At 53.4% G+C, this 70,214-nt stretch overlaps 2 protein-coding genes across 3 annotated transcripts in view; both read right to left on the reverse strand.

The window, feature by feature from the left end:
* Positions 1-2,447, reverse strand: part of HSPB8 (heat shock protein family B (small) member 8) — a 3,861-nt gene extending 1,414 nt beyond the window's left edge. The window contains exons 1-2 of the mRNA XM_027696844.1: positions 1,444-2,447; positions 327-390 (exon numbers count right to left, since the gene is read on the reverse strand). Coding sequence (XP_027552645.1) covers positions 327-390; positions 1,444-1,822 — 443 coding nt within the window. The 5' untranslated portion in view covers positions 1,823-2,447. The remainder of the gene's footprint in view (positions 1-326; positions 391-1,443) is intronic.
* Positions 2,448-4,651: 2,204 nt separating this feature from the next.
* On the reverse strand, positions 4,652-53,152 carry SRRM4 (serine/arginine repetitive matrix 4). 2 transcript variants are annotated; one of them, XM_027696741.1, is made up of 12 exons: positions 52,958-53,152; positions 32,806-32,949; positions 30,409-30,489; positions 29,707-29,778; positions 28,120-28,146; positions 24,628-24,720; positions 23,489-23,645; positions 14,844-15,181; positions 13,035-13,247; positions 12,667-12,777; positions 10,921-11,067; positions 4,652-10,329 (listed from the first exon to the last, which is right to left on the reverse strand). In XM_027696741.1, exons 1-12 carry the CDS (start codon positions 53,086-53,088, stop codon positions 10,065-10,067), a joined length of 1,779 nt encoding a protein of 592 aa, XP_027552542.1. In that variant the 5' UTR covers positions 53,089-53,152; the 3' UTR covers positions 4,652-10,064. The 2 variants fall into 2 exon arrangements, with proteins under 2 accessions (XP_027552542.1, XP_027552541.1); XM_027696740.1 differs by having other exon boundaries at positions 23,489-23,651.
* Positions 53,153-70,214: the final 17,062 nt, after the last annotated feature.

Raw genomic sequence — 70,214 nt, forward strand, 5'->3', positions numbered from 1 at the left:
GATAAACGGATACAGAGACATCCGCGGGGATGTGCTCCGGGGCTGGCGGTGGTGTCAGCCCTGGCACCCTGGGGGTTGGCTCCTCGCATCCCTCCTGCTCCCCGCGCCCCAGCCCTCCCCAAACACAGCCCCGGGCGTGGAGGAGACCAACAGAGCACCCCAAAAATGGCCTCCTCCTCCTTCATCTCCCTTGGGAAGTCAGTTTGTGGCCTGAACTAGCCAGGCACGTGCTGCAGAAGGGCAGATTTTGGGGTGAAAACAGTCCCTGGGTGTGTGAGCTGGGGCGCAGGGACTGGCAAAGCTCAGCCAGGCCAACCGGTACCTACTGGATTTTCTTGGTGAAGTTCTTGGAGACAATCCCTCCTTCCACCTGCTGCTCCTCGTGTTTGCCTGCAGGGAAGGCCAACACCCCACATCAGCACCTCACCAGGAGATTATTTTTTCCCCGACAAACAACAACAGCAAAACCCAACAGGAAAGTTTTCCGAGCAGTTGTTTCCCTTCCCCTGTGCAAACCCTTCCCTGGGGAGGGCTCAGGGAGCCTCTCCATGTGGGAAGGTGATGGTGGACACAGCACAGCTGTATTTCCAGTGAGAAAATGGGGTCCCACAGGCTGCCAAGAGCTGGGGCTTAGGAAAATAAAAATAAATAAATAATAAAACCTTTGGAGGTGGCAGCCTCCTCCCCTGGCCCCACTCCCTGGGCTGGGCTCCTCTCCACCACACTGTCAGGATGGGGGTCCCTGTGCCTGGAACATCAGCCAGTGTCTGCCTGGACCCTCCTGACCTGGGGTTTCCCTCTGTGATGCTGTGAACCCCAAATAAATACCTGGGGCTGTGCTGGGTGGCAGCCCCAAGCCCTCCCTGGTGACCCCAGCCCAGGGGACTCGGGGCCAGTGGAGGACATCAGTGCCAGGCTGATGGGCTGCTGAGGGCACTCGTGGGCACCCCAGATGTGGTGGACCCCGCAACCCCTGTCCCCACCATTAACTGACTTCTCAAGGACGTGCTTCTGGCCAGCTCAGACCCGGGCTGGGCCTCCGGGGCTGTGGAGCAGCTGCTCCCTTCTTCCCAGCCTCTCCCTCGGCCCCTTTAAAGGGAATCTCCCTCCGTGCCGGCCTCACCCCGGCTATAATTAACCCAGCCAGGCTGGGGCCCCTCTTGGCCGCTCACTGCAGGGTGCCGCCAGCCGGGGTGGAAAGCAGGGAGATTTACCCCAAAGGACACGTGTCCTTTTTTCATTCTGGCAGCAAACCACCACGGCTTGTGAGCCAAATCCCCCCATGGCACCCCCGAACTGCCCGTGGACCTGCCCCGAAACCCTCCCCGGCTCCCGAGCACAGGGCTGCTGCCGCTGCCTTAAAATAAAGGGGATTTTGCCATTTTACAGTAATTCCTTGAGCCGGCAGGACCGGCTGCTTTTCATGCCCAGTCCTGCTCTCACCTGATACCTCGACGTAGCCGTCCTTGGTTTTGACGGTCAGCTCCTCGGGTTTGAAGCTGTGCACGTTGACACAGACCTTCCAGGGCTCGCGGGGAAAGGGCGCGGGGCTGCGGCTCTCGGGGTACCCTCCGAAGTGGGCGCCGTAGCCGGGGGCCATGGCCGAGGGGCGGCCCATCCCGGCGCGCAGGGGGCCCGGCCAGGTGGTGGTGAGCCGGGGCCGAGCCCAGTCGGGCCAGTCCGCCGTCAGGTCCCCGGGGAAGGGCGACAAGCCGAAATCATCGTCCAGCAGGCGCGAGGTCAGGCCGGGCTCCCGGAAAGGGTCGCGGATGCTGCGCCGGCCGGGATAGTGGCAGGAGAAGGGCAACTGGCTGTCGGCCATGGCTTCCTTCGGAGGGGTCTGAGCGTGTCCCTGGGGCTCTCCCACAGAGCCTCAGCCTCTGTGTGGCTGTTTCTGGCTGCAAACTTCCCCCGGGAGCCTGTCCCGGAGGAGACGCATCCACCCCGGGTGGGACGTGGGTGCGCGGGGACGGTCCCTCCTTTCCAGCACCAGGTGAAGGACGATGAGAAAATCGATTCAAGCTGAATCACCGGGAGCTGGAAGAGCGCAGGAAGGACGGAGGGAGCTCTCCGGCCGTGAGAAAATGCTTCCTGTCTGGCTGCGATCCCAGGACCGGGGAGAGGAAAATAAAACTTCTTGTCAGGAGAGGGGAAAAAAATAGTAAAACCAAGTATCCTGAGATTAAAAAGCTTCTCTCTCCTTTCTCACTCCCCAGCACTTTATGTGCAACTTTCCCTGCTGCTCCCGGCTGGGAGCAGCAATAAATGCCTGAGCTTGGAGCCCAGAAACTTCTCTAACCTTCCAGCCGTTGGGCGAGCACTATTTATATGGATTTGGGAGGAGGGGGGTGGTGTGTTTTGCAAGTCCTGCCCTGTCAGCCGAGTATTTTGGAGAGGATGAAACAGCCGTGGAGAATCTGGGCTGTGGCAGCTGACCACTCCTGCTAGCCCGAGGATCCCGACTTCTCTGGGGCCACGGCACTTCAGCAGCTGCCCCAGCCCCCGCTGCCCCCTCCTGCCGCCCTGCCTGCCCAAAATAGCCCGGGCTGGCTTCTTTCACCCCAGTGTCACCTGTTAAAAATACCTTGGTGGGGCTGACCAAGCTGTTCCCCTCACTGTAAAGCCACGTGTCCCCACACCACCGGGTACCACTGTACCGGGAAATGGGTCACTGGTGGCACCCCCAGCACAGCACAGCGAGGGCGGTGGGACCCCGTGGGTGGGTGTTTGGGGGATGCGGGGCAGGGAACAGGATGACCCTCTCCAGCACTGCTTCCTTGGCCACCTTCACCTGTTGGGCCCAGAGAAATGTCCCCTAACTTGGGGAAGGAGAGGGACCCCGGGAAGCAGGCAGGGTCCTCACGGTGCTGCTCAGTACCTGCCTCCTCCTCACCCCGCCGCGTGTCCCGGCCCCGCCGCAATCCCGGTGCGGGCAGGGCGAGGCGCTAATCACAGCCGCGGCCGGCTAATTACAGGGCAGCGGCGGGAGCGAGCCGCGCGGTGGGAAGAGACGCGGCGGCGCTGCCGGGGGAGCTCCCAGCGAGCATCCACCCGGGAGACACAGCCCCAGCCCGGGCGACATGCAAGGGGTACCGCTGGCAACGAGGGACTCCCCGTGGAGGTGATCCAGGCAGCGCCCCGGCGGGCAATGGGATGCGCTGGAGGGTGGGATGTGATCAATGAGGGTCATGTTGGATACGGAAGAACTTCCTCTTGCCGCATCCTGGCTCTGCCTCATGCTCCGTCTCTCCAGCATCTGCAATTTTTCTAATGGACTTGATGGAACTAATTGCAGCAGGAAGACTTTAATGCAGCGCAGGCCGCGCAGAGATTCAGCCACTGGTCACTCCGTGGCATTAATGACGCTGCACAGACGTGACATCGCTGGGGGCGGGGAGCTGCCTCTTCTGGGCCGGGACAGAGCTTCCTCCCCTTCTGTGGAGACAGCCGGTATCACAAGGGTCTCCCTGGGGTCCGAGGGGGATGCCTGGAGATGCCTGGGGAGGTCCCAGGTGCTGGCTGAGCACCCCTGGTGCAGGGAGGCAGCTGCCAGCAGAGAAGCTGAGCATCCCCCTCCATGCCCTTCTCCTGCCTGGCTGCTCCTGCCTGGCTGGGGGCTCTTGCTGCCCACGGGTGACAGTAGGGGGTCCTGTGGGACGTGGCCACGCACTGATCCTGAGCTGAGCAGGACACCTCTCACCGTGGCTGGGCAGTAGGGTCACTCCAGCACTGACATCTGCACCTGCTCTGGCAAACACCAGAGCACTGGGAGAGGGGGACAAGCCCCGAGGATGTTTCGGGCAGCCCCATGATCCTGCTGTGTTTCCAGGAGCCTCACAACATCCCCAGTCCCACATTTTTCCCACATAGCTCCAGGCCATTCTCCCTCCCCGGCCAGGAATTCTGCCTGTCGCCTCGTTCATCCCCTTTAGTCACACGTCCCCTCCCACCCGCTCTGGGCCATCCCAATTTAGCTCCTGTTGTCACTCCAAACCTCCCGACTGCCTCCCAGTGCTGAGCCACCCCACGACATCAGTTCTGGGAAACATAAGTGCCCTTGCAGCCTCCCTTCTCCTCTGAGTGACCTGGGGATGCTGCCTTGTGTTCCCAAGGTCCCCCTGTGCCACGGCCAGACCTTTCCTGGGTGCCCATCTGAGCCCTGTTGGGGACAGCATGGGGACCTGACCCAGTGCTGCTGCTCCCCTGTGGGGCTTCCAGCCAGTCCAGGGGCACACCCCAAAGTGAGGGTGCTGAACAATCCCGGTTGCCTCTGCTTCCTGGCAAGAAGGTGACCATGGGAGGAGCTCTGTGCAGGGCTTGGAGCAAGAGCTGTGCAAGCAGGGAAAGGCACAGCCCAAAGGAGAGCAATGCTGAGCCCAACAGTGACCTCCATGGAGAGATGGATGGATTTCTGGCTTGGACTTCCCATGCCTGAATAGGGTGGGGGGATCCAAAATGCCTGGCAAAGGGCAGCAGAGGCCTGGCCCAGCAGGGAAAGGAGAGCTGCCAGAAATACTAGCCCACAACTTTTTTTTCTTCAGCCAGTGCCCTGAGGAGCCAGTCCTCAGCAGCTGGGAGTGGAGGCAGCTGAAACAACCCAAAATATCCCACCGCTCACAGTTGGATCCAAAAGGAACATGACAAACAGGGCTGTGATGCAAAGGAAATACTGTCTGAACCTTTATTGGAACCTTTTTCTAACCAGGCTAACAACTCAAACACCCAGGAAGACTAAAGGATACAGAACACATGTTGATGGAGAGCAAGGGGAGCTTTACAACAAACTCAAACGAACAGATGCACCAATGTCATTTGGTGTGGAATCGACCAACAGGCGAGAAAACAGAGACACCGTTTCCCTCGCGGCTTTTCTCATGCCTTGGCTTTTGTTCTAGAGCTTCTCATTCCCTGGGTTTCGAAGGCAGAGAGCTGTCCCAGGCCTGTGAGGATCAGGGTGTTTTTCTTTAGGCAGTAGCCCAAAAGTTGGGATGCTTGACCACGATGCTGTTGCTACAACAGCAGATGTACCGGTGCTTCAGAGACCCTCCCAGTCATGTGCAAACTTCCAGGTAGCAGCAAAGTCATGACAATTATTTGTTCTCTGGTAAAGAGGTAATAAAACCCCACTGGACACTAAAGGGCAAAGTCTTCACTTAGGCACCTGAATCTGTCCTTTTCTCAGACCAATATCCCAATTGCCCCAAGGCTGAGCACCCGGCAGCTCCCAGCCAGCTCCCTGGGAACAGCCCAGCACTGCGCATGTATCAATGCCAGAGCCACATCCACACTCCACCACCACAGGCATCTCTGCCCATGGAGCACAAACACCTCCCACTCGGGGAAAGAGGACACTGGGGCAGATCGTGATTTTTAGCACATCCCATGCTCTTTCCAAAGCTGGGGCAGGATGCCTGCAGCAAGCTCTGCTTGTGTTGGAAACAACAGCAGAGACCTCCCCAGTCCTGCCCCTGGCCACCTTTCCTGAGCTCCCACCTGGGCAAAGCTACTGCTTCTGGCACAAAGCTCAGGGAAGGGGGAAAAGCAGGACATGGCACAAAGGTCTCAGGATGGGGTAGTGTGGACATCCTGCCTTCCTGGTAGAGACCACAGCCAGTCACTTCAACCCTATCCTCTTCCTCATCATTGATGCAAAGGTGACAAGTATTCCCCTCTCCCAGAGGGAAGAGGCGACCAGCAGCAGGAGATCAGAGATCTCCAGGGATCTTTGGTGATCCAAGCAGCCCTATTCCACATGGCAGAGGAAGAGGAGCAGGGTTATTCCTCCACAAGAGCTGGCCTGTCACCTCTGAATGCCCTGCACCTTTCCCAGCAGATGTGATTTGCCAACAGGAGCTGGTCCAGGGAGATGGAGAATTTTCAGCTGCCTTGCCCATCTCTATCACAATGAGGCTCTTCCCTAAATCACTGATGGTGAAGTCCAAATGAGCCCCATTTGCCTGTTTCTCTCCAACATATATGGCAACACCTCAAAGGCTCCTTCCTTCATAGACCCAACAGCATGGTCCAAATAGCTTTTTTAAATTAATGCTTAATAAATAGAAGAAATAAATATTAAATAGAGGCCAAGTCCTCTCAGCCTGTTCAATATATGTACAATGCATAGCAAAATAACAATGATTGGCTGTTGCAGACAAATTTGGTACAAATTCAGTCCCCAAAACAACAAAAACATTGAGAAAGTTGCAGTCAACATAAAGCAAAGCTCAGCTGAGTGCTGTAAGCCATGAAGAAAAGAACAAACAGAACAGTGCTTTGAAACATCCCTTATCTTTGCTTCCCAGCATTTTCCTGATGCTATGGCCAGCCTTGGACATCCCTTGTGTGTCTGACCACAGGTGAGCAGCGATTCACCAACATCAAAATGACCAAGTTGCTTTTCCAGCAGATGAACTTGCTCTTTGCAGAGAGCACCTGCAGCAATCTGAGATGTTGGATTCAGAGCAAAAATCCATAAAAGCAACAAATGAGAGAATTTAAAAAAAAAAAAAAAGCACTGGCAAAAGGCACAGAGACAGAAAAGCTCATGGGCTTCACACAAACTCACAGAAACCCCAGTTGTCCACTGACAAGGGAGGGTGATGTTCCAGGTTGTACTAAAAATCTTAAATAAGTTAAAAAATAAATACCTTGACCAAGGGAAACTCACACGTATATGCACATGTGCACATACATACGTACACACACACAGACTCGCTCCGGTCCGTCACGAGAGACTGGATTTTGCAAGGACCTTCCGCAGGGATCAGTCTCTCACAGTCTCATTTCTTTAGTTTTCCCATGGGTGGGTCACCGCGCAGGGATAAACACAGCAGGGGAGTCCTGGCGACGGCATCCTCCCAGGGAAACCAGCAGCGCCTCTGTGGAGCAGATTGGTTTCGGGTTGAGCACCGGCTGCGGAGCCAAGGGAAACAGCACAGCAGCCAACTGGCACCCGGCCGGCGCGAGCACGGCCCGGGAGAGCCTTCCCCTCGCAGCACTGCCAACACCCCGGGGCTCAGCCGGCCCGCAGACCCTCGCCATCACCTCTGGCAGCTCCTACACCCGTCTGTATGCTCACATCCATCACATTCCTGCACAAATCTAATGAGAGACTCTAGTTTTTAACATGAGAACACACAGCTCTGCCCTGCGTCCCTCTGTCTGCCCTGCTCCAGAGAGCACAAAGGGACACGTTGGCAGCAGGAGTGACTGTCACTCCTGCAGCCACCTCAGCAAGAGGGGCCAGAGCTGTAAACCTTTACATGAGACCGGCAGCATGGATACATTCAAACAAACAAACAAATCCGAAAATAACTTAATGTTCAAAAAAAAAAAAGAATAAATAAATACTGGTAACGGTGACCACTTGCATCCATTCTGACATAGAATTAAAAATAGAATAATAATAATAATAATTAATAAATAAATAAATAATTTAGGAGGTTCAATCCAATGCAAGTCTGCTTGGGAAACCCCAGGAACGTTTAGCTGCCATGGACTGTCCAGGCAGATGCAGTCCTTGAAACATGGATCAGCTGGACAGATGACCCTGTGCAACCCTCAGGGTCATCTCCTGTCCCATGGTGAGTGGATGCTGCTGATCCTGGTGTGGTGCTTCCATTGTCCGACCCCAGCCACGATGTGTGTTTGGTATTTACACCAGTTGCACAAAGCCCCTCCTCTTTTGCTTCTTAATTTTGGATCTTCTGGCTCGATGCTTCCTTGCTACAGCTGCATGTGTGCGTTACGGGGTGCCAAGGGGCGGGAGGCTGCTCCTGAAACACTGGTAAAGCTGGGATCTGAGCTCCCATCACTGCCTTCGGATCTTCCCTGGGAGCAGAAGGACAGGGTATTTCAGCATCAGACTGGGAAAGACTCTTTGGGGAAGAACTGTGAGGTTTTCAGCCCTTTTGAGAGGGAGCTCACTGCAGAAGGTGGCCAAGGGGCCACTGTCAGGGCCAGCACAGGAGGGAAGGCAGTGGCACCCCACTGCAAGAACACCCTGTCTTTGATCCCTCAACTACAGCCCTGGAGCATTTGCTCAGCCCTACAAGGAATGCTTCTCTCTCTGTCCTAGAAAGTGTCGTCCCAGGAGACAGATATGTCCCTAGCAAACCACCAACTACAACAGTGCCCACCTCTCTGCCTCAGCCATCCTCACCCTAACATTACCTACAGAGAGCAAGGCTGGGGATCAGGGTCTGGGAAAAAGGGGGACTTTGGGTGTTGAAGGCACAGGACAAGGGGAACCAGCAGTAGGAAGGAGACGGGGAAAGAGACGCCTGGCATAAAACTTCCCCTTTTACCACCCAGGTGGAATTCCAGCCCTCACTGCTGTACTTTTCAACAGGTAACAGGTTTATAGGCTTGCTGAGGCGATCATCCATCTCCACCACAACACCTTGTGGCACTTGGCTTTCTTCCACTTGCTGCTTTGGCCCTTTTCCTGCTGCCAGCGGCACTGGGGGGGCTGTAGGTAGCTCTTTAGATGGGGGAGGGTTGCATTCCTTTCTACCCCCTCTCCTCCTCCCGCAGATGGTGGCTCCACTCAGCCCTTTTCTGTGACACTTAAACAACACACCTCCTTGACTCATTAAGCCCAAACTCGTTAATAATCAGGCAGGATGGAAGGGGAGGGGATGGAAAAAGGGAGGGAGGGAAGTCCAAATTAGCGTCTCTAAGCACCCAGGTGTTGTAAGAGAAATAAACTCCTCGGCACCAGCTCAGCCTGTGCTGGGAGAAGCCTTTGTTACCCGGCAAAACACAGTAATTGCGCAGGCAGCTGGGCTGGCAGGGAGACAAAACCCCAGGGCCCAGGGAGGCCAGGCAGGCAGGGCCCTCCTGCCGCTGCCTGCGGCTCCCTGGAAAAACAGGCAATTAGTGGGGGGCCCTTCCTGTCCCCTTGCACTGCTCTGGCCTCCCGGTGACAAACTGGGCCACGAGTAAACCCTGCTGCAGCCTGGCACCAGCACTACTGTGCTGCTGGTCCTGCCTCAGGGCAGCCTGAGGGGCTCAAGGAGAAATGGTTTCCTGAAATCCTGCTTAAAACTACTGCGTGTTTCAGGAAAGGGGTTTGGGGTCCCCTGGCTCGTGCAATGCCCTTTTAACCCTGTGTGCTCTCACTGTACCCCACAACCAGGCTGTCTCCATACCTCCCTATGGTTCCACTCCAAGGGCAATGCTCCCTTTAGAAAAACCTGAACCCAAACTGCACGAGGCTTCCTCCAAGAAGGGAACCACGTGGCCCCTGTCTCTCATGCCACTGCCTGGCCCTCAGAGTGCAGCATGGCAGCAGCTCCCCTCTACCTTGTACCCCACCAGCCCCATGTCTGCTTCAGACCTCAGCAGGCCACTTGCAAGCAAGTCAGCACTGGGGGGATAAAACAACCCTGCAAAAGGTGTGGTTACTGGGTAGGAAAGGGCAGGAGAAAGAGCAAACAGCCCTTTTTGTCCCTGGGAATTACGTCAGGAGAGACTTCTAGCCTTCTATTATAGCAGGGCCTGGCTGAGTGGCAATAAATAAATATTTTCTTATGGAAAAGGCCTGTTACAGAGTGGGCAGCTACTCTGGAGGAGAGACCCAAAGGACCTGATATTTGCCTTGATGGGGACAGGTCACCCCCCTCATCTCAGAAGCTTTCCAGCAAACTCCTCCCTAACTGGGTCTCTTCCTCCAACAGAAGTTAATTTGTTGGTTCCTGGAGCTGAGTTCTTTCCTTTGGAACAGCTGGTAGTGCTTTGGAGAGCGGCAGCGATGGAGAGACGGGAGCATCAGGGAAGATGGAGCAGGTCTGTCGTGACAGACCCTCTGTAAAGCACCGACCCTTCTTCCAGCCCTGGCACAGGGAGCTGGGACTGATCCACCCACTCCATGGCAGAACGAAGGGGCTGCATCAGGCGCTCCAGGGCTCTTACTCTGAACCGGGGAAGGGGGACCCGGCACTGCCACCACATCAGTATCGGGGATGATTGCTATCGATGGCCAGGTAGGTGGGAAGGAAGCGGAGAATGCCAGGAATCTGGAGGGGCCGCCGGCACACGGTGTCAGCCACCAGCGGCACTCCCTAACGACGCAGGCTGTCGGAGCTGGCTCCTGAGTCATAGCTCCTGCTCCTGCTGCGGCTGCTCCTGGGGCCCGAACTCCGGCTGCGGCTCCTGCCCTCGGCGCTGCTGCTGCTCCAGCTTCGGCTCCGGCTCGTCCGGTAGCTGGAGTAGCTCCGGCTTCGGCTCGGGGAGCGGCTGAAGCTGCTGTACCAGGAGGAATAGCTGCTGGCACTGCTGGAGGAGGAGGGGCTGGGACGGTAGTAGGGGATGGGGCGTTTGCGGGCACTGTGGGGACAGAGAGACACGGGTTACCAGCAACACAAGGACAGATTTACTGCCAAAATCCCCAAAGAGCACTGTTTGCTCTGCACAACACTCCCAGAAATGTGACTGTGTTTGCTTAAAAGGAAAAGATCAGGTAGCTGATGGGCCTTGGGATTCAAACCACCCACACCCACAGCCCTGGGGAACATCCCAAGCATGAAATCTGAGGCAGGGCTCTGCTTGATGTTGTCCCAAAGAGCCCTGAGCATGAACGTTGGAGTCAATATTTGCCTTTCTACAGTGTGGGACATCTACCACAGGGAAGGATGAAATAAAAACCTGTGAGGAGATGCTCCTGGCACCTGAGTCCCTGCTCTGACTGCATCCTTTTTCCTTCAGCTGTTGTAAATGAGGCACCCTCCCCCTCCAATCCTCCCTCTGCCTCTAGCTAGAAATCCCCAAGCTCTGGGAGGGGTGGAAGGGCCGGCTGATCAGGCTCAGGGAAACCTGAGAAACCTCCTCTGGCAAGGGCCAGGACCCAAGGACAGCCCACATCCCTCTGGCAAGCGCCAGCTGAGCCCGTGTCCAAAGGATGGGGCAGCATCCCCTCACCTTGTGATGCGCCGAGCTTCGAGGTGGCTGGGAGAGTCCCTCCGGCGTTTCCTCAGGGGGGAGTAGGAGCGGCGCCGACGCTGCCGGTCACGCTCCCGGTGCGACTCCTTCTCACTGGAGCTGTACTTGTGCTCTCGCTCACGGTCCCTGGGGAAGGCACAGGTTGTGAACTGTCACTGCTGGGTGACAGTTTTGTGGGTGGATTTGGGAAGTGGAGGAAATGACCCATTGAGTGGAGGGCACTCATGTCCAAAAGGGACCACTCTAAGTGTTCTGGTGGCATCAGCCCTGAGCTCTCATGTAGCTGGACAGAGAGACACTCATCTAGCTGGACAGATGGACACCACTAATTGTGTCTGGGGGTTCCAGCAGTGTCTTACGGTGGCTCTGCACTGCCAAGCTAAGATGGCTTACAGGGACCCGTGTCTGTGGGTGTGCTCTGTATTTAGCTCTGTAAAATTGCTCTTGTTGGCCATGCTGCCGGAGCTGGCACTCACAGCCCTGCCAGCAGGAACAGCCCTGCCAGAAGGCCCCACGTGAGCCGAGGGCCCCGGCCCCGAATCCCTGCAGGGCTCCTCATGGCTCGCCAGAAGGAGTGCCGGTGTTGCTATGGTTTTCTCTTTTGTTAAATTCCCGTACACGTCAGTACAGGCCCTTCTGTGGAGCGTGGCTGACTTCATACACCCCGCTCAGTGCCATCTGCAAAGCAACACGTTACAGGTCAAGAGCCTGCCTGATCCTTCCGTGCAAGAAATGTTCTCCTCAGTAGCACAGGGATTGTCACAGCTTGCAAGAATCGACCTTGGGAATGTATGATTTTAAGGGTGCAAAATGTTCACAGCAGCAGTGATGATACCAGAAAAACCCGCCCAAAGGCACCCCTAGGACTGAGCTGGAGATGTGTGTTTTCTGAGGAGTGTGGAGGGAGCAGAGAGTGCCTGGACCGTGTTTCCCTCTGCAGGGCTGTGAGTGCCAGCCCAAGGGTACCTGGCATCTGCCCTGGCAACAGGGGCACTTCCCAGGGCCTGACAATCTTTGGGAGAGCCGTGACTCTGAAAAGCAGAGTGTCATTCCCTGCTGCAGTCAGATCCCTCTCTGACATGAGCTCCTCTCCTGGGTGGGCAGACCCAGACAGAGCCTCATGCTCTGCCCACCATTCACACCAGCATGACAGAGAGGGGCACTCCCTGGGTTTTCCCGTGAGGCATCTCTCACTGGGATGAGGCCGTGGCACACACCACTGAGCAGAGCTGTGCACTCCTGGCTGCACAGCTGTCCCCTGCAAGGGCTCGGAGCTGAGGGACAGCCACTTCACCTGCCACATGCTCTGACTGTGAGGTACCATGATGCTTCAAGGCGAAGGATAAAACAGGTCTCCTTCCCAGCAACCCACCCCCAAAAGTGCTTTGTGTGAAATCCTCCTGAATCAATGCCAGGCAGTCCTTGGCTCCAGAAAATCCATTTTTTCTGCAGCTCATCTCTGGGCTCTTCCCTCTGCAACAGCACCTCAGGGGCAATAAATGGTGAGAAATCTCCACTGGACTGAGGGCCAATATACTGCCATATGCCTTCCTGCATGACCCTCTGCTCCCTTTCATCACATTGCTGAGGACTAGAGCACCCAGTGAGGAAGCTGAGGGAGCAGTCTGGGGCTGGGAAGAACCAGGAGGTGTGCTGGAGTCCAACCAAGTGATGGAGGCAGTGAAAAAGCTTGAGGCAGCAGATATCACGAGTAGAGAGCTGTACCTGCTACGGCTGTAGCGGGAGTAACTGGGGCTCCGACGAGGCCTTGAACTCCTACTCCCAGGACTTTTTTTGCAGGATTTGGAGGAATAGCTGGGGGAACGTGAGGAAGACCTGGAGACAGGAAAGAAACATCAAAGACTTAAAGAGGCTGAAGGCTGAGGCTGTACGAGACTACTCCAAACCTGGGTGAGGGGGAAGAGATGTCTCATATTTCATGGGCTCATCTCAGCTCTGTGAGCCAGATCCAAGCCTTGCGGATCCCCAGGCACCCCCCAAACTCTCACACCTCCCCCTGTAAGGAGCCTGCCAGCCAGCAAGAGTTAGACATTGCCCAGGGTCACAGAGACAGCCATTTCAGCTGGCCTTACCTCTTTCCCGAAGAGCAGGACCTGCTTCGGGAGTACCTGGGAGAGGCCTTGTGGTGTGAGGAGCGGGAGCGGCTGGAGCCGGGGGAGGATCTGCCCGTGCTGGTGTAGGAGGCGCTGCGGGAGCATGGCCTGAGCGGGGAGCTGTGGGCTGGGGACGGGGGGAAGTTTCGCTTCTTCTCCTCCGAAGAACTGAGACACAAGGACAGGCACCCTCTGTGAACAAATGTTTGGACACTCCTTGAAGCTGTGGCTGCACTGGGACTGGTTCCTGGCTGAGGGGAGCACCATGCTCCAGCAAACAAATACTCCCATCCTCCCATTCCCCAACTGGGGGTAGAAAAGACCTCTTGGCTCCCCAGGCTGCTGTTGCTGGAAACCTCATGTGTGTGGGTCAGAGTCCAAGAGCTCACCCTCTGGGCTGTGCCGGGGAAGGGCTGTGGAAGAGGTCTCAGGCGGCACAAGGAGCAGCTCATCTGCCCCGTGCCCAACACACCAGAGGCATCTGGCTGGCAGAGCCTGGGTCAGACCAGTGAGCAGTGCAGGTCCTGGGCAGGGAGCGAGGTGAGAAGTGCTGGAGTGAGAGAAAGGCAGAGCATGGCAGGGCAGGGGGCTCTGCTCCAGCCTGGCTGTGGAGCAGCATGAGTGGACACTGAGCAGGCATGTCCTGTTGCCTTTGGACAGTGCTGCATGGATTCCTCCTCTTCTAGGCACAGAAGCGCCCAGGGAATTAACTGGGGTCAAGAGCCCAGCAGCCAGGCAGCCTCCCAGCAGCCAGGGCCAGCTGCAATCCCAGCTCCACCCATATGAAGGCAGAGTTATCCCGCTGGAGTCACAATGTGATAAGTACATACAGCCCTAAAATTTTACCCTCTGACCGAAAAACGAAGCTTGTTCTTCCTAACACCCATTCCCCTGGCTCCCACCCCCAGACCACATCCTGGCTCTAACTTCCAGCCTTTAGGACCCAAGGGCCTGAGCTGGAAGAGTTCCCTAACACCACTGCCTGAGCACAGCCTTGAGTACCAGCCACCAAGTTTCAGTGTCCTCATCCCCAACATCCCCTGGCAAATCTCCAGGAATGGGAGGCAGTGTTGGAGGCTGGCAGCTACTCCCCTCTCCTGAGGATGACCTGTAGCACTGGGTGGTGGTTTGACTCCTGCCCAAGCCTGGATGCCCTGTGGCCCCAGTGCTGCTGCTGTGTTATCCTGCAGCCAGCGAGGTACTCGCCCCTCCCTGTGCTCTCCACTAGCAGGAGATGCTTTCTTTTCACCCTGGACCAGTCCTGGATGAGCTGGGAAGGGGCAGGTTGGATTTGGTTCATTGGACAGGTGAAAGAACAGCCCATAATGGTTTTAGTGAAAACAAATCCCGCTTCCCTTCCCCTCAGTAGGCAGAGGGGGAGAAGTAGCGCGTCAATCCCCAGATGCCCCTTTCAGATTGTTCCCAGAAAGGCCAGTGAAACTTTTCTTTGATGTGCCATGCCCAGCTGAGCAGGAATGTGCTTTGGACACAACCTGACCCAGGCCTAAACTCTGTGTTAACCACACTAAAGCCAGAAGCACCGGCGCAAGCAAAGCCCAGGGATGTTATGGCTGGATTTTATCTTCCTCCTCAGGCTACAATACTGGTCCTTGCTGGGTTCTGGACTCCAGACTGGCAAGACCGTGGGTGTGATTGGTATCTGCCTGCCTCCAGACCACAGACACCTCCCTGCCTGCTCACCATGGCAGCTGGCGAGCGGGCAGGAGATACAGAGCAACAACGCACCAGGTATTTGGCTGCCAGCAGCAGCTACTGGTAATCACTGACCTTCGGTCTTGTCCCTGGGCATCTGGAGACAGATTTTCCAAAGCTGTTCCCTTGGTCTGGGAAAAACAACTGGTGAAGGAATTTCCTGAATCAGAGCTGTTATCGCTGTTGGCCAGTTTGGGCTTCCCGGACGAGAAGGCTTGGCCAAAGCCATCATGGACTAGACTTCTTTTCTCCTGGCTGTCCTTTGACCTGGATGAGCTCGTTTGAGTGGAGGGAGGGGAGGAAGTATCGTTTCCTGAGTCATATTCATGATACTCTCCGTTCTGGCGGGCTAGGTTGCCAGGCGGGCTGTCTGTTTTGGTAAAGAGGTCAGCAGAAGACCCTGACTGAGAGATCTGAAAGCAAAAAAGCCATTTGGCATTGTTTGAATGGTTTTTTTGGGGGGGGTTGTTTTTTTTTGTTTTACTTTGCTTTTTTTTTTTTTAAATAAACCCAGAAATTTTACCATCATGATGCACTGAAACAAAAAGAAAGGAAAGAAAAGAAACAAAGTAAGAAAGAAAGAAAGAAAAAGAAGAAAGGAGAAGAAAACAAAAGCACATATCCCTAAAAGAAATCCACAGTAAGAAGAAACTTCTTTTCCCCCTGCTATGATAATGGGAAGATTTAGAGATCATGCAAAGAGTATCAGCATGCGATTCATGTTAAACAAAAGAGTTCAACAAAGTAAGCGGGCAACCAAAGAATCAAAATAACTAACTAACTAAATAAAAAAAATATAACAGAGGACAAAGCCCTTATTTAACCTTAAAGAGGGGAGAAAAAAAAAGGGGGGTATATACATACAAAATCTACATAATCCTTGCAAAGAAAAAAGAAATAAAATCTTAAATGAGTGAAATTTTTAAGCTTCCTTAATAAAGCGGCTGAACGAATGTCACTAAAATAAGCAACAAAAATCCAAATCAAATCAAATTAAGGGCTTCTGCACAAAGTAAAAACTGGCAAATAAACAAGCTTATCACTTGGAAATAAAAAAGGAAAAAAAAAAAGAAAAAAAAAGAAAAAAGAGGGTGAGGGAAAAAAAGAAAAATCCCTTTGGAAATAAAAGGTAGACAGATACTTGTTTGTGTGCTTTTTTTACCCCCTGAAGAAGATATAGCTAATGCGCTCAAGTGACCTCTAATAAATTCCCTGGTGTCTTGCGGATAGCATCCACTTACCCATCAAGAACTCCTCCTTTAGTAGGTAAGGTGTAAGAAAAAAGGAAGAGCGGGCAACATAAGTCCATCATTAGAGTCTCAAATTACATGAAAAAAACATAAACCCTCTCTTCAATCCACACTGCCAACTGTTTGCTGCCTCCTCTACACAAATGTCACGACTGCTTTTTGTCTGCTCGCTTGTCTCCCTTATTATTAATTTTTGTTTCCTTCTGCTTTAAATTAGTCTGCCCAGCCCGTTCCTGGAGGCTGATGGCTTGTGATGAAAAGTCGCAGCTTGCACTAAATCCCCTTGGGTTTTATGGAAGTGGCAAAGGGAAATCAAGTGAGGGAAGAAGGAAAAAAATAAAGGAGGAAAACCCTGCTCCTGGCCAGTCTCTGCGTGGGGGTCCAGCCATACCCTGGCTGGGTTTTGGTGGGTTGCTGAACAGAACAGGGCAGGCAAGGACCTCCCTGGGGAAGGCTGTTTTCTGGAACCCTGAGCATCACCAAGGGGATTTACATCATTTCAGTATTTTATAGTTCAGTCTTAACTCCACTAGCCTTTACCTAAGCTGGTCCAGGGATGTACCAGCACTGGAGTGGGGCTATGTTAGTGCCAACACCTGCCCTTGCAGTGGGGTGACAGTTAGGGCCAAACACAGACCTTGCACATCTGCATTCTCATGTGGCCTCCTCCTCTTTCACTCAGAGACTCTGCTCTCCTCATTCCCACCCATGAGGTTTGGTCCAGGGTCCACACAGGTTTAGTGCTCCCCACTCATGATAGTCCTCCAACATGTTCCCAGCAAGCTATGCTCCCTCAAACACCTCATGCCACACTCTGGGGCACACAATACCCCCCTCTATGCCCTGCTGTCCACACTGGGGACCTGGGTCATGCCCTCACCAATCTGAAGTGTTCTGAGCCAAGAAAACCACACTGCAATGTTGGTAATATCTAAGGGAGCAGAGGAGACCTGGATCAGCTATCACACAGCAGGGACAGAGCCAGTCTCTTTGGAGAGGTTAGCCTTGGACACTCTGGCTTTCTCACCCTCAGGGGGGCTGCAGACACTCAGCCTGTGTCATGTTTTACATGGAGCTCCTTCATCCCATCAGATGGTACCTGCACATCCACCCTCCTGCCTGTGTCCCTGGGAAGAGCTGCCCTCAACCTACTTCAAGAGGTGCTAACTGGGACAGGGACAGCTGACTCGGACACAGGTGCTGAACCAGAGCAGAGCTACCAACACACACACTGGGTCTCAGCATGGCCTGTGGAATGGTGGCTTCCTACAACAACCTCATGCTCTGAAAACACGTGGAGCTGGAATATCTCCAAGTACTTCCTGTGTTGCCAGGGAGAGAGACATTACTACTAGGATAAGAGACAAAAATTAATTCATCCCAGCAACTGGAGCTGGGGACTCCCCCATTCCACACTAACTTCTAAGTTATGCTCAGTCCCAACTCTGAGGCATCAGGAACCCCAGCAGCACACATGGGAAATGAAGTGATCCTTCTTCACTAGCCAGCTTGTATCTTCAACACAGAAACATCTCCCAGTTGTTCCCAACCAAGAAGAGACACACATTACAAGTCCTCATTTCAGCATCTGGTACTGCTTCTTGCTTCTTTCTCAGCTCTAGCACTTCTCTACCAGTCCTTACAGCTCCAGCAGAAATTGGAATGTCAAAGGAGCATAGGAAAGCCAGGTACCCAGCTCTGCTTTTCACCAACTCTTTCTGAAACCCTAATGTCACATCCAGAGCCCAAAGAGATCTGGTCCACTGCACTCTCCCCAGGCACACCCCAGAAGATACAGAACTGTGCTTTCAAACATGGCAAACATATTTTTTTAAAAGATGGGTTATGGTTTGTATTAGAGCGAACCCTAACCCAGAGATAAGCAGCTTTTTCATCACCTTCCATTTACAGGCAGAAAACCACCATGTGAGGTACTCCCCAGATGCAGCAGTAGGAAAAGCCTGGAGCGGGCACAGGGCTGTTCCAAGGGACACTGACCCCAGCATCACATGCACAAACACCTTCCTTTTGTTCCCTCCCAGTCTAAACCAAAAGGCCATTATTTCAGCCAAGAATTACAGCAGTTTCTTGGCATTTCTAAAATAGATTTTCAGACTGACTCTGTGACCTGGGATCCTTGGTTGAAGTCTACCTTCAAAAGCAGCAACTGTTGTCAGCACACCACAAAATCTGTCAAATGACTGGGGGCATCAACAAGCTTCTCTGTAGCTCAACATCTGTGGCAGCAACACTCCAGGAAGAGGCAACATGAGAATATGAGTGAAATATGCAGTTCTCACATATTTCCACATATCACACATATCCATATCTCACAAGTAATCTGTGTGACAGCTGGAGGGTCTGGATGGGGCAGGGGGGGCACCAGGGGGGACACAGCAGCCTCCCAGCCTCACCACCTTGGGGTACCAGGCTGCAGCCAGTAGCTTTCTGCAGGCTCTAAGGGAAATGCTGTCCTGCAGTAAGAGCCAGGACAAGTCTCAGGTGCTCGACTTGCCTGCCTGCTCAGACCAGTTCCCCACAGTCCCCATCTGATGACCTCGGCTTTGCTTCTGGTCCCGTTTTACTGCTTCTGAAAGTCATGCCTGCCACCCAGGATGGAAACAGAATGCTACATCTGAAAACACTGCACAAAGCTCTTGAATCACACTGTTGATTCACACTGTTCTGTGTGATTCTGAATTCTAATGGCTTTTTATTTTTCTAGGGTGTCTTAGAAGATTCTGCTCTTTCACAAATCTAATTCTCTCTATGTGAACATTTGGATTTTCACTCCTCTTCTCTAATAGGTAATTAAGTAATCTCATGAACTTTGCTTTCTCCAGCTTTCAGCAGGGAACCTACCACTGCCCTCAAGGGAACCCAAGATATGTCTTTATTGGATTTTTCTGTTTCAAATCATGATTTAATCAAGATGAAGGGGGAGAGAAATGAGGCCCTCACTCATATTCCAGACTGTAATTTTGAGTGCAGTCCCAGAGCAAGAGGCAGCAAGATCTAATAGGTTACAAAAATACAATCACTGCTCGTCTTCCAATTAAAGTGAACAACTCCATTTACTGTGCCACAGACAGGCCCAGGGTGAGAGATGACTACACATTTTCTCAGCCCTACAGGGACTGAGACCTGTCAGTGCCCAGCGTGGCACAGCCTCACTTAGAGCTGGAGGATTTCTTACTTGGGCCTTTTTTCTCTTTGTTTTGCAACTCACTTCAAAGCAGAGTTAATTTCTTTTTCAGAGGAGCATAATGTCTCCCTTTCTCTCCTTTTCTGGGCATTGTATTAATGAAAGGAATAAAACACTTGTGTCCATGACCCTGGTGAGCCCTGCTCTCGGCGAGGGCCCGGCAAACATCTGCCAGGAGCCGCCGGCACAGGGAGCAGCACCTGCTGAGGGGCTGCTTGAGGGGGATTGAGGCTCTGGGCTGGGCCTGGGGTACCTCCACCTGCCAGGGCAGGGGGCTGGGGGAGGCTTTCACCTGGGGAAACGGGCTCACCTCTGCTGATAACCTACCCCAGCTGAAAAGCCAACTTCTTACTGAGTATAAAAACCAGAAATACTGTAGGAATTCAATATAACCCCTTTCTGCACAATTATGAATCTCTGACTCGAGGAATATTGAGTGGGAAAATACCCTTTTTTTTTTGGCTAGATGGAGAGTTCAAGGTGAGGCCTTCTCTACCACAGGGGCTAAGCTGAGTCCCAGAGCATGGAGGCAATGACAGGACTACCCCTGCAAGCTCTGAACTTGGGATATTTGGGCTGGATGGCAACACTGCTGAGAGCCTGGCTCACTGATACACTGCTGGGGGTAAACTCCAGAAAATGCCAAGCAAAAGTTTGTTCCTTTTCAAGGACCTTTTCTGCCTGCTGGGGTGCAGCCAGTGTTGTGTGACACAGGCCAGGGTGTCCCCACTTCACCTTGGGCCAGGCTGGCATTACTTTGGAGCAAAGGTTTTCCTTCCCCCACCTTTTTTTGGTACCTGATATATGCTCACCCCTTCAATGGCTACAGGCATCTGTCCTTCCTCCCAGCTGCTGGTCCAGCAATGAGCTGTGGATTTGCCAGACAATAGCCGGGGGTAACCTCAGTCCCTTGGCTGAGAGTGGAGAACAGGACAAGAAAAAAGAGAACAACTTCCATATTTATGGAAGGTTTTGCCTTTCTGCTCTTCGAGGGCCCTCTTTGTTGTCAAAAATATGCTGCCTAACATTCAAAAAAATAGCTTTTCTTATGTAAACCAAAACCCAGGCTAGAAAAGAGAGAGCAGCAGCAAGCCAACATGCAGGTCTGCCATAAGGTTGCCTGAGCCCTCCAGCACAGGTTATCCCACTCCCTGCACAGCATTTCCCTTCTACTTCCCTGCAGACATGAGCACAAAGACAAACAGCATCATTTGGACCAGCCATACCCCACTGAGCCTCACTGGAAATCTGGCTCAAGCCTCTGTTAATTTGTGGCATCACAAATGAGTTACAGTGGAAGTAAAGGAGCTGGCAAGGAAAGTGTATGCATTGTGCAGTTATCTTCATCAGGAACAACAAAGGCAATTAGATCCATGCCCTGCAGGTATTTATATTGCACTGCCAGCTGAAAGCACAGTGGCATGTCCTACATCTGTGTCGGTGTGGAATGAAGTGTCTGCAGCAGGTTAGGGGCATTCTGTACAGAAATAAATGCTGCACATTCCCCACAGCTCCTCTGCATGCTGAGGCACAGACCCACAAGCCTGTGCTCAGTAGGTGGCTACTGCAGCTGCAGGGGATTAAAGGAGAAAGAGAGGGAGAAGCTTGGAAATTCACTGCCAAAAGGAAAAGTAGCGAGGAACTTCGGGGTATTTCTGCATGTGTACATGCATGTGTGTGTGCATCAACTTATGCATAAAGGGGGAAAGAAGCTGCAAGGTAGGTGCATGGGCAGGGCATTATTTTGTGTGCTTTATCCCTCATCAATTCCAAGTAGACCTAGGTAGAAACTGTGGCTGTTTTGTTACAAAGGAAGACAAATGGTGCAGGGAGAATGCAGAATTTAGAACTAAGCACATCAAATTTTCAGAAGAAAAACAACGTTTTGAAAAGCAAACCCTTTGTTTTGGAAGTGCTATAGCAGTACCTCATGGGAGTTTGTGTATTGTCTCTCTGGGTCTTTTCTGTATGTTGAGATCCTCCCTGAACAATCCCTTTCCTTTGGAGATATGACACTGCATCTCCCTGGGTAAGGATGGTTTGATTTGGAAGCCCAGGCCAAATGGAAGGCTGGGGAATGGGACAAACCAACCCTCATAGAGGACTGAAACATGGCATTTTTGAATACCAGTTCTGGCTTTTTTTTTTTTTTCACAAAATCCTTTATTTTCCAGTAATTTATTTTTGATATGTGATCAGCATTTTCTGTGAGAGCACAGTTTCATTCGAGAACACATCAAGGCTGCTCACAAAGTGGAGTCTGACAGAACTAAGCTTATTAATAGAGCAATTTAACTCACAAAAAAGAGAGGCATCAAAGGGTTGTGTATAGTCATTAATAAATGAGACTTAAGGTCTCCATTTTTCCCTTGCCAGTTTTGAGTACATGATATTTAATGATCTTATTCAGAAAAATTTCAGGGGCAGCTCTTAACTTGTTCAATTTAAACAACTGCTTAAATATGCTCTTGAATGCTGTCCCAGGAGACTGTATTTCTTTTGGGGACAGAAGGAGAAGAGTGGCTTGCATCAGTGATGATGTCTTTTAGTCACTGAAATATTTGCCTGTGTTATTAACCCTCACTAGAAAGAATACAGGAGGGTCCTGATGACTTTTACTTTGCATCCACTCCCTGCATCTGGAACTGTCAAGCTCTGATTTTTCCTGCCCTGCAGCTTGTGTGCTCATTTACCTCAAGTGAAAATAGGGGAAAGGGGAGTGCAGCATGCTTGAGTTTAGCTCATTTTAAAGCTTTTAAAATTTTAAATTAGAGTTTACTCTTTCTCAGGAAACAGAACAGCTGGCAGTTGGCCTCACAGGACTCAGGGAGCCTGGCTTCAGAGAGAGGAAACCTAGTACTAATTAAAAACCAGGCTTAGGCTCAAAAGCGTTTATGTAAAATACGCAGTTTGTACCAAACAACACCCTGGTGACACGATGCAGTCTTTGGCTGGTTGGTTGCTGGGAGGAGCTCTTAAACTCATTCCTACCTTCTCAAGCTGGCAGAGGGCAACACCCCCAACTCATGGCATACTTTGTTTTTCCTGCACACACACATCAACGTGTGGTGTGCGGGTTCTGCTCTCCACGCTGCCTTATAAGGCTTTCCAAGCAGTGACTCACATGGCCCCACACGCTCAGGAGCCGTCTATAACGAGAGCAAATAGGCACGTCTATAATGCTGAGAGACAGCTTGTGCCTGTCTGTGCCCACGTACAATCCCTGGGTATTTTGATGGGCACACTGTCTGTGTGGGTAGAGTCTCTCCTCCTGCTGGCACTATTTCTCTCATATCTGATGTAGCTCCTGCGTGTGGCTGAGCTATTTCCAACTGATGACTGGGCCTGAAGGAGAAAAACACTTCGGGGCTTGGAGGACTCTGTACTCAAAACACCTCTAGCATTACACATCCACACATGTGAGTACAAGATTCGGCACTACCTCCGGTCCTATGTAGCAATTTATCTCTCCAGAATGCCTATCTGATGCTAACACCACAGTCAAAGAGCATCACACCTCTGCTTTGCTGCTGCCAGGAACAAATGGGAAACATGTCACGGAAAAGGAAGACTGATATCAATCTGTATCTAATATTTCCCTCCACCTCTTGCTCCCTCAATTCATGTATTATATCATCCCTTTCCATGTATATGGAAAAATATCCCAAGGCACTGATTCTGATTTTACCCTCAGCTGCACATGCAGTTCCCATTAGCATCAATGAGGGCTACTCATAAGTTCTGAATTTGGCCCCTGGGCTTGTCAGTCCAGAGCAACAGTGATCCTAGAAGGATCCTGATAGTCAGAAAACATCCCCTGCCAATAATCAGCAACTCATTAAATGTAAATGTTCCTTTTATATATGTTTGATACCCTTTATTACCCTGAAGGACTAAACTTTTGGATGTGAAGACCAGTGAATTAAGTCCACATCCAGCTGAGCAAAGGCTGCATAACAAACACTTTCCTGTAAAATATCCTTGCTGGAGGCCACCTTTTTTTTCTTGTTAAATGTCCTTAATTCATTATTCATAGGCTAAAGCCCTTGTAAGTTTTTCCCCTCTCCAGCCCCACCCTTGGTGTGAAAGTGCTGAAGGAAGGAATGACTTTACATACATTGGAGAACAGCACCATGAATTAATAATACAGTTTAACCAAGTTTGTCTAACATCACTATAATTGAGTTATAAAAATTTCATATCCGAGTTCTTGCCCAGATTTCTCTGGCTAGTTCAAGCAAAGAAGGACAGTGTATAATACTTACTACTTCCTTAGGAGACAGGAAGCTGTAGAGTGGGAGGGTTTGGCTGGCTTTTTGACTGGCCTGAACCTCTGCAGAGGAGCTTCTCTTTGCAGTGATCTTTGAATGGTGCCAGGAGTGTCTTCGCCGTATTTTACGCCCTTCCTCCCGAGACCTGGCTCTGTGCCTCCAGAAGACATGAAGAACCAAAATGTTATTCCTTAGTATTGCAGTAGTGCCCGTTACCAGCTCCATACAAACCCTTGGCAGCTCTGTGCCAGGACACTGTGTGTGGGGAAATGTCTCCCACATGATTGCTCTGCAGAGTCATAATGGGAAGAAAGGGGTGTTTTGCTTTTCTATCTTAAAAGAAAAATAATAATTTTGCATCCAGGCTTTGGACCTTAACTTCAGAGTTCAGCTCCAGCTCATGATTTTATGGTGGCTCAAGGCAAGCCATACCTTTATGCAGCCTAGAATGTTCCTATGGTGATACACCTCCAAGAGAAGACACTCTGCTCTTGAGTGAGCACCCCTCCAATTCCTGATTGCATTCCTCCCCCCACTGATCATCAGCTTTTCATAAGAAAATTCACAGCACTTAGAAGGAGTGAAGTGGGAGAGTGGGGGTGGGTTCAAGTGCTTTCAGAGAACATGAAGCATGAACTCATGATGTGTTTAAACCACTTGCTGTTGCAGTGATGCCGGGTCTAACACCAGCATCCACTTAGCGGGCCCCAGGTCCTGTCATCCACAGGACAGAGATTTTAATCAGGTCAAAGACAGTGGCTATAGATTGCCATGGGCAAATATATTTCCATTTCTAAGACCATGTTTAATGGCTTCCTGGAACATCAGCAGGACAGAGCCCTTGGGCTGGGGAAGGGACACTAGGCTGGAATCAGCTGTCAAGGGCTGATCATCAGCCATGGGGATTAGAAGTGACTGTCAGACCAAAAAGCTGCAGCCACTGCTCCCCGAAGCAAAATCCTCCTGTGGCAGAGACCACGAGCATCTCAGCCCCCAGCACGTGACACTGCTGTTACCAGAATGGGACGTGGCTCTGCACAGAGAGCCCGTGGCTCAGGCAGGCCATGGCAATCGTGTCCTTGAGCCCACAGGGAAGCGTTGGGGACACTGAGCTCAGGGAGCGGTGACGTTACCTGCTCCGGCAGCTGGGGGAGTGGGAGTCGGAGCTCTCCGAGCGGGAGTGGCAGCGGCGGTGGCGGTGGGATTTCCGGGAGCGCCCACGAGAGCTTTGAGGAGCAGAAAGGAAAACCAGCATTAGGCCAACAGATGGGGGGATGCAAGAGCCAGCAGCTGGAGGCTGAAGTCAATAACATTCCAACCAGAACGGAGATCTGAGTTTTAAACCAGAGATTGATGTATGAAACACTGTACAGAACATCAAGGCATGAAATTCTCCGTCCTTTCATTGCTACACCGACATTAAGGCCAGCCATCTTCCCAAGGTCTGTGCTAGCATTTTACACACAAGCTGTTAGGTTGGCTCTGTAGCCTGCTGGGGAAAGATTTGTGGACAAGCATGCAGGAGTGCAGCAGCCAGCACCAACCCTTTCTGCTTTCAAGACTTTAAAGAACTATGTGCTCGCCTTTCATCCTGCAAACTACCCTAAAACAGCCAGGCAGCAGCCCAAGACCTTCCCATTGCTGAGCCTTGCAGGGAGCACCATCCCTCCGGGCAACCCATCACAAACCTCCAACCCTCTCCGTAGTGCTGGTTCCTTGTTAAAGAGCAATGCAGAAGGACAAGCTCCAAGTGAAACAGTACACTCGGGAACAGCCCAGCCTTCCCCACCCTCTCCAGGTGGGAGCATCTGGCCAGTCCTGTGGGCAACTCTCATGGCTGCTACACAAAGTACAGCTTCCCTAACTGCAGCCTGCCCTGTGCATGGCTCCTGCTGGAGGGGCAGGACTATTTACCTGGCTTCTGCCAGGGGCACAGTCACTGCTGCTTGCTTTTGTGACAGGGCCTGAGGACAGTCCCCAGCAAACCATGCACAGGGACACAGGTCCAGTGCCCTTCTGTGCTTCCCTTTGCACCATCCAGGCTGTTTCTCATGGATTGCCTGGCCCTGTCACTGAAGGGCTGTTCTTGCCTGCGCCAACACCCGAAGTCCTGCATGCAGAGAGCAGGGTGACATCGGTGACAGGCTACCTGCCACCTTCTGTGCCCATTCCCTCTCACCAGTGCCCACCACAGCATTTATTTTAGACCTGGCAGCACATCCATCTGCTCAGGCTGGCATGGCTGTGCCAGCAGGCAAAGCTAATGGTGGGTTAGCTGGTGGGAACAACCTGGCTTCGTGGCCACACCATACAGTCACTGACAGCATGAATATGGCCTGCTTGGACAGCATTTAGCAACCTGCCGGTATAAAACCCCAGCAAATAATTACTTGAGAACAGCACCTCCTTTAAGATGAAAGGACAACCCCCAGAGCAATTCCTTCAACTCCACTTGGCTGTTTCTTTTGATGCTTTTCACACCCAGCATTTTTAAAAACTCCACGTTTTGGGATCCGCCTTCCTTATTTCCATACAGCTGAAATCAGCAACACTGAACATCTCTCCCTCATATGGTGGATCTGTGTGAAAATCCTCATGTTTGCTCTTGACCCTCTGCATCAGTCCCTCCACTGTGTTTTCCCTCCCTTCAGGAGGAAAAACTGGCCCTGTGTGATTTAGATAACCAGTTGCTTGATGCAAAGATAAGCCAAAGCAACGTGATTATGCAAAAATCCTGATCTGAGGTGGCTCGTGGGATCCATCTGATCCACGCCTGGGAGCAATAAGGTTTGCAGAAATCAGGAGTGGCTCAGCTCTGATTTGTGAGCGGAAAATGAGGCTGAAAGGCCTTGTCTGGTTTATCCCCAAAGAGCAATTCCAGCAGCTCCCATTCCCTGAGGTCAGGACACAGCAGCAGGACCTGGATCTTTGCTTTAACCACACTGGTAGGGTACTGCCATGTAAGGCTGGGGAGATGCCTGCTTTTGCAAATAACTTAGGAAGCCTCCCTTTTACCACTGTGATTTTTAGGTGCAGGGCAGCCCAGTTTGAGGAAAAAAAACGGTGTCTGTGCCACTGAACACACAGAAATCATAGAAGAAAGGAGACAGGCTTTCTGCATGCAATAGAAATGGCCTGCTCAGGCAGTATCCCAAGTCCCAGCAAAGCCAGTCAGGGGATCAGTTCCCAAGGTGAAGCCTCAGAACTGTTTCCTTGCTCTGAAAGCAGGTGAGAAGCCAGAAGCTGCAAATGCCAGGAGAAGACAAAAAAGGAAGTTAAAAACAGAGGCAGCTTACAACCCTTCTTTCCAGCCCTGAGGAACCCCATTTTGTACCATACCCCTTGGTTATCTGCCCCATAGGACTGTGCTCTGCTAACACTCCAGGGCTGATGGGAACCTCAACACCAGATTTTTGCAACCTCCATCACCTTCAAACAAATCCTTTCTCTTCCCTAGGCCCCATTCAAATATTTGGCTGTACTTTATATCATGAGTAGCCTCTACTGTGACATCCAAGAGCAGCAAACCAGGAGGAGCCAGGGCCCTTCCCACTAAGAGCGTGCCAGCCTGTCCCTTCAGCAGATTGGAGTTCATCCTCTCATGCTGCTCCCACCAGAAAAGCCGGAGTCTCTGCTCCAGACTGGATGAACAAGACCCTTCACATCCTTGCGAGACACAGAGAAAGTACTGAATGAGGGATCAGAAAAGAAAGGGAGAGGAAAGATCTCCAGCCTCTACAAACTCTTTTTCATTCCAGCAAGACCAGAATTGCTGGTTTTAGCTGCAAAATAATCCTGAGAGTCACTTAGGGCTGTGCAGCAGGTGTTAGCTCCAGGGGCCCCACCACATCAAGCACTTCCTAGCCCCACACTGTGCAGGCAGGGCAGGGAACTCCATGAATCACTACTTACTGTTTTTTGTGTTTTCTTTCTTCCTTTCTCTTACTTTTGGGGCTTGAGGAACTAAATAAGAAATGGCTAATTAATTCGGAGATTTCTGTTCCGATAAAAAGCTGCACAATCACACATCAATGTTACAGCCAGATTGCCCAAGAGCATGCAGTAAAAATGAAAGGGTTTCATGATTCTGCCACAGCACAGGGGGTCTGAGTGCCTGCTGACAAATCTGCCTCGTGGGCTTGGCCAAAACCCTTAAAGGGATCAGCCAACTTGATGACTTTGCCTTTTTACACAGAAAAGATGAAAACTTCTTGATACTGTACACACACGTACTGGAATCAGGAGAGTTCTTCCAGTACACACCTGGGAAGCCACTGACTCTGAATGTTTCAAAGATGGTCACTGTTTGCAAATGAAACCGTAAGAGAAATGAAGGTTCAGGTGCAGGATGGATGAGGTTGCCAGAGGTAACACCAAGAGGTTACACCAGTTATGTACTTGATTGTACAGGCTGGGCTGGGGGCCCAATTCCTGTGAGGTCTGAGGAACACATAAGGCTGAATAGGGAGAGGGTAGCCCCAGACCCAAGGGAAGGGGGGAAGCCAAGGGGATTCCACAAGGAGACACAGAAGAAGTGTCTTCTGCCCCACTCAGTGAACATCAACCTTGAAGAGACCATTAAACTTGTATTTCTAAGGGACCACCCACACTTGCTCAACTCTTACCTGTGCCTTCTCTTCTTTGAAGATAACCTGCAAGACACAAATATGTACATTGAATACAGCGCCTCACAAAATTGTAAATTTGAATCAGAGACAATGTGTTTAGGCCCAGACTGAGCACTGAGAGAGGACCTCATGCATCATCTGGGCAGAATGGCCCCAGCTCTCCCTTAGCAGCTGAGAAATGGTGTGGTAGAAGTGACTGGCACACTCCGCAAGTAATTGAGAATGTGATCCTCAGGTTAACAAGCCTTCAGAGAGATCAAATACATCCCCTATCTCTGGTGGGTCCCTTTTCTCTGCTACTGCCTCGCGGTTGTGCACGTTGAGGTGGCCAGTGTGAGTCCTTCCCCTGGTTTTCTGTATGAAGGACCAAATAGCAAAGGAAAAATCCTTCCCGTGTGACTCCAGAGCAGTCTCACAGCCAAACCGCTGTCATTACTCTGTCTTCACTCCTGAAGCATCCCTGGGATGACACAGGAGACACTTTTCTCATATAGAGCACCCTGAGAGCATGGAGGACACTTCCATGCAGCAAGGCCTGGCCCCACTGCACAGCACAGCCCACTGTCTCATCTCACCTTGGAGCACAACATCCTGCCTGAAGTCCTGCCTAAAGGGGCTGTGAGATTGCCTCTGGCAAAGTCAGTCAGGATCCATAGCTGAAGTGCTACCAGGTGTCTGGAAACAACCTCCATTGGTCACTAATCCTGAATGGTTTATCATACTGCCTTTCAGGACCAGCTACAGCTTATTCTTGGCTTGCAGGGGCATAAATGGGTACTAAGGGTTCAAAGCCAAAGAGTCTCTGACCAAGGACTTCCATCATGAGATGGCATTTGCAAAAGAGCATAAGAATCCCTCCTTGGGAAGAAACTGTTTTAAAGAAGTTCCTATATCCTTGTCTCTGCTCCTCTTTAAGACTGAAGCTCAACTTTTCACCCTGTTTTCCATTTTTGGTAGTTCTCTCTTTGGTTCAATATATTATAAATACATGAACTTTCCAAGGAAGATGGTATCCACTGTTCTCTTCAAATATTGGTTTAACAGCTGAGAGAAAACAGTGAAATATTTGCAATTTTAAAATTTAATCATACTCTGAATTAAAAATGGGCTTCAGAAGGGGAAGGTGGAGGCAGTCACCAGAGCTAGGAGAGGAGACTGAGATGTGAATGCAGGGAGCTTGTCTGAGCCTTTTCCTAGTCCTGGCACTTTCTGCAAGCTGGGAAAGAAGGGACAGGGACCAGTGCAAACCCTGAGCACCGATCCCATTGGCATCCCAGAGGATGAGAGCCACATGAATAGGACAGCAAGGACAGCAGGCTGATGCTCCCCAGACCTCTTGTGGATTTGGTTTGTCTGTCTCTCTGCCCCCACACCCCAACAGCACATGTTTATCTGTTTGCCCTGGGTGGGCACCCCGTTCTGTGCCCAGAGTTCACCTCCAGGTGGCCATTGCTGGCAGACAGAGCCTCACACCTCTCTGCCAGCTGGGCTCGGCAGCTGCCCGAGGCAGCTGTGCCCTCCACCTCTTCTCCAAACCCCCCAGCAGCTGCTGCCAGCTGAATTACGTTTTCAAGGAAAAAATACCTGTTTCTTTTTCTCTTCTTGGAGCTTTTCTTCTTCTTCTTCTTCACAGGTGAGGGGCTGTAAGAGGGAGACCTGAGGAGACACAGGGGCATTAGGAACCACAGGGCTCCCCAGCCCTCACCCCACCACCAGCAGCACCCTCAGGGCAGACAGAGGCTGGGGGCTCCCAGTGGGAATGGGATGAGTCCAGGGATGAGCCTCAACCCAGCTCTGCTGGCCTGAGGGGAGGGTGAGAAGATGGCGGCGCTTCCCTGGGCTGTGGAACCCCCAGCCCCTCATGCCTCCATCTTACACAGACCCTCTTCCCTCACACCCAGCCAAGGGCTTCTGTCCCCTCCTATCCCACGCAACACCATGGCCGCCCTCACCTCCTTCACTGACCCTCGTCCCTCACACCCAGCCAAGGGCTGCCCTGCCTGTCCCCTCACACCACTCACATTGCCATGGCTGACCCTCACCTCCTTCACTGACCCTCCTTCCACCACACCCAGCCAAGGGCTGTCAACCCCTCCTGCCCCTCATGCTGCCATGGCCACCCTCACCTACTTCACTGACCCTCTTCCCTCAGGCCCGACCAAGGGTTGCCCTGCCTGTCCCCTCACGCTGCCATGGCCACCCTCACCTCCTTCACTGACCCTCCTCCATCACACCCAGCCAAGGGTTGCCCTGCCTGTCCCCTCACGCTGCCATGGCTGCCCTCACCTCCTTCGCTTCTTGCGGCCAGATTTCTTCTTCTTCTTCTTCCCCCGGGCTGGTGGCGGCCTCTCCCCATCACATGAAGGGCTGAGGAGGGGGGAAAAACCAACAAACATCAAAAATAATAAAAATAAACCCTAGATAACTCCCGTGGGACTCTGTCTGCCATCCCCACCTCAGGGACATGGGGCACCAAGATCAGTGTTCATGGTGGACTCAGGGCACGAGTGATGCCTAATTACCCTCTAACAGATTAGTTGGTCACAGTTTAAAGGGTCTAATGGAGCTATAACAAGACAGCTACACCACAGCAATGCTGATTATTTAAAATATGTTTGCTAAGGTTAACGACTCTGTAACAGATTTATAGGTTTTGTTGCTCTTTGTAAATATGCTTTAAATAATTAATTGGCATTTAATTTGCACACAGTAATTATCACAACCAGATGCATCTAACTATAATAAAGACTTGACATGTGTTAAGTAGCAATTGATTAGAAATATATATATATTTATTGAGACACTATGGTAATTGAAGGAGATATGCATCTCTTATACAGTTGTTAAAGCTTGAAAATAAACCCTCCTGTAAATTAATTTCTTTTTTAAACATATGATGTCGAATTGCATTATGCTTCAATGAAAAGCAAATATCATGGTTAATTAATTCAGAGCACTGGGCTGAAAAAATGACAGATACTCTGTGGCTACTCATTAACTAAAGCAAATGCTTGTAGAGACAGGGACAGCTGGTGGCAGCCTGTGGATCCCCAGGTTGATCCCAAATCAGTCCATGGATCCCCAAATAGATTCCCAGGTGGATCCCCAAATGGATCCAAGACCAAAGCTTGTGGGGGCACAGCCAGCTCCCCAGGGCCTCTGAAGAATCACTGCTGGAAATGAGGGTGCTGGGTGTGTGCCTCAGTTTCCTCACTTCTCCCCCTGCCAGTGGGAAGAGCCAGGAGCAGGTAATGAGTGGAAGCAGCCCTGTGTTTGGAAAATGCTGTGGGATCTTCACTACAGAAACAGATCAAAAATTGAGCAGCTTTCTGTAGAAAGAACAAACGTTATTGCTAATAAAAGTCCTAATGCACAGCAAATGGCACTTTGGGGGGGGCCACAGCCTCCACCGCCCCTCAACACTTGATCAGCCAGGGCTTGAATTACCACCAAAATTACACTGTCATAAAAACCCAATTGCTTAGCGCTTTTAATATGCTTTGAAAAACAAAATTGCTCTCCAAAACAAAACTGCAAGTTAGTGCTTCAGTTGTAAACTGTGGATGAGTGCTGAGTGCTTCTGGTGCAGTAAATCGAAGGTGCAACCACAGCCCCACAGAGCACCCACAGACTCCTGCTTGCTCTCTTTTTCCTCCTTAGGATTTTGCAGACCAGCAGTAGCACTGTTAGGGGATACAGCACACTTTGGGCTCAGTGGGTCTTCTGTCTGCATTGAGGTAGAAATCATGCATTTCCCAGGAACTCTCATTGTCACTAAGCTCGGACACCTGCCCAGAGACACCCCAGGGTTGTGCTAGATCGGGGACCTGAGCACTGCTAACAGACTCTCTGTTCTCAGGATGCTCAAGCCCAGCTCCCACGTGCTTTCTCCTCTCACAGCTTTGGGCTCCCCAGCACACAGGTCTGGGTGCCCCTCAGCCCCTTCACCCAGGGGTACAGCTGGACCACAGCCAAGGGAAAGCAGGGAAGAATCTCTGACCCTTGGGCCACAGAGAGTTTCTGCAGAGCCCTTCTCCCTCTCCCAAGAGAAAAAATCTCTCTTTGATGTGGAAGCTTTCTCCCATGTGCTGATCTGACTTTAATTGTTTCTCCGTGATTATAATCAAAGTCTAATTAAAAATGTGCTTCAGATTATTGTTCCACTTAGCCTGAAATCTGAAGATATGAAATGTGCTTTCTTGCTCTTTCTTTGCAGCATCTTTAATCGAACGGAGAGGCTTTAATCTCAGAGATAGTTTAGCAGGCAGGGCTCAGAGACCCCAGATGCTTCACTTACAATGTTCCATTCATTTTTCTCCTCTCAAGTGATCAGGGACAAACAACAAGCTGATAATGAAGCTGTGTCCTAATGAAGCCAATGCTGCTGGTCTGATCTAGGCCTGGGGAGAGGGGAATTGCTGAGGGTGGTTCTCAGCAGACCTGGTAGTGCAGAGGGGTGCTGGCAGGTTGCCTGTAAGGAGGCTGTAAGAGCCAGCCCTGGAGTAGAAGTGAACTGCAGGTTTCTCCCTGCCAGCATGCACTGGAATTTCATACAATCACATGCACCTGTTGTACACTCACAGAGTCATTTAAGCCATCCCCAGCTCTGGATAAACAGCCACAGATGCCTCCCCTGCCACCCCTTGGCTTTGAGGTGACCCCATTCACAGCCCTGGCTCTTACCTGCTTGACCTGCGGTGCCCATGGTCTCGTCTCTCCCTCCCTTTGACACAGCCATTGGTGGTGGAGGTCTCCCTGACCACGCAGCTGCTCAGCTTTTCGGGACGTCTGTCCTCCGCAGGGTACGGCAGGCAGCCGAGTGTCCCACTGCCGGAGCAAGAGGAGAGAAAGAGAGCCATCAAGAGCTGTCCCTTCAGCTGGGATCACTGGCTGAGGGTTTCCCATGTCCTGGGGAATCTCCTTTCCTTTCCACAGGTAGGACCTGTGCTGCTGTGAAGGAGAGATGCAGGTTGCTCTCAGTGTTCAGCCCTGAAATTCTCCTACAAGGCTCCAACAAAATTCCCCATTTTCAGTCAAAGCTGCACCCCAGGCTTGCTGTGCTCAGCATTCAGAGGTGCCACGAGTGTCATGCAGCCAGGGAGCAGCTGGACAGCTCCATACTGCACGGACAGTCTGGAGCTGTCCAGATCCAATCCAACGGGGAAGGGAGAATGGGAGCTAGTCAGGACATCTTCTCCTGCGTCCTGGGTTTTAGATCACCAGCTCTGCCGAGACAGGACGGGCCTTGCACTCTAATAGAAAAAAACCTTTTGCATTTCAAATGCAGTTTTCCAAACCTGTTATTGCCCTAATAATACCTTGCCACACATCTTCATCCTTCACTGGAAGCAAACTTTTGGCAGTCAGGGAGCAGCCTTTTTCCCTGCTCCTACAAATAGGGTGCTGGGCCAGTGAACACAACTATTTCTGCTGAAAGCCCAACCAGGAGAACCTGGGGCAGCCCAGCAGAGCTAAGGGGAATCACCTGCATCAGGTCAGTGCCTGCAAGAGCCCTGGGAAGACCATGGGAGCTGGTGAAGAGCAGAGCCACTAAGTGGTCTTTAAGAACCACCAGGGCTTGTGCAAGCTGAAATGAAGAAAATAAGCCAAATGGAGAAAACAAACTCAAACAAGCCTGTGTGCAGACACTCGGGATGGAAGTAAATAGGTTTCCAGGTCCTGCAGATGTTTATTTCAAAGAATGGAAAGATTAATGGAAAGCCATAAGCTGTACCCAGCAGGGGTGCTAAGAACACTGAGGGTTTGATGTCATCCAGAGTATTATTTGAATAGATAAAACAAGTATTGGCATGTCCAGGCTCAGCCTGACTGTGGGTTGGTATCTGGGGTGGGTTGGATTCAGCTGGCACTGAAAGTGTCCCCGTTTCTTCCCATTACAATTCTGGAGCCAATCCCAGCGTTGGGTTTGGAGTTTAGCCATCCATGCCCAGGTCAGCTCTGAAAGGTCCCACTGCTGTGTCTGCCACCCAGCCTTCCTCAGCCCTTTGGAAAGCAGCACAACTAAGCCCCCATGCTGCATGGACCTCACCAGAGAAGGGGAAGGCTGGGATGTCCCTCTGCCAGCCCTGCAGCCATAGTGGAAGGTACTTTGGGCTGCAGAGACTGCCACAGCCATCACACGTGGGCCCCCTGTAGGGCCAGGGCTGCATATCCTGGGGGTTGAATGGGGCCCAGAGGGTGGTTAAAGACCAATGTGATGTTCAAAAAGCCCCAGTTAGGCATGAATAAAGTCTTGCATGTCCCAGGCAACATCGTACTGCCTGCCTCAGCCATGAGCAACACATTTTGGGGCTGGAGTTGGCACAGGGGCACCTGCAGAAGGTGTGTCTCCACCTGTTTTCTCTCTCAACAAGCTCCCACTTTCACTAATAGCTGATTCCTCCTTGGAGGCCTTTTTGTAATGCCTGAACATTTAAGGATGTGCACAGTCAAATACAAGGAACAGGAGTCACTAGGGGGAAGCTGGGTGAAATATTTCTGGCCCAGAACATGCAGGAAGTGATGGCCCCTCTGGCTTTAAAACTCTGTTACTCTGCTTGTAATAAATTCCCCAGTCCCTTCCCAACATCTACATTATTTTTAACCATCCAGGAAGCTACACAGTTAATCGCTTTCTGTGTGCAAGCTAATTGGCTTGTGGCCTTTCCCGAACCCCTTTTAAGAACAGGCTCAATCATTAGGATCCATTAAAAACGTCCCCAAATTAATGACCTGTGCAAAGTCTGAGCTGGATCCACTCCAGCAGTGGAGGCAGGAGGGTTCCTCCCCGGGCTGGCAGCAGGCTGAGACACCACTGCCAGGACCTGGGCACGGCAGGCAATGTCCTTCTCACCCCAGCCCCCACTCCCACTAATGGGATTTCCAGGTCCTGGGGTTAAAACACGTTGGCCTCAAGGCAGTCAAGGACTCCTGTCCTGCAACGTGCCAGGAACCGTTTCTTCTGGGCTTGGATGTAATTATCGATGGAAATAATTATTCTCCAATTCCATCAAAGGCTGGCTCCCATTCAACCAAATGTTCTCCTCTGATGGATGCTGAGAGTCACTAACGCTCTAAACTGGCTGGTAATCCCCTCGCGTTGAGCTCCGTAGACATTGATTGAATATATATATAAAACTGTATTTTTTTCTTATTGTCTTTGGTGTCTTTCATGACTGATATAAAAGTGATGCAGTTTGGTGTGAACGATTATTGTGGCCTCAAAGGAGGGATTATCACACATTCCCTGCTGCTCGTGCCTGCAGCAGGAAAGAAAAGCCCTCCGTGGGTGTTTTGCTGGAGCCGGCCCCAGGAGAGCAGTGAGGATGCTCAGTGTGGTGCTGCTGGAAGTGTGGGGCTCACTCAGCCCAGAGGATGGGCCAGAGCAGGTAGGAAGAAGAGGAGACAAGAAGGATGCCCAGGGTTTGCTCTGCTGGGGGACAACACTGCTCCAGCATCAGAGCGAGGACCACAGCCTTTCTGCCCAACACAGGTTACATGTTTTTCCCTAAGGATGCACTCCTGGCCACAGTCAGCCAGGCCACAACAAGGCAGCTGCCCACTCATCCCACTTGCCCTCCAAGTCTCTCCATTTCCATTTGGCTATTCAACCACTTGCATTCACTTTTCCTTTATTTCTCCCATGCAGAAATCCAGCCTGTCCATCAGACCTGTCCCAAAGCAGCATGCCTGCTCCTGATAGGAGACCCCCCACAGCAGGGCACCTGTGGGCTGCCTGCCACCAGCTCAGTGCAGAACATGCCCTGTGCCACCTGCTGCTAAGGTTGGCTCACCCTGTCCCTTCCCATCCCAGCAGTCTCCGGTCCAGGAGGGGTATTTTGGGCTCATGGCAATTTTTGCCAGGGTTGCAGTGGCTCTAAGGGAAGCAGCAGGCACACAGAGCTCTCACTTCTCCATCAGCCCAAGCCTTTCACTACTTTTTACAGCCCAGCCAGCCCATCTCCTCATTTTGGTCCCATATTTAGGCTCTCCTGTGTTTTCCTTCCCTAACAGAATGTATAGACAGCAGAGAGAAATGATCTGTTACTACTCTAATAGACATGATGCAGGGAAGGTCACTGGTGGGGAAAAACCCAAATATTCTTCATTTGAAGGGGGGTGAAATCACCATAAAACACTATGTACATCTGGAGGAGAAGGGGTGGGTGGTGCTAGCCTGCTGTGAGATGGGGAGGTCCCTGTTTATTTTTGCAAAATGCCTGAACTGCTTCCCACCAGCCTTTCCTAAAGGCACGTTACATTTCTGAATCCCACTGGGCTCCCTGCTGCCAGCAGTGCCCCACAGAGCCCCATCTCCTGAGGCCAAGCCATCCTGCCTCACTTCCCTGGGGAAGGGATGTCACCCCCAGTTTGTGGAGGCACCATGGAGGCCAGTTAACCACTGCCCTTCCTGCCCATGGATGGATCCTGGCACCCTCCAGAGAGGATGGGACAAAGGCACAAGGCGTTCTCTGCCTCAGGGAGCAGAGCTAACTCCCAAACCATCCCCATCCCTCCATCCCGGGCTGCCATGCTCCATGCCATGGCCAAGTGCCATCGCATCAGGCCATGAAATGTGGCACTTGGTGACGCAGACTCCTCTGGGAGCTGAGCCCAGCGACACCCGTCCCCTCTGGCCTCCCAGGGACGTGCAGCCAGCGAGGGTTTGGTGTGCACTTGACATCCCTGTGTGCTGACACCCCTGTGCTGCCGGGGCCGGGCACTGCCCTCCTCTGCCCGCAGGCTCCAGTGTCCCAGCCCAGCTCCTCTGCCCCAGCCCCACAGCAGTCTCCTGCCACAAAGCTTTTATCAGTCAGCCTTTTCCCCGCAGTAACTCATCTCAAGAGGAGAAAAGAGCAGGAAAATTGTCTTCCTAGTGACCTTTCAGCTGCCGGACCCTGGCACCAGGCCATGTCCCCACCCACAGCCGCACTGTCCATCGCCTCCCCAGGATGGGCTCCAGCAATCCCAGTCCCTGGTGGCCTTGCACATCCCGTCTGCCCTTCCCAGCTGCTCTGCAAGCAGCAGTGTAAGCAAACTGGGGCTGGATCATGCTAACCAAGCCCTTTTTTTTCCCCATCCTTTATTTTCCTTTGCACACACAGCTGGGTCAGGTGCTGGATGCACCCGGCCGCAAACACAAGCACTTCAGAGGCCCCGAACACTGACTGCACTTGGCAGGCCTGCACTGACAGCACTTCCAAGCTCAGGGCAGAGGATCTTGGAAAACCAGTATAGAAACTTTACTACCTTCCCCACTTCAGCCCTGAGTGGCTCCAAGATCCCATCTTCTCTATAGCCCCCAGTGAAAAGGCAGGAGCAGCTCGAGCCAACCAGAGCCCCGAAACAAAAAAAGGTTAAAGCATCTCTGATGAGCCTAATAGCTGTGAATGTTTAACTGGCATTAAATGATGATGGATGGATGCCTGGCCTGGGAACTGGGAACATCAGCCTGTGGAAGGACACAGGCATCCTGAGGGTAAGCAGGAGAAACCCGTGCACCCACAGCCACTTGCACCAGGGATGCTCTCGCCAGTTCTCCTGAGTAACATGCAAAAAGTGCAGAGATAGGTGATGGAATACCTCATTTTTCCTCTCCTTTCCTCACTCAGAGGTTTTGGCTGTGCAGGAGAGGGCAGGTGGTGGGTCAGGATCCCTGCTTTCCCATACCCCCATGGCTCTCTGCCATGGCCACATCCCATGTGCTTCTGCCCCAGGCTTCAGTGAGGGTGGTCTGAGCTGCTCAAATAATTTCTAAAACCCACCCTTGGTGCTGAGAAACCTTTTGGCGCTGGCAAAATGACCCCTTGATTTTCTCTCTTGGTCTCCAGCTTTGCTCATCTGATTGAAAAAGAAAACAGTCAAACCATTCCCTTGTCCCTGGAAAGGGAGGGGACAGAAAAGAGGGTTGTAAAGACATCTCACAGAAAAAACTCCAGCAGATGTGTTTATGTAAAGCTCTTTGAAATACGCACTAAAAATACCTCTTCAAAATTAGGAGAAGGGGAATATTGTAAGTGCTTCCCACAAGCACACACACACACAAACACCCCATGGCAGGTTCTTTCCCCACCTCATTCAACCCGTTATTATTAGTGCACCAGGAGCCCTGCAGTTTGTTATTGAAAATTATAATAGCAAATCACCGAGATATTTTCCTTGATTACACAGACTCCAAGCCAGTTCAATTTTAATCTTCTCCCCGCTATTTTTTTTTCTGTGCATCAGCAGAGGCACCAGCTGCAGAAAAGCACGTGGCTTTCTTGAGGCAGTTTAAACACAGAAGAGAAATACAATTCTGTAATATACATTTTTCGTCAAATTTTTGCCAGTCGTGACTCGCCTCCCCCTCCTGCTCCCGGGAACCCTGTGTCCTGCTGCAAGCCCGTATGTGGCAGCGGCTCCTTTTCCTTCTGGGACTCCAGAAAGGTTTAACAATTGCTCCTGGCACATCCCGGGCCAAAAAAGCAGCTTGGCTCTTTATTTTCCAGCAGTTGATTTACTATGCGTGGTTAGATCAGAACAGAGGAGCTTCCCTGCTGGAAGAGGCCCCGGTAGCGGCGCAGAATCGGTGCCAGATGCTCTGGGGGATTCTGTGAGGTTGCAGCCCACGGGAGGGCTCTGTCCTGGGCACCAGCTGGCAGTGGCAGAGGCTCACAGGATGGATGGCCCTGGCAGAGGGAAAAACTCCACAGGGGAAAGCTCCATGGACCAGGGTCAGGCACGAGGGCAAGCACAGCCTCTCCCTGCTCCCCACGGCTGGATCTCCTCCTCCCCAGCAGCACCAAGACCCCCGTTCCCTGTCTCGCTTCCTTCCTGAGCACCTGGTCACCTTGCAGGGCTTGGAGTCACTTCTCCTCACTGCCAGCAATCCAGGATGGCTCTGCTGTCTGCCTGCCAGCAACTGCAGAGACAAACCCGAGGAATATGGCACATGGGCACGTCGTTTCTAAAGAAAACCTGGACTGCTGCCCCATCTCAAATGGTTTCTACGGCATCTTGTGCCTCCCACGCTGCCGGCTCGGAGGTCCCTGCGGAGCTTCCTGCCCGTCAGCACCTGCACACTGCCGGGCCAGGCTTGCTCTCAGGGGGACAATCCTGTGCCTTTCCTGTCCTCAAATACTCCTCCTTCGACAAATACCCTGCTGGTTGCCATGTCTGTGTAGGAGCCAGTTTTACCCTCTCTCAGGAAATAGGAAAGGAGGAGCCTTGGCTGTCACAGGTGCCTGCAAATGCAGACAGAAGTGCTGACATCGCCGTGCTGCCCCATGGCACAGCAATCCTGCACATCCCTGATCCATGTTCTGGGGGACTCCAGGCTCCTGAGTGACCCAGGAACTGGTGTGAGGAGGGACTGGGGCTGAGAGCTTATGCTAAAACCTGCCATAGCCTCATGGCCGCTCTCCTCCTGGCAGGTCACAAACTGCACTCCCAGACCCCGTCCCTGCCATTGTCCCCAGGCAGCCTCAGAAAGCCATGGGGGCAACTGCTTCTGGGTGAAGGGGACAAGAGCTGATGGCCAGGCATGGGGGCAACCTGAAGCAGCCCTTGCAGAGCTTGTGATTAGGAAAAGTCTGGATCTGAGCTCAAATTTCTCATTAAATTCTCTCCCACAAGCACTGCAGGGCAAAACCAAACTGGACCATGGGCTGAGAGGGAGGGAACCCAGTGGCTGTGGTTGGGCACTTCCCAGCACAACACTGGGAGCCAGAAGCTGAGGAGCACCAGAAGATGATGTTTAACATTTTAGGAGGGGTTTAAAAAAAAATGAACTGAAGGATATCCTAGAAAAGAAGCACTTTGGCACTATCTGCAATGTGATCAGGCTGGAGGGCACCTTTCACGCCCAAGAGCTGCACAGTGCCAGACCCTGTTCCAGGGACCATCAGATGCACCCATTCCCTCCTTTGTCCAAAACCCTTGCTATCTGGCATGGCAAACAGCAGTGAAATAGTGTATTTGCCAATAACAGCTCGTTAAATTTTAATCAAATAGGGAATTGTGAGCACACAGTTACCAGGAGCTCCTGGGAGCGCTGAGAGATCACTTTAAAAATGAATTAGTAATAAGGCACGTTGGAAGCAGCAAGGAGAAGACGGCTGGAGAAGATCCACTTGGAGCAGAAATGCTGCCTTTGCCGCTCACATAAAGCTTTTTCCTCCTTGCTTCTTTTGAATTACCACTGGAAGAAGAGGGAAAAACACACTGGAAGTCCCAACACCGGGATAACTCCAAAAAACCAACCTGTTTATGCAGCTGCAGCCTGGCTGTGGAACTGCTCTGGGAATAACTCCGGTTGACTGCTGCACACCCCATCCCTCCATCCATCCATCCATCCAGGCTGGGGACAGGGACACTCAGGTCACTGCAAACCATTAATAAACCACCCACTGAGTCACTCAGGGGGTCCCCTGTGTGCTGTCCCATGTGTGCTGGGACACAGTCATGGTGTCACCTAGTGAACAGCAATCCCAAGGGCTCAGCTTGAAATAACTCCCAACATTAAAAAATGCTCAGACCCCCCCAGGACAGACCCACGGGTGCATCTGAATGGGTGTCCCAGCATGGGTGTTCAGTGGCATCACCTGAGCAAGGTCTGGCACAGCAGGGGTCCCTGGAAATCCTCCCGTTTGGGGCTTATCTCCTGAACTTCCATCCCCCCACGGTGCCCAGGGCTGCACTGCCGGGGCCACGCGGGGCCAGGAGGGTTCAGTGGCACTGCAAGAAGCAGATGTTCCCATGTGGGGAAGCGTGGGCAGCAATTACCTCCTGTGGGAAGGAATTAAGCAACGGATTTCTGCTGCTGAGAGATGAGCCTGCAATGTCCCCAGCCCAGGAAGGAAGGTGGCAAGTGGGATTTAACCCCCACGCTGGGGGCTTTTTGTGGCCAGAAGGGCTCTTCGCCTCCCTGTCTCACAACTGCTATGTCAGCTGAGCTGGGAAACTCACAAGTTGCTGCTTTAGATGGGAGGGTTTGGTTTGACTCCAATCCTCCTTCCTGTAACACCCTCTGGTCCTGTCGCAAACACCTCAGTGGTTGTGCCACCTACCCAGAAAGGACTGGTGAGGAGGTTTTCAGTTAGGGAGAGTTTCTGGGAAGGAAAACAGAAACCTTTCTGCTCCTGCTCTGCTCCAAGGAGGGAGGGGCTGGTATGGTTGTGCCATCCCTGCCACGTGGCAGTCATTGGGGTGATCAGTGCTGCAGCACCCAGGGCTCTGTGGGGGTCAGAGCCTGAAACAAACCTCCTTCTCTGCTCCCAAGACTTGTCCCCAACCATCCACACCACTCTGCGACTGTGAATATTGTTTTAAATCATCCCAAAAAAGAAAAGAAGGGATATTTTTTGGCTCGCTGTTTCCTAGGGGGAATGTTTGGAAGAGGCAGGTGGGTGCCCGTGGCAGACCCTGCCAGGAAGGGCTGCAGAGGATCATTTCAGATTTCATCCCATCCGTCTTTAATTGGGTGTAATAATAATTTTATTGCTTGCTGGGATTTGTGAGGCTGAACTAATATTTGTAAAATGCTTTGCTATCCTCAGCTGAAAGGCAATCCAGAGTGGCAAAGCCCCGGTGTTATTCACATTTGGATAATCCAGAATTATTCATAAACAAAATCAAGATTATGCAAATATATTCATTAGTTCTCGGAATACCTCCAGGAAAATAGAGGAATTAGTTTTGTTAACAATTATGTATTATGTAAGTGTGTGTCTAAGCACGCACAGACCCCGCGCTGGGGCGCGTTCGCCTGGGACTCATCCCGGGATCTCAGAGTACTGGAGAGCAAGGGCTTGGCCTGTGTAAAGCAACCACCTTAATTTTGGGATATCCTGATGCCCCACATCGAATGACAGCTCACACCACAGATCCCTGTGCTCCCCCAGGGTCCCACTGGCTGCTCTTCAGCCAAAAGAGCAGAGACACCCCCAGTATCCCCCCTGCACCCAGCACAGACAGCCCACACATGAGCACTGTCACCTTTTTCTACCCAAAACAGCCTTTCCTACCCAAATGAGGAGTTTTATGGTACATGCAGGGCCAGGCAGCTGCAGAAGTGGGATCTGGATGCAGCCCCCTCACTCAGGACCTGTCCTTTATGCCCAGCACAAGCCCTTGCATGATGCCAGCTTGTGCCCAGCCTGGCTTTCTGCAGTGTGTGACCATCTATTTGGGATGTGCTGGGAAACAGGAGATAAAGGTGCATTGAAAATACCGCATGGTTTAATTAATGCCACATGCCTTTCACTCTATAGGTTGTGTGCATGGTTAATTATTTTTATAAAGAAAATAATTAGTCCCAATCAAGGCAGAAGCTCTCCAGAATTACAGCTCATTAACCGCTCTCACATTTTTCTGTTCTATAAAAAGTCATGTGGTGCTGATGAAGATTATAGACCCTTGGAATCAGCATTAAATACAAATTCAGACAGTGTTACCATCCTATTACCATCAACTGCATCGACTTGGCTTCGATAATTGCAGCTGGAGATGAAGGGCAGGGATTTCTGCTCCACACAATCTCTGGAAACAAGCACTTTGCCCATTAGTTTGCCGGAAACAGTGTGACACCAAGCCCTGACTTGGCTAAGCGCATCCCCCAGGAGATGACAGCCACCAAGGAGAAAGGGGAAAGCTTTGCAGGGGATGGGAAGGTGAGGGGTGCTCAGGGTTGGTTCAGCTCCACCTGGCAGGAGCTGCCCAGAGCAGGGGGGACCATGCAGGCCCAGTGCTCGTCTAAATTAGGAAGGTGAACCAGATAACGATGCTGAAATCCGTCCTGTGGGCTGGGGTGACAAAGCCACCAATCCAGTGAATGGAAAGAGTCAGGAGATGCAGAGGGGACAAGGAGCAACCTTTAAGCAGTGGAATCATCCTCATGGGACATAGGGAAAATATGACATGACTGGATGCTCTTGTCAGGGATGGGGGAGCATCCGCAAGCGTCTCCCTCTGGACTGTGCTGGTCCAGGCTCTGTGCCGGGTCCAGCTCTATTGAACGTCGCAGAGACCTCGCTCAAAGCCTAATTGAAAGAAATCACAGCACATTAAAGGGAGCTCAGGTCAAATCAATACCAACGTGGTGGGGAGGGTGAGCAGGGGGAGCAGGGCAGTGGCTGTGTCCCAGCACCAGCTCAGGCTGTATCTATGGGCTCCACTGCCTGCTTTTCCTCCATGGAAAGGCAGGGTGAGACCCCCCGCTCCGTGTAGGACAAACCTGGCAGCAGCACAGGGCCAGGGTTGGCAGTGGCAGCTGGAGGCAGGGAGGGGGGCAGGGGAGCCACGGGTCCTCAGGATCCTGCTTTTCAGTTTCCATTAATCAGGGATGGATGTGCCTTGGGTGGCATTCGGAGCCCGGGGAGCCGGCAGGCAGCTCTTGGCCCACACGCCTCCACCACAAAATTAACCCACCCGTCCCCACAGCACAGCTCCCATGCCAAGAGCCCTTGAGCATCCCAGCCCTCTTGGAGAGATGGGGATGAGGAAACTGGGGCTGTGGGTGGAATAAACACTTGTGGGGAGCTCTGAAGGTGATGGGGTAGTAACTATTGCCACAAGGCAGAAAACAGTGGGAGCCAAACCTGCCACTGGCACATGCTGCCAGTGTTGTGCCTTTAGCTCTGTCCCTGCAGGTGCTGGGATGCTCCACACTCACAGCAAGGGCAGGGACAGGGACAGGGACCTGGCCATGAGGCACAGCCACACAGCCCCAGCACATCCCATGACAGGGACATGCCTGAAGCACAAAATAGCTGCATCTGCCAGCCTGGACTCTTAGAAACATCCAAAATCCCTCCAAAAGATGCAAAGGACATCCTTTGCCTTCACTGGCTCCTGAACCACATGTGGGAAATGTTTGGGAGAACACAAGGACTTAGTCCAAAACTGTGCCAACAACTTCTCCAGCAATCAGACAGAACAGGCAACTGAGCCCCTGCATTAAGGGGTGTCCTGGGATCCTGGGGGAGATGCAGCCAGCATGTCATGTGTCCTGCAGAGTTCAGCCCGCACAGTGACCCCTCAAGGCTGCCAAGGTCCAGGGACATGGCCAGAGGAGCTCACCAGGAGATCAAGCTCATCCTCCATTAGGAGACACAGGGCACAGCCAGGCCAGCGGCCCATGGGCTCCAGCACTCCCCAGCAGGTCAGGCTGCAAATGCCCCTTGCAGGGATTAACCAGCAGCTCTCTTTGTTCCTCCTCCGCTGGTGGTGCCCACCCAGCCCCCCACACCTCCCTCTCCCAGCACATGTTATCTGCCTGTCTCTCCACTCCAGAGGCCCTGCACCATCACCCTTCAACCCAGCCAACCCATGGCTGATGGGCACACAAAGGCAGGGATAGGGTGGGTGGTGACAGATAACCACAGACCCTGTCTAACACACAAGGAAGGGCAGGCGACACGTGGGCACAGGTCTCCTTTGTCGCTTTGGGGCTTTATTTTGTATAAGTTCCCGATCTTGGAGTTTTCTGGCGATTTAAAACCTCATCCCTTGGAAGAAGCAGTGCTGACCCCGCTTGTCTTGTTTCTCCCCATCATAACAAACCTGGCTGGGCTCTGATCAGAGCAGGGGGATTTGAAGAGGGCAAATGTTTGGTAGGGAATAGATTCCCTGAGTTAAAACACCAGCCTCAGGGGTAGATCTGCCCAAATCCCTAACTGCCTCCCACCCCCACTGTGCCACAGCCATCCTCAGGCCCACTCTGGTAGAGCAGGAATGCTCCGCTGGCTGCAGCCGATGGAGCCGTGGAGAATAAGCTATGATATATTTACATGCTATTACAGATTGGTGTTACACTTGCACAGCTTTGGTGGGCAGGGGGGGTTGTACGGCAGCTCCAGCTGACCCACAGATTAATGCAGCAGGAGCTCTTTAACTGTGAAATCTCTCTTAATGCAAAAATATTTCTCTTGCTGGGCAGTGGCTAATTCTTCATCCTGACAGTAATGTAGCTAAAATCCCAGCCTCCTACCCCACTCTCTTCTAGTCACCCTCCAACACACACAGACTCAGAGATAAATTCACTACAACCAGCCCATTGCTGAAGTCCCATCAAGTTCCAGCAGGATGATGCGCTGCTGGAATTTGGTGTTAGCGGCAGGGAAAACCCATTTTTTTGTCACTGCCTGTGGGTCTCAGAGCATTTTCAGCCACCTGCATGCGAGGTGGGCACCTGACCCCAGCCCTGGGGCCCAGCAGCACAAAGGCTCTTGCAGCCCATACCAGCACGTCACAGCCTCCCCTGCTCCAGGGAGGAGAGAGCAGAGCAGCTCCACAGGCAGCAGGCCCTTCCCACAGTGTCCCCTCTGCCCACCCAGGCACCCACTCAGGGGTGAATGCGGAGATGTCTGGGGCAGGGCAGCAGCTGCTTCTTCTTCCATATGTCCCCGAGACATAAATTAAACATGAAGTGTTAAACGGGTCATTGGTGGAGCTGCCTCCAGACTGGGGACTCATTTCAGTCCACCTGAAACACCAGTACAGTTTTTAATAGAGTTTTTTTTCCTTGCTTGTATTATTTTTTGTAAGCCCTTCCTGCAGTTCCCGCTGCGCTGGCAGGGAAAGTGTTCCCGCCGCGTGCGAAAAAACCTGCTATTTTTAAACTCCCAGTGTTTGTCAGCGCTTTCGGCTCAAGTGGCTGACAGAGAAACCAGTTTTGCAGCACCCGGTGTCCTGCAGAGGGTTCTGTGGCCTTTGCCAGGTGATGGTGGCAGCAAGACATGGGCACTGCCAGCAGTGTTGGTCCATCCCCCTGGCACGTGCCAGATCTGCGCCACACCAAAGGCCTGGCAGGGATGCCGTGCCATTGGGATCCACTGCTCCTGCCAGATTTCAGGCACCACAACATCTGTGCCTTTGCCCACACCTATAAAATCATTAAGCAAGGCTGCGAAGGCAAACTGGCTCCCTGGATTTGGCTTTTCTCCCTGCCCTTTGCTGGGAATGCCAAAGGGCTCCGATCCAGGCATCAAACGCAGCCCTGTTTTCCAGCTGATGGATCCATCAGGGATTGGGGCCATAGGAGGACCAAGGGGGTGGGAGCAGTGTGTGGGTCTCCATGGGGAAGGGAAGAACTGTGGGTCTCAGCAGACCCCCACTCTCCCAACAGCAAAGAGCTCCCAGGGGCTCACACCAGACATGGGGCTGTGGCAAATCCCTGGCACCCCCTGCAGCCAAAACAGGTGGGATTTGCTGGCCTGGGTCAGGCTTTGCAGGGATGAAGAGGTTTCAGTGCCCACAGGGAGAAAAGAAGGGAAAAAAAAAAAAAGAGAGAAAAGGAAAGGGTGGTCATGCACGAAATGATTTCATTTCAGTGACGCAGGGTTTGCATTTGATAAGTTCATCTTATAGAAAAATGAGCGTATAGAAAGGTGCAGCTGCCAGACACAGAGATGTGGGAAGGGGTTGGAATGGGGCTGAGCAGAGACACGCTCAGCTCCAGCCATGACCTGCTGGAAGGAGAAATCTCCCAAGCCCAGGGACCCAAAGGGAGAGTGGGGACCCCCCAACACACACACAGGGTGGGGTCTGCAGAGGCCCTTTCTGGGGACAAGCCACAGCAGGACAGGCTGCCCTGGATGGTGGGGGCAGGATGGTGACAGCAAGGAGACAAGAGCAGCCACAGGACCCAGCGCTGGGCAGAGGCTTCTTAGCAATCCCTGTCATCAAGGTCATCACTGCTATTTATTATTTAGGGCCCCACAGCCCTAAATATTCATTAGCTGGACGTCATGGGAGGGGTGTGAACGCGTGTGCAGGGTTCAAGTGTCCTGCTCTCTGGTCTCTCCAGGGATGGGAGACAAGGAGGGATGGGGGCTGGCTGGATGCAGTGTTGCTATGGGGGCATCTGCCAGCTCTCCCTGAGCCAGGCAGGGAAAGACTCCAGCCCTGCAAGACCCTAAACTGCTACATTCTGCCCTGGCTCCCCACACTTTGGTACATCCATGAAACAGCCTCACTCAAGTGCTGGGATGGTGCCGAGCCAGGGGGGAGACCCCATGACCAGCACAGCCCCCCAAAGTGCCAGACCCCACCAGTGCTGCACTCACAAACCCACACCCCTGGCATCTGCAGACGAGGGGCTGCCTGGCAGCCAGGGCAGTGTCTGCAGTGGCTTTGTTCAAGGATGAAATCAAATATTTCTACAAAATGATCCTCCAGCCAGCCAGTGGAGTTTCCCCCCCTTTTGCTTCCTTCCACCTGATTTCATCCCTCATCTGAAGAGATCAGATACGGTGCTTCCCCTGGCACAGCACGGGCACTGCAGGCCCCAGACTCCCCCCTCCCCAGAGATGGGGCAGCAGCAAGTCCCAGATCCAGGGAGAGCCTCACCCTGTGTTTCCCCACCAGGTGCTGTGGACCTTCACTCTCAGCAGCAGGGCCAGGTTGTGCCCATGTTCTTCCTGGTGACCATGGGAACTGGAGCCCCGGAGCAGAGCTCACCAGAGCTCTAAAATGGACTTTTACATGTCAGAAATGACCTGTCCCCAAAACCACCACATTTCCCACCGCCCCTTTGGTTGCCAGTCCCTGCAGTGCTGGTCTGGGGACAACTCAGCCTCACATTCACTTTGGGGAGCTTTCAGTTGAAGGTGACAGAGCCTCATGTGGTCACAGCAGGGGTATAGTGGGGAGAGGCAGCACTTCTGGGGGTATCCCAGTAGCACTAAGAAAGACCCATCCATGAGCTTGGGGTTCCTAGAGGGGCTTCCAGTGGCCTTTTCCCTGAATCCTTAGGTGCTTGTACACCTTCCCACGCCGGAGCACAGCACACCTGGCTGAGGTACCCATTGGTGCTGAGCCTGGCTGTGCTGCCTGGCACTCACTGCATCCCACCCAGCCCTGGCAGGAACCTCCATCCCCTTGTCCCTCATACAGAGGTGGGGACAGAGGTGTCCCTCACCCCACCAGGGAGGCCAGCAGGGACATGGTGCCCGGCACCAGTCCAGTGGAGAGGCAGATGGACAGGGCCAGGGGAAGGAGGAGGAGGATGAAGGCTCTGCGAGCAGCAGGGAGGGAGTCCTGCGGGCATCCCCTGCTCTTCCCCTCACTCAGCTGCCCGTAGCCTCCCAGCAACTCCCGAGCTGCCTAATTAGCTCTCCCCGCTCCCATCGCCGTCCAGCTGGAGCCGGAGGGCAGGGGCAGACAAAAGCCTCCCTTTTGACAGCCCCTCCAAGGAAGGGGCTTTTCTTCTCCCCCTCCGCTTTTCTTTTCAAGCCCCTCTCCCCCCTCTTGGGCCGGGGCCACGGGCTCATTAGCACTCGGGCTCGTTGGGAGCGGAGGGAGCAGATGGCAGCCAGGCGGCTGGCGCGGCCGGCACCGCCGCCGCCTCTTCCCGCGGAACAGATGCCCGACCAACAAGGGGGAGGATTAGCGGGAGTGGGGGACCATCCGCACAGCGGGGCTGCCAGCGGGGCTTCCTCCGCGGCAGCACACCCCGCATCGATACCCAAGGGCTGCCAACCCGCTGGGGACGAGATGGGCATCGGGGCCACCGGAAGGTGGCTGGGAAGCCAGAGGTTGGGATGGCCAAAAGTCACTGCAAAGGCCACACGGGAATGGCAGATGCCTTCTGCCCTCGCTGGGGTACTGTGTCCCCTGGCACTGCAGTGCCATGACTGCTCCAACCCCTTCCCAGTGCAGCCAGGGAGGACACGTCACCCTTGTCCCAGCAGCTTTGCAGCAGCAGCAGCACCCAGACCTGTCTCTGAGATCACCTTCAATGGCAAACCAGGCGGTGAAACTGGGCTTAATCCCACTTCAGCAACACATCCCTCCCTCCCCCTCCGTGCACGGTGCATCCCGGGGGATTAAGGGTTAAAGCACAAATCCCCTGCACTGCCCTGGTGTGACCCACTTAGACCATCTGGCAGGGAGGGAGGCAGGAGCCTCCTTTCCCCCAGCATCACTGGCTGCCCCGGGAACAAACACCAGCACTCACAGCCCTCAGCTCCAGCACTGCCCTCAAAGTGGATTTTGGATGAGTTTTGGGGGACAGGGCGGCTCATACCGCACTACCATGGCTGGTGGAGTGGGAGCAGGGAAGGCAAACACCCCCAAAAGAATCCCGCAAGCCCCCAGACTGCCATCACCTCTGGGTCCCAAGGATACTCTGAGGCGTCTCCCACCTGGTTGTCCTCAGGTTCCTGGCACAGGCACTGCTGGAACATGCAGCAGCACTGGGACAAGTCAGGCTGCTGAGTGGGATGGAGCTCGCAGCTGCTGTGCTGTGGCTGAGGTCATGGCCAGGGAAGAGATGCAGCCAAAAGCTCAGCCAAGAGGGAGGAAAGGGGATTCTGGGAATGGGGCTAGAGCATGGTGGTAACACCCATCCCCAAAGCCTGGGCAGAGCCACCTTATTGCAGGAGATTTAAAAAGCATTTTCAGTTCACAAGAGCCAAAGCCCCATCCCTATGGAGCAATGAGAGGGAGTGAGGGCACCCTGGCTCAGCAAGAGGGGCTCAGGGCAGGGTAGGTGGTCCCTGTCCCTCACCCCATCTCTCCCCAGCATGCTGGGCACACAAACCCCTCAAATCCCACACTGGGATTTCGTATATGCTGGAGCAATCTCTTGCAAAGGCAAGTGTGGGGTCAGCCCCAGCCCTGCGCAGCCTCCCCATACCACCCAGTCCCTCACCCCCTCCTGCACAGCGAAGCCTTTGCCAGACCCCGTGTGGGAAAAGGTTAATTGGAAAAGCCCCTTTCCCCATCACCTCATTTTTTCCTTTCACTCTGCAAACTGGTCAATAATCCATTTACTTTAGCAGAGCCCTGCTCTGGGCACAAAGCTGTGTTGGGGGCCGGATTTCATGCCCCACCCCAGCCCCAGCAGGATGAGGAGGGATGGTATTAATGTACTCTATTGTTCCAGGATGAACCATGGGTTTAGCAGAGCTTTAACCCCTCAAACCTCCTAGAGAGCTTGAGGGGAATTTTGATGGAAGAAGCTTTATCTCCAGAACCAGCAGGAAGGTAGTGCTGAGGGATGGGGCAAGGGCAGAGCCAGCTGGAAAGGGAGGAAAAAAATCACCTTCTGTCCTGGGAACGCCACCGCTGCCCCACAAAGATGCAGGACTGAGCCCTTAGCCCGGGGCACCCAGCAGGGATGGCTTTGGGCTATGCCCACTGGGGGGATTCCTGGCAGAACCCCCATGCAGCAGCTGAGCCCCTTGGCACTCCATGAGGGCTCAGGCTCAGACAGTAAAACTGATGAGGAGACGGGCAGCCCTGGCCTAGAAACCATGCCAACGTCTCCACCACTGCGGGAAGCGCGGGGCCGGATCCAGGGCAGGGTGTTTTCAGGGGACCAGCTGTCAAGTGTGGGAGAAAACAGGAATCCAGATGGTCATCTTAATTTTTCATTTGGCTAACTGGTCTCCCCATCTCCTCTCTGGTGCGCTCTGCTTGCTGGCACCGCAGTCATTTGCTCTTAAATTAGCCGGGAGTAGCGTCAGGGAAGAAAGGCCGATCCGAGCAGTGGCGCAGCGAAACCTTCCGGAAAAACAAACCCAGAGTGGAGCTGGGCACAGAGGCCACTACGAAAGGATCTGCTGCAAGCCATGGGGCTGCTCTCACCATGAATGGGGAGCAGGAGCCTGGCTCTGGATATTGCTGGGTTACGAGCCTGGTGCCAGCTTGGGGACATCACTGTGCACCCTGATGGGGACCCGCTGCAAAGCCCCTGGACACGTGAACCAGCCCAGGCAGCAGCCTCGGGCTCCTGGCAGAGCCCTGCGGGATGTGAGTCGAGCCAGCAGCCCTGATGAGAGGAGCTGGTAACTGCAGTCTCCCTGTCCCCACAGCCCTTGGTGTCAGCCCCCCGAGCAGCAGAGACGCTCTGTGCCTGGGGACAGGGGTGAGGACAGCGTGTGCTCCGTAGATCCCGGGGAGAGCCCCGCCGGGCTGACCCCGCTGGACACGAGTGGCGAGGGCAGCGGCACAGACGGTCACCCCGCAGGGAGTAGCCCCGGCCCGCGGCACACGCTGCGAGGAGACAAAAGGCGCCGGGCTCCACTGACACGGGGACCTGGCAGCACCGTGGCCAGCTGTGTGGGGCACACCCCGGCTTGGGGACCCCGTCGTGCAGGGTCTGACAGTGCTGAGGTGTAAACCATAGCAAAGCTGAGCTGGCGGGTCCGTTTTACCGCGTGCTGAGAGCTCCCGGCCGCTGCATGGACAGTTCCCTTCCTGCCAGAGCCGGCACTGCCAGCAGAACAGAGAGGTGCACGCGTTTGGGAACTTTTTAATGGAGCTGCAAACACCCCGAACTGCGGTGCTCAGCCCCACCAGGATGTCCGTGCACTCCAAACTGCCGTTTACAACCAGGCATCATTCCTGTCACCAGGCTGGCTGTATTTCCCCAATACCCCAATTTGTTGATGTATTTCACCTCCAACTGCAAGATATTTAAGCAGCACGGCTCATTCAGGCACCTTCAGGCAGGAGTGTGTGTGTGTGAGCCAGCACCCAGCCTGCCAACAACCCCTTTGGGTGCCGACCACAGCCGATGCAAGGGATGGAGAAGGACACCGTGGTTCCTCTCCCTCACAAAGGCTGAAGCCCTGCAAACGCTGCCTGCGGAAACAAGATTTGCTCTTCTCCTTCGGAAGCTTAAGCCGTGCCTTTCTCATTTTCCTACCCAGGTTAATGGAAATCAGAGAGACTGAAAAAAATTCATGCTCAACAGCGGGGCTGCAGGGGCAGAAGTGACCCCCATCCCCATTGTTGCTCACAGCCTCCACTGGCATGGGAAGCATCCGAAACGGCTCGCTCCCCTTGAGCTCTTTATTCCCTAGTACAGGCTGAGCCCCCGATACCCAGCCCACTGCAGACCAAGCCCCTCTCCTCTACAGACCCATCACCTCCACGGAACTTTGGGTTGTTCCCCACACCAGGTGAACAGCAGCCAGCAGTGTTAAAAACAGACCAAAGAGAGAAGACAACAAGCAAAAGCCTCCTTTCCTTATAAAAGCAGTGCAAAGAGGGTATTTTTAACCAGTACTGAGACAGTCAGCAAAATAAAACTGGTTTAAATTAGATTGTGCATGCTTGTGAGGAAGCCACATGGACCCTTGCCCATGTGACAGCCCGGCAGAGCAGCTCAGGGGGTACCTGCAGTCCCCCTGCCTTGTTTCATGGGTTTGCTCAGCCTCTGGCAAACATGAGGGGCACTGGCCTCCCCGGAGCAGGAGGACAGGGCAGGCATCATATGTGCAAAGCCAAGGCTGCTTGGCTGTGGGACCAGGGGGACACCAGCCCCAGAGCTGCCCCGGTCCATGGCAGTGACCAGGCTCCTTGGGCTGCACATCCCTGGGGTGCATCAGCCTCCCCTCCGTGACAAAGCAGGGTGCAGCTGAAGAGGGGCTGTTCCCCATCCCAGGCTTCACCTTCCCAAAGGTCCCCTGATGAAGGAGTAGTGACACAGAGACAAGACGACCAGCAGGACATACACCCCAGGGCTCTGCTCGGCAGAGATGGAGCTGGCCACGCTTTCTGCCTGATGCCCCCCACCACTGCCCTCCCTCCATAGCCCAGTTAGAACTTTCCAGACCCTCACTCTGCTCCCCTTGGTGTGCAGCAGTCAGCTCCTGGACTGCAAGCACCACCAAAGTTTCCCAAACCTGCCCTGCTCCAGAGCACAGCACCTGCCTGGGGAGGGGGCTCAGCCATACAGCATCCCTTTGCCCCGGGCATGGAGAGGATCCCCCGGGTCGTCCAACCACTAACTGGCTGGGGAGGGAGACACTCAGAACCCTCCTGATGTTGTGGAGGGGGCTGGGGGTCGAGCAGGACGCGGGGTCCCCCAGAGCCCCCCCTCCCATGCCCCCGCATCCCTTACCTGGGCAGCGGCTTGCGGGCGGTGATGCTGGCCACGATGATGCTCTCGGGTCGCGGCATGGCCACGGCTTTAAAGGTGCCTCGCCAGAACTTCTCGAAGAGCTGCTTCTCGCCCTGCTGCACGCCGGCCATGGCCCCCGGGCCCCCCGGCACCGCGGGCCGGCCCCGCCGCTGTCCGCGGTGCTGAGAGCGCTACATCCCCCGCGCCGCCCGCCCGGCCCCGCTCGGCTCGGCCCGCAGCCCGGCCCGCTGCGGGAAGTGCGGCCCCGGCCGCCCCCGCCTCCCGTTTTGTGCCGGCGGGGCGGGCAGAGGGGCCGGACCCGCCGCCGTCCCCTCCCCGGCACCGCCCCCGCCGCAGCTGCGCCCGGAGCGGCCGCGCCGAGCCCGGCCCGGGGAGGGGGCGGCTCCGGGGGACCCGCGGCCCCGCTCGGCAGGGGCTCGCTCCCCGCCACCACCGCGGGCCGCCTCGCTGCTCGCCCCGACCAGGTGGCTCTGGGGGGCTCCCACCCCCGCACAGACCCCAGGACTGTCCTTGTGCCATCCCATCATTACGTTCCCCAGCACAGGAGACACTTCCAGCTCTCTGCTGGATCGCGGGCACCCCCGCACTTTGCCCTTTGTGGGGCACAAACCCTCCAGGGCAGAGCAAGTCCCTGTCCCCCCACAGAGGTTACCAATAGCCTTTGTGTTTGCCCAGTCCCAACCAGGCACAGGGGAGAGCCTGGAGCCAAGAGCTGGGGGAGAAAGCAGCAGGAGGCCGTGGAGACCTCTCTGTCCATACCGGGACCTATATGGAAAAGATTTTGGAAGACAACCCCTTTCTTTCCTCCCTCTCCCCATCCATTCCCATTTATCTGGAATGGAGCATGCTGCTCCTGGCCCCCAGCCTGGGGCTGCATGGCAGCAGGCGGGGGAATCCCACAGCAGGGTCCCAACCAGCACAGAAAACAATTCCTCACCTTCCAGGGCAGGATTTGACCTGCTGGGACTGGGCGTATGGGAAGGGAAGAAGGGCTGGGGTGGTGCAAGTGCAGTGCTGCGAGATTTTCCTCAGCCCCTGCGCCGAGTACAATAAAAACGTCTTCAGGAGAAAATGCTTCTTCTACCAGATGCTTTGAAGCACAAGTAAAAGCTGGTGACCTTGGATGAATGAGACTCTCTCTATTGTGCCTCAGAAACCCGCATGATACGTTTATGTAAGCGGCGGGGGGATAATGGAGCCCAGAACAATAGGCAGTGGGAGCTGGAGAAGAAGGAAAATCACAGGGAAACTTAATCGCTTCTTTGCGATAAATACAAAATTAGCAGAAGGCTTGTTCTGGCAGCATTGTTTGCTAACTCCTCCTTCCCTGCCCCGTTTTGCTTCCTACTCCCAGTGCCAGGGCTCTGTCCCACTGATACCCAGGGTCAGACAGCCCTGAGCTGTGTCCCCACGCAGAGACTCACAAAGCCAGAGCCTCGGTGGCACGCGCTGGACAGCGCCGGCGGGATTTGAGGCCACGGACGGCTGGAGACGGATCCTGGGGAAGTGGCGGCAGTAGGAGCAGGCACGGATCCAGCAGGGCTTAGAGAAACGCTGTCAGCTCTGCCAGACATTGCCTAAAAGCCTGATAGGGAAGGACGACATTCATGCACAGCGGAGAGATGCTCACTGGGAGGCTGCTCCCCCCGGGAAACTGCCCAAGGGCGACGGCTGGGAAAGGCCGGTTGGGAGCTACAGCTCTGCTCTGGCCCAGGGCACACTGTACGTGCCATGGGCAGGAGGTGTCATAGTGGGAGCCCTCCGGGGACTGTCACGGCCAGGAAAGAGCAGAGGGAGCAGGGGAAAGGGCTTGAGAGGTCTAGATCAGCCACACTGTGAAAACACGGCTGGATAGGGCACAGACAGCACCCATGGCAGACACAGCAGGCACCCACCTCCCCAGAACAGCCACCACTAGGCCATCACTCTTCTGCAGCCATTGGGCAGGGACAGGGACTCCCCACCCAAGCAAATCAAAGCTTGGTTTTCCTGTGGCCCTTCCAGTCATTCCTGTAGCACTCAGCCTGTTCGTTAGGAACCTCTTTCCCTTCAGAGCACGTTAAGCTCACCAAAGAGAGATCAGGTGTGAGTACACACATGCCCTGGTCTCTGATTTGCTGGTGAATGACCTAGTTGTGGGGTGGGGGTCAGGCAGGAGCCTCACTGGCACTGTCAGCCCGAACCCTCCCCTTGTGGCTCATTAACCAAATACCCTGCAAGGCATCAGCATCCCCTGGGCTTTGCAAGATGAGTCCAACCACTCCCAGCTGCGACCAGAGCCCTCGTGACACTCCAGGGCATTTCACCCCTTCCACTGCTCTAATCGGCCGAACATTAACTCCCAAATAAAAGGAATAATAAATGTTTGCACTATTAAATTAGCGGCATGGGTGGTGTGTGGGCAGGAGGGAGGCTCCGATCGTTACAAGAGCCCTCTCTCCTGGCGTACCTTGTGGAGACATCAGTGAGCCAATTAAGCAATTGGCTCAGTTAACGGAGGCTCCCAGGAATAGACTTCACTGCTATAGAATAACTGCACTGTAATAAATTGTCTCATAAATAAACAGCCTGAGAAAGCATTACAAGATACCCAGAAAAAGCACTACATCATAAGCAGAAACAATGCTGTGCGTTTCTAGTGTGTCTATTAACCCATGGCACTGCCAGTGGTCCTGCAGGGACCTGTGGGGCTGATGCCATGGGGGTGGTCACAGCTGCAGCATCCCCAGAGCCCTTGCAGGTCCCACCCTGTGGGACCACTGTTTGCCAGCAGCATGCAGCTGCTGGTTACCCACCCTGTAGGACTGCCATAAATGCCACCCCGAGTTATTTACAGCCCCAGTGGTAACGTGGGTCTCTGCCAGGTTCAAACATTTGCACCCAAATGTGTGCAATAAACTGTAGCAGAGAGAGCGAGTTCTGGGATGGGAACAGGGAAACTGGGAATTGGAGGATAACTGCACAACTTTCTCCAAAGCAAAATGAATAAATAAAATATAAAAGTATAAAATAAAATATAAATAACATAAAAGTATAAAATAAAATATAAATAATATAAAACATAAAAACTCCCTTAGAGAGCTCTTCTTCTGTTATTTTGGGGGTGGGGGGTGGTTTAGTGACACAAAGGGCTGAGCCTGGGCTTCCCCCTTCTGCATGGGGTCTGCAAACCAGGCTCTTCCCAAGGCTGCTGGCCCCCAGCCCCACTTGCTGCACCCCGCTCTGCAGCCCCACAACCACCTTGTTAAAGTTTAGCTCAATGAAGAAGATTTTATTTGTTGATTGTTTTTTCCTGCACCCCACAATTAAACACCCAGGATCCCCTGGCCCCACAAAGCCCCTTTCGGGATCAAAACCCCATGGGAAATATGAATGGGACCTACCTGGCCCAGGGACAGGTGGGAATGCTCAGGAAACTCCAACTATCCCTCCTCCTGCTTTATCCTCTGCCACATTTAAAGGGCCCCATCACCTCACCCCCTCCTACACCCAGGCTTTGATTTTGGGGTACAGAGAGAAGAGAGGGGTCCCTGCTCTGGTGAACACCCTCTGTGGGTGTTTGGCTGCTGTTGAGGAGGATGAGCTCAGGGCCAAGGGAAGAAGGGATCAGCAGGATGAAGCTGTGTATGTGCAGGAGGTACCCGAGGAGAGGGAAAGGAGAAAATGTGTTTAACTAGGATTAAATTTTAATCTGTTCCCCCTAGTAGAGAGAAGAAAGCTGGGCTTGTCCTGGAGCTGCACAAATATTTTTCTATAAATGTTGAATTATTTTTTTTTCTTATTTGGCTTGTATGCGATGGGAAGAGCCAGAGCCTGGTTTTGCCCAGTCTGCCCCGTTCCCACCTCCACGTGCCACTGGCATGGTACTGCTCTGCCCATTCCCCAGCCAAACAGGTTTACTGCAAATGCAGAAAATCAATAATTATCTCTGGAAGTATTCATTATCATCAAGAGTCAATAAACAAAGGCTGCGAGTGCCCTCTGCTCATGGCACTCCAGAAGCACCTACCAATTATTCCCTTGACTCAGCCAGCCCTGCCTGGCAGGAGGGGGGGCCCCCACTGCCTGCTGCAACACACTGCCTGCTTCAGGCAGGGAGGAGGAGGAAGAAGGGCTCCTTGCTTGAAATAACATTTGCAACTGAGATGTGAACCTGCAAGGTGATGCATGGCTCCACTTGGGATGCCGTGGCAGATGTGGGTGGATGCTGAGCCAGTCTGGCCATGGGGTTACCAAGGTGGAGGGGCCAGTGGATGCTCCAGTGGGGCTGGATCCAAGTTGGTTTTCCCAAGAAAGGTGGCATGGAGTGGGCTGCAGGGCAGGGAAGCAGCAATGGCCATGGGACAATGTGTACCATGTGCCCAGCTGGGAAAAACCCTTGGATGGTGGCAGGTGGCTGAGAGGCCCCATGCTGCCACTGAAGAATCTTTAGCCTGGTAAATGCAATTTTGAGAATCAGACTGTTGCAAGAGAGAATTCATCAACTTTCTAGTGGGAAATATCTGTTTTATGGCTCTTCTCCCCCCCCACTCAAAGGCTCCCAGTTGTCCCTGCAGCCTGCGCAGCCCTGGGCAGAGCCCAGCACCCAAATTTCCCACTCTATCTGCCCCCATATCCAGATGCATCCAAGGTCGAGGCATTTGCCAAAAGTCTTTTTTTTGTCCTTCCTTTCTCCACCTGTGGAAAAGCCATTTTCACCCACAGGAAACCTGGGAGCACCCACAGCCCTGGGGCAGCTGCAAGGCTGTGCTGGCCCCTGGGGCACAGGACGCTGGCAGTGACCTCCCTGTCCCTTCCCTCCATCTCCCCACCCCGTGTCTCTCCAGGCAATAAATAAGGGAGAGGCTGGGAAGTGGAGCTGCAGCTTTCCTTGAAGAACACTGAGGCCGTGGGCACTTGAGTGCATCCATTGCTGACAAGATCATTCATCAGAGCCTGGCTCGAAAGCTTCAGGATGCTGGACATGGCATGAGGGGGCTGTGCAGCCCTCGTTGAGGGAGGAGGGAAACCTGCGGGGTTTGGGTATGAAAACCCACAACGGGAACGGCACCAGTGCGGGGTGTCCCCCCCAGGATGCCTCACAGTGGACCCGGCATGCCTTTCCATCATGTCCAGATGGACACTGAGGAGCTGCCGAGCCCCTTTGTCCCCTGGTGTCTCCCCCCTGGCTTCTGTGCCGGTCTGAGTGGCAGCAGCCGGCTTCTCTGTCGGCAGGAGGGGCCTCTGCAGCTCACCTGCCCACACGTCTGCTCCAGCGAAATCCCCTTTCCCTCCCTGCTCACCCACCAAAGCTGTCCAGCTCCGGTATTTAGGCAGCGCAAGATGAAAAGGCGCAGGGACAGATGAGTGCGAGCGTTCGCAGGCAAAGCCATTTGCAGCTGCTGGGAAGGACAGAATGAAAGGGCAGGAGGAGAGGGAGGCAGGGAAGCCAGACCGCGGCCTTTTCTTTCCTTTGGCTCTAAAAAAGCTCCAGACTGGGGAGGGGGATGGAGGGATGGAGCTGCAAATGTGATTTTTCCCCTCTGAGCGGCAGCGGCCGCGGCGGCGAACCGGCCCCCGGGGACCATGCGGCAAAGCTGCGCAGCCGCCGCTGCGCTCCCAGTGCCACTGCCCAAAGGTCAGACGCAGCTGGCAGAGGGGGACAGTGGGGGACAGAGCCCGTGGCCACGCGTGTCCGGGCAGCAGAGGCAGGGCCTGGCTCGCCAGACAAGGAGCAAAGGGAGCAAATTCCCTCGCTGGGCTGCGGGAGGAACAGGCAGCCCCCGACCGCAGGCAGAGGGTCCCAGATGTGCCCGGGAGGTGAGGAGGGTGAAACGCAGGGCTGCCCTCCTCCCACTGCCTGCCCCGCTGGCAATCAGCAGCCTCCAATCACACAAACAGTACCGCTGCCTTTTGGGGTAATTACTGGCTAATGGAGCAGAGGCAGCTCGATCGGATCCAAGCCTCCAGCTCGGGCTGGCTGGAGGAGGGGGTTTGGAGATGCTCAGCACGAGTTTGGGCTGCAGAGCAGGAAGGCACTGGGCTTTTGTCTCCAGCTTGGGAAGGGTGGGACAGGTCAGCCCCGGGATGCATGTCCTCCTCCAAACTGGCACTGGGATGTTTCCAGTCCTGGCTCACTCCAGGTGTTGGTGCCAGCCCGGCAGGGCCTGGTCCTGCTGCCCACTCCTCCAGCACCTCCCTGCCCTGAACCCATGAGCCAAGTCAGGGGCAGGAGAAGGTTTGATTCCCCCAAACTGCTCGAGCTTTAAAACCCGACTCCAAACCTCATTTCACACTGTGAGCCCTCTATCCCAAGCCCACCGGGAATGGCAAAGATACTGTCAAGAAACACAGATGTGGTCAGAAATCCAAAGCTATTTAACCAAACCTGCCTGGGGAACACTGATGGGACGGGTAGTTTGACCTCATGCAACCACCTCTTACTGAGTTTTTTTTCCCCTCGGATTTTTCCTCTCTGGATTATTGTGCTGGAGCGTGGGAGCTGTGGACAGGGGAGCCCAGTTCTGCCTCCTTTGCCCCTGCCATGCAGGGCTGCCCACACTGTGGGGGGATGGAGCAGGAGGGAGCAAAGTGCTGCGTTCTGGCTTTTATAGACTATTACTGATAATGGAGAGGAACAAAAATGCTTTAAAATAAAGCACTTGAGGGCGTCAGCCTGAGCGTTAAATAGGCTTCTGCTGAAACGCTGCTTCCGCTGAGAAAGCTTCCTGATTTGGATCGGAGGCATTACCCTGCCTGGGAGAAAGCTGGAGCTTCCATAAAGGCAGCACCACCCTGGGAAAGGGGCTCTCGTGCTCCTCCTGGGATGTGGGATGCTTTCTGCTTTCTGCACAGCTCCCTCCCCCCACCCACTTAGGGGTGCCTCAGGAGAGCACCCAGTCTCCTAAATTTTCGGCTTCCCATCCCGGCGGAGCTGTGCTGCTCCTGCAAAACACACGGAGCATTTCGCAGTGTTAATGGGCAGCACAACTGCTAATGTGTAAACTTTAGTGCTCCAGAGAGCAAACGGAGAGTTTGGGGAGCAGACACTTCCCATTAAGACGCACTAATGAAATGTGAAAATGTTTTACTGTGCTGTAATTTTATATATTTTCGAGCGCAGCCGCAGCTGCAGCGTTGTGCCGTTTGTGGCTAATTCAAGCACAATTAAACCGGGCTAAATTACAGCCAAGTGCGCCGCAGGAACTGATGTGACAAGGGACGTGTCCAGGGGCCCCAAATCTCACTGACCTTGCTGTCAGTGTTGGAGCTGGTTTGCAAGCTGGATCAAGAGCCGCCGGCTCCTGGAGCTCACCAAAAGGTCATGGCAGATCCCTGAGGACTGCAGGATTTGCTGTCCGGGGTGACATGAGGGCTCCACACCTCCCACGGGTTCCAGAGCAGTTGAGGGCATCTAGTTGTGCCCAGCTTTCAGAGAGGTGCTCTTCCCCGTTGTCCATGGCTGAGAGCTTGGATGAGGCCAAAAGGCTGTGGCAAACCCTTCCCACTTGTCCAGGGACCCCCATCTCCTCTTGCAGGAACTGTGATGTTCTTCCTGAGCCATCTCCTCAGCCCCCAGTTTCCTGGCTAATGCTGAGGCTGCCTCCTGGGGAAGCCGATTATTCTCAGAAAAAAAACCTAATTTTTTTTTTTTTATAATGAAGGAGCTGGTGGGATTTTGTTCTTCCTTTTGGGTAAAGGAGGAATAGAGTACCTAAAGGCTGGGTCGTGCCCACTGGCATCCCCTCTGTAGCATCCCAAGCTGCGCTGCTGGGTCCCAGCTCCCTTCAGCAGCCATAGAGTCCCCCAGCCTTGGGTCCCACGTGGTTTAGGGTGCAGAGCCTGTTCTCAGCAATCTGGAGATACTTTTTACCTCTGATAGCTGAGGATGGCCTTGCTCCACCCAGGATAGCTTAGAGGGATTCAAAATGACCACCAGCCAGCTCAGCTGCTCCTGCAGCCTCTGGCACAGGGAACTGCCAGCTTTCCCAAGGGCTTCTTTAGTTGGTTTAGGCAATTGCATTAAATCCCCTGTGGCCACTGGTTTCCAGCTGAGCCAGGTTAGACCCAATTTAGGTCAGTGAGAACAGGGCTGACATAATCTCACAGCCTTTGGGGATGCTCCTTGTGCCTAGGGGCACTCTGTCTCTGCAGAGCCCCCCCACGTGCCTCCCACCATTCCTCCAGGCAGGGTAGTGAGCGTGGCACAGAGTCCCCAGAAAGCTTTTTCTAATACTTATAAATATATATATATATATATATGTATATATACACATATATATATTTAATGGGTGTTTCCCAAGGGCAGCCAAGGAGCTGAGTTGATGGCACAGATTCCAGGAGGATGTGAAGGATTTGACCCCAGAGCACAAACGTGCGGGGGGCGGTCACAGGCACCTTCAGCTCTCTGGGTTCTGGTGAGATCTAGAGAGGATGTCTGTCTGTCTGTCTGTCTGTCTATCCAGATGAGTGACCACATTGACACTGGTGTGTCTGAACTGGAGAGTAAGCCTGAGTAGCCACCTGGGGCAGCAGGAACATGGGATCTCATCTTCCTGGCACTCAGCAGAGACTGCAGCGTACTAGAGTCAGCCTTCCCACAGGACTACCAGCCCACCCTCACCTCCCTACCTCCTTCTCCCTAAAACGTGGGGCAGAGGTGACCAAGGGCTGGCGAGCACGATCCAGGGCCCCTCAGACAGCCAAGGGTGATGGGGAAGGCCACTCTGCCTCCCCCCCGCCTAAACACCCACTCAGCTCCTCCTTTGGGTCCTCTTGTCTGACTCACAGCCCCCTCTGCTCCTGCTGCCTCTTATAAGCCCCCGTTAACCAAGCCATGCCTCATCAACTCCAATTAGCAGGCAGGTCGTTTCCAACAGCCATCATCCAGCTCCAGCACCCACGGCTGGGTGAGCAATGCCCCGGCATCCCCTGGTGACGCTGGTCCAGCGCCCGGCGGGCACAGATCCCATGGATCCCGCCTCTGGAGGAGGCTGCAGCCAGGGCCAGACCTCCCCAGCGCGGCCGCCAGCTCCGCTCTAATTAATCCAATTACAACACTGCGTTGGCAGCGCAACCGGTGGATTAATTGCGGTTTGTTCCAGGTAGATGGAGGAGGAACCGCTCCCGTATTCAAACCGGCTCGTTGTTTGCTGTTAACTGTGCAAAGCCCAGCCTCAAATCCGGCTGGGGAGGAAGGAGTCCTGCCACCGGCATCACCCTCATTGGGAGAGTGGAGAGCTCACTCCTCCCTGGGCTCACAGGGTGCCTTCAGAGCCCTCGCATCGCTCCCAAAGACAAATCCTTGCCTGAGACTAAAAAAACAAAGAGGGGGATGATGCTGTGAGCAGGAGTGCACAGTGGAGGGCTGCATGCTCTCAGATATATATATTTATTTTTTTTAATAGAATAAAAAGGAGATTATTGGAAACAATTAATTGTTCGGACTGTCAAGAAGATGAAAGTGTCAGGAGTAAACAGATGCTGGTCACGATTCAGCACTCATTAAGGCAGGAGAAGGATTCATTTAATATGCATGATTAACTCCTGGCCACTGATTTACACAGCAGATGATCAAAGGAGAATTAATTATTCCTCAAACCAGTCTGCTGCCAGCCCGACCCCTGTCCCTGACGGTGCTGCCGACGGCACAGCCCGTGGCCCCCAAAACCAGGATTCACCGTGGCTCTCACTGCCCAAGGCCACGCCCGGACCCAGCTCTGTGCTGTTTGCCCCCACAGCCCTCAGCCCACCCATCCCACCATCACTGCCCAGCACCCAGAGGATCCTGGGCTGCACCCACCAGGCTCTTCCAGCATCACTATGAACATTGGAGGGGTTTTGTGCCGCCGGGATGCACCGGCTCTCTGACACCCAGCTCAATCATCTCCTCCCCGTTAGCAGTAATTAACCCAGGAACGTGTCTCTCCACTTGACACCTTTTCTTTCCTTTGTGATTGATGGAGTCTCTCGCTGTTACAAATCCACGCTGTAATTAAAGGAAGGAGCTCCACTCCCTCCACCTGATTTATTTTTTAATACCGTCCCCTTTTGATCTCGTCTCTTTCTTAATTAAATTACGAGCTGTGAATCAACACCACTACCAAAGAAAGCTGCTCTGCCTCGCTTGCTTCCCTCCTCTGAGAGGGAAAGAGTGTCTCCAAATCCTGGGGATGGTGAATCGCTGAGAGTTACAGGAAACACCAGCTCTGCTCTTGCTGAGATTTCATGAGGAGCACAGGGACTGCATCCTGCTGGGCTTATGGAGAGGAAACATGAACACCCCAGGACCAGGGTATGAAGCAGGAAGCAATACTGTGGGGTGATTTTGCAGCCATCCCATGTCCCTGCCAGGTGATGGAGGACATGGGGCAGCGGGCAGACCATGGCCCCATCCCAGGCATCACTCTCCTGCCTGTGCTTGGTCTCAAGGAGGGGAAACCCTGACAGAAACAGCACCTGGGCTCTGCTGGGATTGTCCATCTTTGGGAGCAACAGGTTGTCAGTCTGCAAAGCCTCCACAAGGCTCACCTGCTCCAGGGGCTCAGTCCATCCTGGAGCATCCCTGCCATGTGTGGTGCCCGTCCCTGCATCCCTCCTGCACCACAGCAGGCCGGTGCACTTCCCCTCCCTGATCTGAGGCCACCACCAAGAGAAAATCGGATGTCAGCCACCTCACCCGGCAGAGCCCTTGCCCACCCCGGGCACTCGGCGCGGCCGACGCGCATCCCCGCGGCTGCAGGAGGGCAGGGAAGCCGCGTGTCACCGGGGCTGAACAGCACAGCAACTCCCTCCGTGCAGTGGGGGTGATGACAGAGCTTTTAATGACGGATAATGGTGGTTTGCATTTAAATATACCGCACTGTTGACTCATGACTGCAGCAGCACCGGGACAGGAGGAGTAAATCAGGGAGGGATCCCAGCAGCCTCATCCCACTGGAAGCATCTCCTGCGGACACCGTGGAACGAGGGCAGGGGAGGCAGCAGATACACCCTCTGCCTCATCCCCCCACCGAGTGCAAATGAGCCTGATGCCAATTTAATGAACTCTTGATGACTATCGCCTTTATTTTTAAATCTGAATTCCCGCAGGAGTCACCTTCAGCAGGGAAGCAGCCCCTCCCCGGCGGGAGCGTAGATTGATTGCCTGTATCTGATTAGCAATTACACTCAGCACACTTCAGCAGTAAATACCATCACCCTGGGCTGGGCACGAGGTGATGGCAGACTGTGGGGTCCCTGAGGAGGGTGCAGGGTGGGGCTGGGAGCCCACAGGAATGGGAGTGTGGTGTTGGCTCTGGATGGTGATGACAACCACCCTGGGCTCAATGCCCACACAGTGCAGAGCAGGGGCCACAGGCACCTCCCAGCTGGAGGAGACAGTCCCTGAAATAATTTGCTTCCCAAAGATTTTGGAGGCTCCATGTGGAAACCATTGGAAGCCATTGCCAACTCTCCCTCCCCTGCTGCCGCCGAGCTGGTACTTACAGGCATTTATGAATTGTCTTTAATATGGCATTGGAATATTTGCCCCATAAATTCTTAAGACCAGATTTATCGGTGAGCTATTACTGACATTATAGACTATTAATAAATCAGTTAAACCCACAGAAAAAAATTGTATTCCCACATTTTACGTTGGCACAACAAACATATAGGAAGGGCCATAAGGCAGTGCAGCAGCTGGGGGGGTGCCCGGTCACCGTGGCAGTGGGGCCATGTGCCGTGTCCCTTGGGCCACCTGCCCTGCCCCAGAAGCCACCAGCCATCCTTTCCTGAGGGGATGTGGGAATGCACAGGGCTGAGTGAGCAGCCAGACAGCTCCTGCAGCAAAGCCGGGGATACCAGCCTGGACACAAAGGATCTCAGCACATCCCCGTTTCCCAGGTGGCAGAGGTGTCCCGGGGTAAGGAGGGTTTCTGCACACTGGAGTCAGTCCCGAGGTGCTCAGGAGCATGGAAGGGACACAGGGGACGATGCTCTGACTGCGCTGCCTCCTCTGTTTCCAGAGAAGAGCTATTTGCAGAGCTGGCTGCTCTGAGTACGCAGCTATTTCTGGGAGAGGCTTCATTGAGAAAAGCCATCTGGAGAAAGGCGGCGGCAGAGCCGCGTCTCCAGGGGCAGCTGGTCCCGCGCCGGAATCCGGTGTGTTTCCAGGGCCCTGATGCACGGGGAAAATGGGAAGTCTCCCCTCATTCGAGCCATATCAACTGGCTGGATATCGGGCTGCTTTGTCCCCAATTCAGAGCTAGTGAAGCCTAATGGTTTTATCCCCACTCCCACCCTTGCCAGGGCTATTCCCAGCTGGGGAGATGCTCAACCTCCCGACCACGTGATGCCTAAGATTCAGGCAGAGAACTTAAAACTTGAAGATGTCCTAGGACCAGATCCTGGTGTTGTTGTGGATGACAAGAAACCTGGGATGGAGGGCTTAAGCCCAATGCCAGCTCCTGGACTGGGGGTACCAAGTGAGACCCTCTTCCTAAAAAGAAAGAGGCTGAGGAGAGGTGTGGCAGGAGGCCAGTCCCACTGCTGCTACTGGGATGGCTGGTCATGGAGAGGGGCTGGGAGCAGATGGGCCAGCAACAGCCCCACTGTGGTGGCCCCATGTCTGGCTTGTGCCCCGCAGTGCCACCAAGCACGAGGAGCCCCCATGAGAGTCAGGACATCTCCACAGGAGCACAGGGGGAGATAAATAAACAAAAATGAAATATTTTCTTCTGCTGCCAGGATTCCATCAGTGCTGGCTGGCTGGGTTTGATTAAACCTCTTATTTGTTAGAGTTTGCAATATAATTTTTCTACCAGAGTAAAAGCAAATAAGACCCAAACGAAGAGTCCCAGTGCATCCAGTCCTCAGAGCCAGCACACACCATGCCAGGATGGGCTGGGGGTGACAGTGGCACCTTGGGGCACCTCAGCATCCCCACTCAGGGTTCCTTAGGCTGCCAGCCCCTCCACCAGCCTTTCTTCAGGTGGGAATGCAGCCTTGTGGGGGTGGTTTTCCTGGGGATTCCAGGCACAGGGGATCCATGCAGCCAGGGAAGGCCAGCACAGCAGTGCAGATGCTCCTCCAGTGGGCACTGAGGCACCTGGGCTCACCAAGAGCCTGGGGAAGGGACACCCTCAGGCCATTGCCTCCCAGCCCTGACCTGCCCATGTCAGTGAGCTGGACCATCCCTGGCATTCACCAAATCCTTGGGGCAGCAGAGCTCCGTGGGGGTGCAATACCATCCCTGATCCAACTCTGGCAGCTGCTGAGGAAGAAGCCCTGCTCTCCAAAATCACCTCCATGGGGTCTGCTCAAACAGACACGCGTGAGGCCGCTGCTCTGGCAGACTCTCAGCTCTCTGCCTGTTGCCCTTCAATGCCTGGCTATTTAAACTGCACTTAAGCACTACAGCTGCCGGGCTGTACAGCATCTCCGTGACACCAGCCCCTGTTCCCAGGCACTTTAAAAGCCTCTGTGTAAAAGAAATTAATAACAAAGTGAATTGTACTCGAATGCAGCTTCTGGAGAGATAAAGTGGTGGCGGGGGAGCGGCGGAGGGTGAGGGAGGAGTTTAACCTCCCCTCCCCTCCCCACACCCCCCGGCAGTGGTGGATGATGATGTTTTCACGACATCACAAAAGCAGGTCAGATTAAGACGGAAACAGGCTGAGGTCCACCAGGCTTTCTGCTGGGGCTGTTGCTGGCAGTGACGGGTGTCAGGAGTCTGACAGCAGATGTCAAACGATTGCTTCCTAATCAGGCTGGTTTTCCTTCTCAGCCCAGCACTCGGGAGCCAGGAGGGATGGAGCTGCCTCCTGACACTGGTGGGGTTTCAGTCGGGTCTCGCCCAGCAGCCCGTGATCGATGCTGACTCCCATGTCAGCCGCCTCCAGCTCCAAGCTGCTCCAGACTGGGGGTGTTTTGTTCTGTTTGTGATGGACAGAATTCAGGAAAACTCAATCCTAAAAAGCTCTATGGCCTCATCTGGAGGCTGTGGGGCTTTCACCCCCAGCCTTTGCCAAATCAATGCAGCAGCAGATCAACCCACCACGGAGCTGCCCTTGATCCTGACGAACATGGAGAAGGGAAAAATGTGTTTTAAAAAGATGCAGGTTCACAAGGGCTGATCATAACTCACAGTGTGCCCCACAGGCAGGAACAAGAGGCTGGCACGGAGAAGGAGCAAGTTCCGCAGGCTTCAGCCCCGAGGGGGACTCAGTTTCTTCCCAGTTTTCAGCTGGAGTTTTCAGGGAGCAGCGTCTGCGAAATATCCCTGGCTGGGGAAGCAGCAGTGGTCAGGACCTCAGCATCATGGCTCTGCCAGACCATCATCAGCAGTGATTAATGAGGCATCTGAGCTGTCACTCAGTGCTGTGATGAATCCATAAGCACCAAGATATATTAGGGAAAATGCTTGTGGGAGAAGAAAAGAACTGGGCTGGTAACTCCAAACCTCACAGACCCACAGGGAGGTTCCTGTTGGTGATACCCTCCAGGGAGTATCCCACCCCCAGGCAGTGTCTGGCATCCCTCCCAAGCACCATTGTGCTCCTATTTCCAAGGGGATTTGTCTTGCAGGGGCCCTGCAGGTCCTGGCAGAAGAGGGAGTCAGGAGCCATTCCCACCTGCCAAGGGAGAGCAACTTAATGTCATTCAGAGCTGGGATCTCACCTCCAAATCCCTCCTTCTTTGACAAGAGCAAAAATCATCCACTCAAATCTTCAAACAGCAGTTCAAAGCCTTTACATCACTCTCAAGACTAATTAGTAGCTAAATAATAATCCAGGATAAGTCTTATCAAGGCATAAGAACCATGACATGGTCAGTCAGTGATGTGGGGGATCTGAGGCAGGAGAAAGCTTCATGTTCCTGGTTAAATCAACATCTCCCAGGAAAATGCAGCCTCTTCCCATAACAAATAGCAGTGCCAGAAGTTAATCCTCACCAGAGGAATATTTCAAAGCAAACTCAGCTGGGGCAGAGGGTCTGTTTGCTTTACCTGTGCTAACCTGAGGCAGAGCAGCAGCAGAGCTCTGTTGCTCAACCCAAGTGCCCACCAAGGCAATGGGTGGTGACCCCAGGGAAGATGGGTTATGGTGGGATAGAACTGGTGGTCGGGCAGGTCCTGGGGCAGGAGGTTCATAGCCTGAGGACGGACGCTAAATATACAGATACCGTGTCAGACCTGGGACATCCTCAAACCCAAGCAGTGGCAAGAGGAGAAGGGACCCTGGAGGTTCCCTGTTATTCCCTCATCCTGATCTTACGTGTCCTGGCTGGGCACTGAGCCCAGGGACCTCGGACACAGCCTATCCTGCTCGGAATGCTGCCTTTCCTGCTCTGGACTCCCATCTGGTGCTGACATCCCCTGGGTGCTATTCCTTTTCTGCCAACCCTGCTTTTCCCAGGCACCTCTAAACTCTAGGAAGGAAAAAAAAAACAACAAAAACCCGCAGCAGCAAGCTGGCTGCACCAGAACATTTATTTCATATAATGCATCATTTATTTTCAATTATCGTGGCACTTTCCCCCCGCCCCCCTCCCCCCGTCCCCGCTGCTGGAAAGTTTGCAGAGTTGCAAAAGAGCCTTGGGAGGAGCAGCGGCTCCGGCACAGGGCGAAGGGACAGGCGGGATGGGGACGGCACCGGCACCTCTTACAGGGGCTGGGAGGAGGCTGGGAACCCGGCAGGAGCAGGGGAGGATGGACACCTCGGGGCTGTGGGTCAGACAAGGAGAGATGTCCCGGCTGTCAGCTCACCTCCGGATTAACGAGCTGAAGGAGGTGACAGCAGCGAAGCGGAGGTGGTGACAGGGACACTGCAGGGGAGGGCACAGGGAGGGATGAGAGCAGTTCTGTGGGCATCTCCTCCCTCCAGAGTGTCACTCTCCCCCAGCCCCAGCCCTCTCTCCCTTCCCCTCTCCTCCAGGGAGCTGCTCTCAAGGCCTTGGCGAGCCAGAGGTTGAGGATGAAGCCAAGTCAACCTTCAGTTCACAGAAGACATCCAGACCTGACCTCTGGGATGCAGCTTGAGATGCCGTTTTCATAGTTGATGGCTGAAAACCCCAATCCCACCCCAATTACTGCTTGGCCAGGAGACCTCCCAGGGCCAGGCTGCCTTTGAGACCAGGGTGCTTGTGTGACACCCACCCTGCCCCACAACCCCATCCCACAGGAGGTGCTGCAGCTGCAACCAGGCATGGAATGTGCCATCTTCGCCCCATCATTGCACACCAAGCAGCTTTTTTTATACCTAGGTCTACCTCAGCCAAAGCCATTTGAAGATCTCCAACATACCATGAAGAATTTTCTAATGGGGCTCAGCAGACTCTAAGATTTATATCAAAAAGCCCCAATTTATTGAATTAATGCTGCAGAGCAAAACCATGGCTGCTTAACAACTGGAGTATCAGTATTTTACAGCAACATAACTAATAAGGCCATTAATACAAACTGGGCTCACTCCTGACATTTATATCACTGTAAATCTCGCTCTCAGCACTGGAATTATTTATGCCATCCCAGGCACTCGAGAAGCGCTGTCACCCTTTATCAGGCTGAAAGATTTGAGCTGAGAAACAACGAATATAAACATAATAATAAAAAAAAAGGAGCTCCAGACAGGTCCCTGATGCAGAGATGGGGCTGTCCCTTGCTTTCCAGCAGGGATGGGACCAGGGGGGACCTGCAGTCCAGACAGATCCCTTGAAAATGAACCCATGCAGTGCACTTGGCTACAGCTCCCCAGGTGAGCCCTGAGCCAGGAAAACTCAGATGATTTTCATACAATCACAGAATGGGCTGGAAGGGACCTTAAGTATGATCTAGTTCCACCCCCTGTGGGACTGCTTTTGCTCAAGGATCTGGGTGCTTTTGGTGGAGAGCACAGACACTGAGCCCACTCTTACAAATTTTAAGCAGGGACTGCAGATGCAGCCAGGAAGACTGAAAACTGCAGAGGGTGAGAAAGGTCTAAACCCCCCAAAAACCCCATCCCCAGCACTAACCAAGCACCTGAGAAAGTGCAAATAGGAAGGAGATGAGGGCAGGGGGGTGGGAGAGGAATGAAGCCCGACAGACCTCACTGAGTACTAATTATTTCTGGCATTATCTGCGCAGACAGATAAGGTTTTCATTAATAAACTTGACAAAGGTGGAGGGGGGCAGAGAGAGCAGCAGCTGCCAAGAGCCAGGCAAGAGCTGTGGATGAACCACCACCACCAGTAAAACGCAATCAGGACAGGGAGCAATTAGGGGCCCGACCAGCAG

Source organism: Neopelma chrysocephalum, unplaced genomic scaffold (assembly GCF_003984885.1).
Source record: "Neopelma chrysocephalum unplaced genomic scaffold, ASM398488v2 Primary Assembly neopelma1_116, whole genome shotgun sequence".
Lineage (NCBI taxonomy): Eukaryota > Metazoa > Chordata > Aves > Passeriformes > Pipridae > Neopelma > Neopelma chrysocephalum.

Bases quoted from the DNA above. Each gene is read 5' to 3' on its own strand.
- SRRM4 (XM_027696740.1), bottom strand. From the start codon at position 53,088: ATGGCCGGCGTGCAGCAGGGCGAGAAGCAGCTCTTCGAGAAGTTCTGG. The intron at 13,248-14,843 runs GTCAGTGATTAC...ATTTGTTCACAG, and splicing joins GCCCAGGGACAAGACCGAAG to AGGGTGCCTGTCCTTGTGTC. The intron at 11,068-12,666 runs GTACAGCTCTCT...TGCCTTCCCCAG, and splicing joins TCCCGCTACAGCCGTAGCAG to GGACCGTGAGCGAGAGCACA.